The sequence below is a fragment of the Salmo salar genome, chromosome 16 (genome assembly GCF_965601325.2).
Source record: "Salmo salar chromosome 16, fSalSal1, whole genome shotgun sequence".
In the NCBI taxonomy this organism is placed as follows: Eukaryota; Metazoa; Chordata; class Actinopteri; order Salmoniformes; family Salmonidae; genus Salmo; species Salmo salar.
In genome coordinates this window covers 37155959-37223667 of record NC_138306.1, presented here as the reverse complement: position 1 = coordinate 37223667, position 67709 = coordinate 37155959, and the positions used below count along the sequence as shown (strand labels likewise).

The following is a 67709-nucleotide window of genomic DNA, read 5'->3' as shown; positions in this document are numbered from 1 at the left end:
TGGAGTATTTCTCCTGTCTTATCCGGTGTCCTGTGTGAATTTAAGTATGCTCTCTCTAATTCTCTCTTTCTCTCTTTTTTCTCTCTCTCGGAGGACCTGAGCCCTAGGACCATGCCTCAGGACTACCTGACATGATGACTCCTTGCTGTCCCCAGTCCACCTGGCCGTGCTGCTGCTCCAGTTTCAACTGTTCTGCCTGCGGCTATGGAACCCTGACCTGTTCACCGGACGTGCTACCTGTCCCAGACCTGCTGTTTTCAACTCTCTAGAGACAGCAGGAGCGGTAGAGATACTCTCAATGATCGGCTATGAAAAGCCAACTGACATTTATTCTTTAGGTGCTGACTTGTTGCACCCTTGACAACTACTGTGATTATTATTATTTAAACATGCTGGTCATTTATGAACATTTGAACATCTTGGCTATGTTCTGTTATAATCTCCACCCGGGACAGCCAGAAGAGGACTGGCCACCCCTCATAGCCTGGTTCCTCTCTAGGTTTCTTCCTAGGTTTTGGCATTTCTAGGGAGTTTTTCCTAGCCACCGTGCTTCTACACCTGCATTACTTGCTGTTTGAGGTTTTAGGCTGGGTTTCTGTACAGCACTTTGAGATATCAGCTGATGTAAGAAGGGCTATATAAATCAATTTGATTTGATTCGCACAAAACTGAGAGAGCGAACCACCGCTTTTAATCATGACAAGGTGACTGGAAACATGACCAAATACAAACAGTGCAGCTATACCCTCCGCAAGGCAATCAAACAAGCAAAGCGTCAGTATAGAGACAAAGTAGAGTCGCAATTCAATGGCTCAAACACGAGACGTATGTGGCAGGGTCTACAGTCAATCACGGATTACAAAAAGAAAGACATCGGCGTCTTGCTCCCAGACAAATTAAACAACTTCTTTGCTCATTTTGCGGACAATACATTGCCACTGACACGGCCCACTACCAAAGCCTGTGGGCTCTCCTTCTCTGTGGCCAACGTGAGTAAAACATTTAAATGTGTTAACCCTCGCAAGGCTGCCAGCCCAAACGGCATCTCTAGCCGCGTCCTCAGAGCATGTGCAGACCAGCTGGCTGGTGTGTTTACGGACATATTCAATCAATCCCTATCCCAGTCTGTTGTCCCCGCATGCTTCAAGATAGCCACCATTGTTCCTGTTCACAAGAAAGCTAAGGTAACTGAACTAAATGACTACCGCCCCGTTGCACTCACTTCTGTCATCATGAAGTGCTTTGAGAGACTAGTCAAGGATCATATCACCTCCACCCTGCCTGATACCCTAGACCCACTCCAATTTGCTTATCGCCCCAATAGGTCCACTGATGATGCAATTGCCCTCACTACACACTGCCCTATCCCATCTGGTCAAGAGGAATACCTATGTAAGAATGATGTTCATTGACTACAACTCAGCATTTAACACCTTAGTACCCTCCAAACTCGTCATTAAGCTCGAGACCCTGGGTCTCGACCCCGCCCTGTGCAACTGGGTCCTGGACTTTCTGACGGGCCGCCCCTATGTGGTGAAGGTAGAAAACAACATCTCCACCGCGCTGATCCTCAACACTGGGGCCCCACAAGGGTGCATTCTCAGCCCTCTCCTGAGCCCTGTTCACCCATGACTGCATGGCCATGCACGCTTCCAACTCAATCATCAAGTTTGCAGACGACACTACAGTGGTAGGTTTGATTACCAACGACAATGAGACGGCCTACAGGAAGGAGGTGAGGGTCCTCGGAGTGTGGTGTCAGGAAAATAACCTCTCACTCAACGTCAACAAAACAAAGGAGATGATCGTGGACTTCAGGAAACAGCAGAGGGAGCACCCTCCCATCCACATCAACGGGACAGTAGTGGAGAAGGTGGAAAGTTTTAAGTTCCTCTGCGTACACATCATGGACAAACTGAAATGGTCCACCCACACAGACACTGTGGTGAAGAAGGTGCAACAGCACCTCTTCAACCTCAGGAGGCTGAAGAAATTTGGCTTGTCACCTAAAACACTCACTCAACTGCACCGCCCTCAACCGCAAGGCTCTCCAGAGGGTTGTGCGGTCTGCACAACGCATCACCGGAGACAAACTACCTTCCTTCCAGGACACCTACAGCACCCAATGTCACAGGAAGGCCAAAAATATCATCAAGGACAACAACCACCCGAGCCACTGCCTGTTCACCCAGCTATCGTCCAGAAGGCGAGGTCAGTACAGGTGCATCAAAGCTGGGACCAAGAGACTGAAAAACAGCTTCTATCTCAAGGCCATCAGACTGTTAAACAGCCATCACTAACATAGAGAGGCTGCTGCCAACATACAGACTCAACTCTCGGGCCATTTAAATAAATGGACTAAGTAAAGGTTTCACTAGTCACTCTTAAATAACGGCACTTTAATAATGTTTACATATCCTACATTACTCATCTCATATGTATATACTGTTCTATACCATCTACTGCATCTTGCCTATGCCGCACGGCCATCGCTCATCCATATATTTATATGTACATATTCTTATTCATCCCTTTACATTTGTGTGTATAAGGTAGTTGTTGTGAATTTTTTAGATTACTTGTTAGATATTACTCCATTGTCGGAACTAGAAGCGCAAGCATTTAGCTACACTGCATTAACATCTGCTAACCATGTGTATGTGACCAATACAATTTTATTTTATTTTATTTGTCTCTCCCTTCTTGCCCTTTATGCTGTTGTCTGTGCCCAATAAGGTTTTGCCCTGTGTTGTGCTGCTGCCATGTTGTGTTGCTACCATGTTGTTGTCATGTTGTGTTGCTACCATGCTGTGTTGTTGTCGTAGGTCTCTCTTTATGTAGTGTTGTGTTGTCTCTCTTGTCGTGATGTGTGTTTTGTCCTATATTTTTATTTTTAATACCAGCCCCCGTCCCCGCAGGAGGCCTTTTGCCTTTTGGTAGGGCGTCATTGTAAATAAGAATTTGTTCATAACTGGCTTTCCTAGTTAAATAAAGGTTAAATAAAATAAACAACTAAGATGTGCACTTGATGATCCTTTTAAACAGACGGCAGGTCAAGAGAGTAGGTTTCTGTTCAATTCTGGTCTACATCTCCTTGCTGTTATTTCACTTGACAACAACATAGGGAACCCTTTCTTTGCTGTTGAATGTTTTTGTAAAGGTACACGGATATGTTTAAGAGAGGATGTTCGGTGATGGTGATGAGGATGAGTATGAATCAGCATGGTGTGCTTTCCCTATGGAGGATGGTGACTGTCATTCGGTCATTGAGAGTAGCTATCAGCTGTGTGGCTTCAGCCGACCCACAGGCGCTCCATGCCTTTGACCAATTGCTCAAATTCCCTCACAGCCCCACAGCAGGCCCACACACACACATTTTGCTAATGGCATCTGTTAACCTATTGGATATTGTGTCTGATTTGACGTACTGGAGGTGTGACAATAACTTTGGCTGCTGGGTTGTAACTTGAGTATGTGTGTGTTTTGGAGCTCTAAGGACATAGGTGTCGGGACATAATTGCTTCTATGGGCCCTGGAAGCCATTGTGAGATAATATCTGCTGTGACTCACCCAATGAAGGCGAGAACCTACAACATTCGCAGAGTACGACCCTGCCTTACACAGGAAGCGGCGCAGGTCCTAATCCAGGCACTTGTCATCTCCCGTCTGGATTACTGCAACTCGCTGCTGGCGGGGCTCCCTGCCTGTGCCATTAAACCCTTACAACTCATCCAGAACGCCGCAGCCCGTCTGGTGTTCAACCTTCCCAAGTTCTCGCACGTCCCCCCGCTTCTCCGCACACTCCACTGGCTTCCAGTTGAAGCTCGCATCTGCTACAAGACCATGGTGCTTGCCTACAGAGCTGTGAGGGGAACGGCACCTCCGTACCTTCAGGCTCTGATCAGTCCCTACACCCAAAGAAGGGCACTGCGTTCATCCACCTCTGGCCTGCTCGCCTCCCTACCTCTGCGGAAGCACAGTTCCCGCTCAGCCCAGTCAAAACTGTTCGCTGCTCTGGCACCCCAATGGTGGAACAAGCTCCCTCACGACGCCAGGACAGCGGAGTCAATCAACACCTTCCGGAGACACCTGAAACCCCACCTCTTTAAGGAATACCTGGGATAGGATAAAGTAATCCTTCTAACCCCCCCCCCCCAAAAAAAAAAAGATATAGATGTACTATTGTAAAGTGGTTGTTCCACTGGATATCATAAGGTGAATGTACCAATTTGTAAGTTGCTCTGGATAAGAGCGTCTGCTAAATGACGTAAATGTAAATGTAAATAGGTGAGCTAGAGGGCACACAATTGATTTGATAAGAGGCCTACTGTACAAAAACACTCTTATTCCAGGGAGGGACCAATAATGAGTCCCATACCGCCTACACTGCCTATCTGGGTCCAGAGTATAGACTAGATCATTGGTTCGGAACCAGGGGTACATGTACCCCTCAGGGTACTTGGGCTATCCTCGGGGTACTTGAAAAAACTCATACAACCGTAGGTCTACTGGTAGAAAGAATGAGAGGGTACTTCTGGAGTACTCCAGGCAGAGCAAAATGTGATTGGTACAGTAACCAAAAAAGGTTGAGAACCATTGGACTAGAGGAACCGCACAACCACCAACACTGAGAGAGGTGAGGTTAGCATGTCAGTCCTCTCATTCTATTTATACTCAGCTCAGCTCAGTCTGATCTCATCCCAGGTAATTGACAGGATAAACACATCGACAACATGCCAGCTGAGCGTGTGATAGGGAGAGCACCTGAAGAGAGACTAGAATCAAATCAAATTTGTATTTGTCACATGCTTCGTAAACAACAGGTGTAGACTAACAGTGAAATGCTTACTTACAGGCCCTTCTCAACAATATAGAGAGAAAGAAAATAGAGAAATAGAAAAGTAAAACAAGTAATAATAAAATAAATAATAATAAATGCACAATGAGTAACGATAACTTAGCTATATACACATGGTACCATTACCGATTCGATATTCAGGGGTACGAGATAATTGCGGTAGATATGTCAAAATCAAATCAAATTTTATTTGGCACATGCGTCAAATACAACTGGAGTAGACTTTACCGTTACGAGCCCTTCCCAACAATGCAGAGTATAAAAATAAAAATAAAATAGTAACATGAGGAATAAAATAAAATACACAAGAATGGAGCTACATTATCCAGTATATAGGGAATACCAGTACCAGATTAATGTGTTGTGTCGGTCTGCATGTGTGTGTTGTGTATGTGTGCATATGTAGTGTATGTGAATGTGGATGGGTTTTGTTTGGGAGTGTCAATGTAGTGTGTATGAGTGAGTGTGTATATGGTTTGTATATATAGTCTAGTGAGTGTGCGTAGGGTCAGTGCAGATAGTTTGGGTACCATTAATTTACTATTTAGCAGTCTGGCTATTTAGCAGTCTAATGGCTTGGAGAGCCGATGCTCTGGTACCGTTTGCCAGACCGTAGCAGAGTGAACAGTTTATGGCTTGGGTGGCTGGAGTCTTTGGCAATTTTTCGGGCCTTCCTCTGATACCGCCTGATATAGAGGTCCTGGATGGCAGGGAGCTCGGTCCCAGCGATGTACTGGGCTGTCCACACCAACCCTCTGTAGCACTTTGCAGTCAAGGGTGGTGCATTTGCCATACCAAGCGGTGATGCAGCCAGTCAAAAGATGCTCTTGATGGTGCAGCTGTAGAACTTTTTGAGGATCCGAGGGCCCATGCCAAATATTTTCTGCCTCCTGAGGGGGAAGAGGCGCTGCCGTGCCCTCTTCACGACTGTGCGGGGTGTGTGGGGACCATAGGTCCATAGTGATGTGGACAACAAGGAACTTGAAGCTCCCGTTCCACTACAGCCCTGTTGATGTGAATGGGGGCGTGCTCGGCATTCCGTTTCTTGAATTCCACGATCAGCTCCTTTGTCTTGCTGACATTGAGGAAGAGGTTGTTGTCCTGGTACCAGACTGCCAGGTCTCTACCTCTTCTCTATAGGGTGTCTAATCGTCATCACAGATCAGACCTACCACTGTCGGGTCATCAGCAAACTTAATGATGGTGCTGGAGTCATGCGCAGCCACGCAGATGTCGGTGAATAGGAAGTACAAGAGGGAACTATGCGTGCACCCCTGAGGGGCCTCAGTGTTGAGGGTCAGCATGGCGGATGTGTTGTTACCTACCCTCACCACCTGGAGGCGGCCCGTCAGGAAGTCCAGGATCCAGTTGCAGAGGGAGGCGTTCAGTCCCAGGGTCCTTAGCTTAGCGATGAGCTTGGAGGGCACTATGGTGTTGAACGCTGATCTGTAGTCAATGAACAGCATTCTCACATAGAGTGGGGGAAAAAAGTATTTGATCCCCTGCTGATTTTGTACGTTTGCCCACTTACAAAGAAATGATCAGTCTATAATTTTAATGGTAGGTTTATTTGAACAGTGAGAGACAGAATAACAACAAAAAAATCAAGAAAAACACGTCAAAAATGTTATAAAATGATTTGCATTTTAATGAGGGAAATAAGTATTTGACCCCTCTGCAAAACATGACTTAGTACTTGGTGACAAAACCCTTGTTGGCAATCACAGAGGTCAGACACTTCTTGTAGTTGGCCACCAGGTTTGCACACATCTCAGGAGGGATTTTGTCCCACTCCTCTTTGCAGATCTTCTCCAAGTCATTAAGGTTTTGAGGCTGACGTTTGGCAACTCAAACCTTCAACTCCCTCCACAGATCTCCTATGGGATTAAGGTCTGGAGACTGGCTAGGCCACTCCAGGACCTTAATGTGCTTCTTCTTGAGCCTCTCCTTTGTTGCCTTGGCCGTGTGTTTTGGGTCATTGTCATGCTGGAATAACCATCCACGACCCATTTTCAATGCCCTGGCTGAGGGAAGGATGTTCTCACCCAAGATTTGACGGTACATGGCCCTGTCCATCGTCCCTTTGATGCGGTGAAGTTGTCCTGTCCCCTTAGCAGAAAAACACCCCCAAAGCATAATGTTTCCACCTCCATGTTTGACGGTGGAGATGGTGTTCTTGGGGTCATAGGCAGCATTCCTCCTCCTCCAAACACGGTGAGTTGAGTTGATGCCAAAGAGCTCCATTTTGGTCTCATCTGACCACAACACTTTCACCAGTTTTCCTCTGAATCATTCAGATGTTCATTGGCAAACTTCAGACGGGCATGTATATGTGCTTTCTTGAGCAGGGGGACCTTGCGGGCACTGCAGGATTTCAGTCCTTCACGGCGTAGTCTGTTACCAATTGTTTTGTTGGTGACTATGGTCCCAGCTGCCTTGAGATCATTGACAAGATCCTCCCGTGTAGTTCTGGGCTGATTCCTCACCGTTCTCATGATCATTGCAACCCCGCAAGGTGAGATCTTGCATGGAGCCCCAGGCCGAGGGGTATTGACAGTTCTTTTGTGTTTCTTCCATTTGCGAATAATCGCACCAAATGTTGTCACCTTCTCACCAAGCTGCTTGGCGATAGTCTTGTAGCCCATTCCAGCCTTGTGTAGGTCTAGAATCTTGTCCCTGACATCATTGGAGAGCTCTTTGGTCTTGGCCATGGTGGAGAGTTTGGAATCTGATTGATTGCTTGCTTCTGTGGACAGGTGTCTTTTTTACAGGTAACATGCTGCAGTTAGGAGCACTCCCTTTAAGAGTGTGCTCCTAATCTCAGCTCGTTACCTGTATAAAAGACACCTGGGAGCCAGAAATCTTTCTGATTGAGAGGGGGTCAAATACTTATTTCCTCTCATTAAAATGCAAATCAATTTATAACATTTTTGACATGCGTTTTTCTGGATATTTTTGTTGTTATTCTGTCTCTCACTGTTCAAATAAACCTACCATTAAAATTATAGACTGATCCTTTCTTTGTCAGTGGGCAAACGTATAAAATCAGCAGGGGATCAAATACTTTTTTCCCCCACTGTAGGTGTTCCTCTTGTCCAGGTGGGAAAAGGCAGTGTGGAGTGCAATAGCGATTGCGTCACCTGTGGATCTGTTGGGGCGGTATGTGAATTGGAGTGGGATCAGGGTATCTGGGAAAATGGTGTTGATGTCAACCATAACCAGCTTTTCAAAGCATTTAATGGCTATCGACGTGAGTCCTATGGGGCGATAGTAATTTAGACAGGTTACATTGGCGTTCTTTGGCACAGGGACTATGGGGGTCTACTTGAAACATGTAGGTATTACACACTGTGTCAGGGAGAAATTGAAAATGTGAGTGAAGACACTTGCCAGCTGGTCAGCACATGCTCTGAGTACGCCTCCTGGTAATCCGTCTGGCCCTGCGGCCTTGTGAATGTCAACCTGTTCAAAGGTCTTGCACACAGTCATCTGGAACAGCTGGTGCTCTCATGCATGGTTCAGTGTTGCTTACCTCAAAGCGAGCATAGAAGGCATTTAGCTCATCTGGTAGACTCGCGTCACTGGGAAGCTCGCGGCTGTTTTTCCCTTTGTAATCTGTAATGGTTTTCAAGCCCTGCCACATTCGACGAGTGTCAGAGCCAGTGTAGTAGGATTCGATCTTAGCCTTGTATTGACGCTTTGCCTGTTTGATGGTTCATCAGAGGACATAGCGGGATTTTTTATAAGCGTCCGGATTTGTGTCCTGCTCCTTGAAAGCGGCAGTTCTAGTCTTTAGTTCAGTGCGGATGTTGCCTGTAATCCATGGCTTCTGGTTGGGATATGTACGTACTGTCACTGTGGGGACAACATCGTTGATGCACTTATTAATGAAGCTAGTGACTGATGTGGTAAACTTCTCAAGGATGAATCCCAGAACATATTCCAGTCTGTGCTAGCGATACAGTCCTGTAGCTTAGCATCCGCTTCTTCGAGCCACTTCCACTGGTACATCCTGTTTGAGTTTTTGCTTGTATGCAGGAATCATGAGGATAGTGTTATGGTCAGATTTGCCAAATGGAGGGCGATCTTTGTATGCATTTCTGTGTGTGATGTAAAGGTGATCTAGAGTTTTTTCGCCTCTAGTTGCACAGGTGACATGTGTCACACCAGCCTTCACTTGGCTCCCCCTCCTGTCCAGCTCAGGCGTTCAGCGTCGCCGGGCCTTCTAGCTGCTGCCGAACCAACTGCTGGTAAACGCCCTTCACTCATCATCCCCGGACTTGTCTCGTCATCATTACACACTCCTGGTTCCAATCCCCACTCTATCACAGTGTATATATACTCCCTCTGCCATTTGTCTTTGTTGGTCATTGCAAATGTTACTTGTTTCCTGAGAGGAATCTTTCCTACTATTTCCTGAGTACTTTATATTTTGCACTTTGGGTTCACCCTGTGCCTTTCTTCATCCAAATCGAGGTTAGTGATCGCTGTTCTGATGTCCAAAAGCTATTTTTGGTCATAGGAAACAATGGCAGAAACACTATGTTAAAAAAAAATTAGATCAGCGCAAAAAAGCACACAAAATAGCAGAATTGGTCAGGAGCCCGTAAAACGGCTGCTATCCTTTGCAGCGGCATTTTGAAAAGGAGAACAATGTGTAAGCCTATGACCTTGTCACTTTCACCTTGTCATAACATAGAGATGTTTAACTCAGCATCCTCTTCATCTGTATCTTTCAATAATGTCTTAACTTTGGATGTTAAAATGTAAATCATTTAAGTTTGGTATGTCAATGTTATTCCTTTGATATCATGTCAAACTAATGTGCATTACATTATTATTATTACAGTATTAAGAGTGTTTATGGAAGATTACCTAACATAATGATTCAACAGAATTCTGGTAAATACGATCTAATAAACAGATTTTCCAGTCTCTATCTATTACCATATAATTATCTTACATAATGATTAAATATGTTTTTATGCATAGACCAGTGATGGAGAGGTGAAAAGGCTAAGGCATGCAAATAGAGCAGAGCATGCAAATAGAAAAGCAATCTCTGCTCTTCAGGGCTGCAAAAGAGAGAGGAGAGAGGCTTGGATGTTATGCTGCCTCTGTCTCTTTAAAAACAGGAGCATGCATGTGAGGGGGAGGGGGTGTTGGCTGCATTGGAACAGTCCTCCTCTAATGAGCAGATTTGAGAGACACCAGAGAGAGAGAGAGAGAAAGAGAGAGAGAGAGACCCAACCATAAGGAGAGAAGGGGGGAATAAGACAACAACCGAAAAGGGAGATAGTGATACATAAAAATGAAGAGCATGGCGCATTAAGAGGAGGAAAAGCAGAGATAAATCTGGATTTCTCACCAGGAAGGGAACAAGAATAAAAGCATCAGCATCGCTCAACCACTTAAGGACGTGGATGAAAAAAGAGAGAGGGAAAGGGAAAAGAGAGGAGGAAAATAATCAGATCACTTGTTTTTTTTTCATGGTCCGTGTGCGCACTTGCTGTTGGTGAGAGTGTACGTATGTGTGTGTGCATATGGGAAGAGACTGCATTGCTGTTCACTAGCAGAGGCATCAGGAGAGAAACAAGCTGAATCCCTCTTTTTTCTTTCTCTCTCTCTCTGTTTCTGTATTGCACTGTGCGGCAGGAGCATGTTGGGTGGGTTGGGTACAGACGACAAGCTGAGCCAGCCAAAAGAGATGGATCTGTAAAGCGGTAAATGGTGTCAGATCTGGCCAGCGGCTGACTGTTAGCTGTGTTACCTGGGGTTTCTAGGTGGAGCCTGGTGGTGCTCAGCTGCCAGGGAGCGCTAAAGAGCGGCTGGGCGAGTGCCGGTGGTGGGGCCCTGCGTGGAGGGAGGGGGCCAGAACCCAAAACCCGGAGAAGGAGGGTTTTCTGCATTTGTGTCAGCAGGGAAGACACATGGCTGGCATAGGCCTTTTCCCATTTGTGAGCTGCGGCTGTAGGAGATTGGACTGGGAGTGACAGTGAACCACAGCTATAGGAGAATGGTCTGAAGAGGCTCCCGCTGCTCCGGCCTCACAGGAGGGACCCTACACTCTGGGGGCTATTTTTATTTTTCTTCTTTGTCAACCCAGGGGATTTGTATGTGTGTCTTCCTCCCCCTCACACCTCATCATCACCAACTCCGCCCCCAACTGTGTTTTTTCTTTTTTTGAGATTTGGGGGATTTGCCAAAACCTATTTCATGCATGTCCACTGGGGGCAGGTTCAACTTTGATGATGGGGGGTCATACTGTGGCGGGTGGGAGGAAGGCAAAGCCCACGGCCATGGCATCTGCACTGGGCCGAAGGGCCAAGGCGAGTACTCAGGGTCCTGGAGCCATGGTTTTGAGGTGGTGGGGGTGTACACCTGGCCCAGTGGGAACACCTACCAGGGCACCTGGGCGCAGGGCAAGCGCCACGGGATTGGGATTGAGAACAAGGGCAAGTGGGTGTACAAGGGGGAGTGGACAAGTGGATTTAAGGGACGCTACGGCCTCAGGGAGAGTACCGGCACCAGCGGGAAGTACGAGGGGACCTGGAACAACGGTCTTCAGGACGGATACGGTACAGAGACCTACTCTGATGGAGGTAAGACCCAGACTCAGACTGAGTCATGTTATGGCTGAGTAGTACCCTCTGTGTAAGGCATCAACATATGGATGCCTTACACACACACACACACACACACACAAAATTGAACTGTCTCCTGCTTCATTATTCTCCTGTCACTCAGAAACTAATCTCTCTTTCTCCGTCCATCTGTCATTTAAGTAAGCAGTTCCGCTGCTCGAGCTGCAATGGGAGATACATTTAGAGGCCCAAATTAAGGCCATCCGGACTCTGCATGCAGTCGGAGAGAGAGAAAGAGATATTCCAGATTACCTGTACAGCCATGAATAGGAAATAAGCAGTCAGGGTGAAGTTCCCATAACCAGACAGAGAAACTCATGGTAAACCTGGCTGGGCAACCTGGTCTCAGAGCATTTTGTATCCTTCTGTACGTAAATCCGAGACGTTCCATTTAGTATGATATGTTACGTTTCGTATGGTATGTATTAATTTGTTTATGTCCATCACCCATTTCATATGATATGTTACGAATTATAATGCTATGCTAAAGTTGTCTCAAAGAACTCGCAATCTTTGAGTTGCTCGACTTTCGCATTATACGCCACCTATCCACCGCAACCAACAAACCTACTTTCATGTTTTGTAACCATACCAAGTGTAACATATCATACTAATTTGTTGGTGTCGGTGGAAAAGGAGGGCCGAACAGGCCCCCATTAACATCGACGGGACTGAAGTGGAGCGGGTCGAGAGTTTCAAGTTCCTTGGTGTCCATATCACCGACAAACTTTCATGGTCCAAACATACCAAGACAGTCGTGAAGAGGACACAACAACACCTTTTCCCCCTCAGGAGACTGAAAAGATTTGGCATGGGTACCCATATCATCAAAAAGTTCTACAGCTGCACCATCGAGAGCATCCTGACCGGTTGCATCACCGCCTGGTATGGCAACTGCTCGGCATTTGACTGTAAGGCGCTACAGAGGGTAGTACGGCCCAGTACATCACTGGGGCCAAGCTTCCGGACATCCAGGACCATCCATACACACATACTCTTTCCTAAGGTGGATTCCAGATCCATCCAGATATATTCATCAAAACATTTCATATCACAAAACAAAACAATCACACAGTTAAAGGACATAACTGTCTGTAGAATAGTTTGAATTATTCTGGTGAAACCTCCTGATGCAACACCATTGTTAAGCTTATATAACTCTCTAGCACCTTACACAATCATGCACCCAACCAGCAGCCCACCCAACACTGATTGAACGAGGAGAGAGAGCAGGCTAATGAGGACAGAATATGCAGAACAGATATGATACAGTACTATATCCACAATGATAACAGTTACAGTATCCACTCTGAAGAGAGCACTAGGCCTGTGAGGCTTTGTTATAATGAAATGAGTATGAGATGTAATAGAGAGAAATGGATTTGGAGAAGATAAACTGTATAAGAATGAGGAATAGTCGATTATTGTCGTATGAGAGACACTCAGATACTTGATATCTACAGTCAGTATTCATTATGTAACACTTCAATATGTCCGTAAATCAGTCAGCGTCTTTAAAAGACACCAGTATACTCCTCGTGTCTGTAAGCTACAGCATGTTTTGCCGAACAACAACGTTAATCAGCTGATTACAACATCCATCATCGTAAATAAGAAATAGTCTTGCATTCTACCCCCGATCTGTGCTCACACATGTTGCATAACCTCCTTATCAAACCACAACTGAATGGAGGAAAAGGATCTATGCACTGAGCAGTTGTTTTTCTGTCTCCCTCGTGCCTCACTGCCTCTGTACAGTAAGTTGCTGTGGAAACGCACAGACACGCAGCAGGTCAGCGTGTCACAGGGGACTCACTGTTCCTTGCTCTGATTGGCTGGTTGACTTTGCTAATGGTGTTTACTTATTTGGGCACTAATCTGGCTGCTTAATCACAATCACAGTAGACAGTGACAGAGAGGAGGGAGGAGACAAAGCTACAGAGAGGTTAAAGTAGCATTGTCTTTCCAATGTCTTACCCCTCAGATTGAGCAAGACATTCTATACTGCCAATGGCCATGGAATAAGGAACCCGTCCAAGGTATCCATGGAGGACACTTCAACAATCTGTGTAAAAGAGAAGTTAATAATTGTCATGTAGCTAATTTACAAGTGTTTCTGATGGTTGTTGACGCTCCATTTTACACCATCAGTCACGTGATAACGATCAAAGTGATTGCTGATTATCACATACTATTTGATTGGGAGTAAAACACACTCACAAAACTGAAAGCTACAGGAAACTGCCCTGAGAGTTGTCTATCTGGATATGAGTCAACCTGTTCAACCTTACAGTACAGTAACCTGTATAATGTGATCCCTGACCTACATACCAACATGGTTGTTATTAAGAAGTGGTTTGAACCATGTAGAGATGTGGAGGGGTCTACAGTTTGTAGATCATCAGCTGATTTATGTTGTTATATCATCCTGCATGGTGCGTTATCGCAGTTATTAAAGAACGTATCTTGTTGCTGTTGAACCAGATTATGTTATGAGGCCAAATAAATAGCATGCTCAGTTATTCAAAATTATGAGCACGATGTAAATCAATTTTGTGATGTACAGGGCAATTTTGGGGGAATTAGCATTCAAATGATAAATCAATAGTCTGATGTTTCTATGTGTTAATAATCCTTAAATGGAAAAGTCGAAGAGAGGGGCACACCATCACCTCTCTGTGACAGAAAAAGCTCAAAACCAAATCCCGGATAACATCCGTAGTCGATTTAAGCTTACTGAGAGATTTAGCTTTTAACTGCAGCTCATATTGAATGTTGACGTTTTTGCAACAGTTTTGCTAGCTGTATTCTGTCCTGGATTGCAGTCTGTCCGTGTCTGTTCTAGCCAGAAACCACTTTATGTCATAAAAACTTTTCCCAACACTTTCCCTGGCTGCCACTACTCTTGCTCAACTAAAACTGTAATCTGTCTGATCTAAATTTTTTAAATGACTTCAACAACAAAACGAGGTAAGTTGGTCGAACATTTTGTCATTTAGAAAAAGTTCTATGTATAATTGAATAAAGTTATATCTATAAACTTTGTATATACACTGCTCATAAAAATAAAGGGAACACTAAAATAACACATCCTAGATCTGAATGAATGAAATAATCTTATTAAATACTTTTTTCTTTACATAGTTGAATGTGGTGACAACAAAATCACACAAAAATAATCAATGGAAATCCAATTTATCAACCCATGGAGGTCTGGATTTGGAGTCACACTCACAATTAAAGTGGAAAACCACACTACAGGCTGATCCAACTTTGATGTAATGTCCTTAAAACAAGTCAAAATGAGGCTCAGTAGTGTGTGTGGCCTCCACGTGCCTGTATGACCTCCCTACAACGCCTGGGCATGCTCTTGATGAGGTGGCGATGGTCTCCTGAGGGATCTCCTCCCAGACCTGGACTAAAGCATCCGCCAACTCCTGGACAGTCTGTGGTGCAACATGGCGTTGGTGGATGGAGCGAGACATGATGTCCCAGATGTGCTCAATTGGATTCAGGTCTGGGGAAGGGGCCGGCCAGTCCATAGCATCTTGCAGGAACTGCTGACACACTCCAGCCACATGAGGTCTAGCATTGTGTTGCATTAGGAGGAACCCAGGGCCAACCGCACCAGCATATGGTCTCACAAGGGGTCTGAGGATCTCATCTCGGTACCTAATGGCAGTCAGGCTACCTCTGGCGAGCACATGGAGGGCTGTGTGGCCCCCCAAAGAAATGCCACCCCACACCATGACTCACCCACCGCCAAACCGGTCATGCTGGAGGATGTTACAGGCAGCAGAACGTTCTCCACGGCGTCTCCAGACTCTGTCACGTCTGTCACATGTGCTCAGTGTGAACCTGCTTTCATCTGTGAAGAGCACAGGGCGCCAGTGGCGAATTTGCCAATCTTGGTGTTCTCTGGCAAATGCCAAACGTCCTGCACGGTGTTGGGCTGTAAGCACAACCCCCACCTGTGGACGTCGGGCCCTCATACCACCCTCATGGAGTCTGTTTCTGACCGTTTGAGCAGACACATGCACATTTGTGGCCTGCTGGAGGTCATTTTGCAGGGCTCTAGCAGTGCTCCTCCTGCTCCTCCTTGCACAAAGGCGGAGGTAGCGGTCCTGCTGCTGGGTTGTTGCCCTCCTACGGCCTCCTCCACGTCTCCTGATGTACCGGCCTGTCTCCTGGTAGCGCCTCCATGCTCTGGACACTACACTGACAGACACAGCAAACCTTCTTGCCACAGCTCGCATTGATGTGCCATCCTGGATGAGCTGCACTACCTGAGCCACTTGTGTGGGTTGTAGACTCCGTCTCATGCTACCACTAGAGTGAAAGCACCGCCAGCATTCAAAAGTGACCAAAACATCAGCCAGGAAGCATAGGAACTGAGAAGTGGTCTGTGGTCCCCACCTGCAGAACCAGTCCTTTATTGGGGGTGTCTTGCTAATTGCCTATAATTTCCACCTGTTGTCTATTCCATTTGCACAACAGCATGTGAAATTTATTGTCAATCAGTGTTGCTTCCTAAGTGGTCAGTTTGATTTCACAGAAGTGTGATTGACTTGGAGTTACATTGTGTTGTTTAAGTGTTCCCTTTATTTTTTTGAGCAGTACATTATATATACACACTATATATACGAAAGTATGTAGACACCCCATCAAATTAGTGGATTTGCTATTTCAGCCACACCCGTTGCTGATAGGTGTATAAAATCGAGCACACAACCATGCACTCTCCATAGACAAACATAGGCAGTAGAATGACCTTACTCAAGAGCTAAAAGTGGCACCATTATAGGATGCCACCTTTCCAACAAGTCAGTTCGTCAAATTTCTGCCCGGTCAACTGTAAGTGCTGTTATTGTGAAGAGGAAACATCTAGGAGCAACAACTGCTCAGCCGTGAAGTGGAGGCCACATAATCTCACAGAATGGGTCTACCGAGTGCTGAAGCGCAGAGCACGTAAAAATTGCCTGTCCTCGGTTGCAACACTCACTACTGAGTTCCAAACTGCCTCTGGAAGCTATGTCAGCACAAGAACTGTTTGTCGGGAGCTTCATGAAATGGGTTTCCAGTGGTGTAAAGCTTGCCGCCATTAGATTCCGGAGCAGTGGAAACGCGTTTTCTGGAGTGATAAATCACGCTTCACCATCTAGCAGTCCAACAGACTAATCTGGGTTTAGCGGATGCCAGGAGAACGCTACCTGCCCCAATACATGGAGCAAACTGTAAAGTTTGGTGGAGGAGGAATAATGGTCTGGGGCTGTTTTTCATGGTTCGACCTATGCACCATAGTTCCAGTGAAGGGCAAACTTAACGCTACAGTATTCAATTACATTCTAGATGATTCTGTGCTTCCAACTTTGTGGCAACAGTTTGGGGAAGGCGCTTTCCTGTTTCAGCATGACAATGCTCCCATACATAAAGCAAGGTCCATACAGAAATGGTTTGTCGAGATCAGTGTGGAAGAACTTGACTGGCCTGCACAGAGCCCTGACCTCAACCCCTTCGAACACCTTTGGGATCAACTGGAACGCAGACGGTGAGCCAGGTCTGATTGCCCAACATCAGTGCCCGACCTCACTAATGCTCTTGTGGCTGAATGGAAGCAAGTCCCCGCAGCAATGTTCCAACATCTTGTGGAAAGCCTTCCCAGAAGAGTGGAGGCCATTATAGCAGCAAAGGGGGGACCAACTCCATATTAATGCCCATGATTTTGGAATGAGATGTTCGACAAGCAGGTGTCCACATACTTTTAGTCATGTAGTGTACAATTAGGAGAGCCTAAAGATAAATAATCCACTTATTTAGAGAGAATTTGAAATCAGTTTTTAATAAAGCCGTCAAATTTAAGGTGAGTGTGTTGCAAGTCAATGGTACCTAAATTAGCATTTTCCAAATCATCTATTGAGTTAAACAGACCGTTTTAAGATACGTTAGGATGATTTGGACATGATTTGGCGCAATAATGAAAAGAGGGACCTTACATCAAAACCTCATAATAGTGGGGATATTAATAGTGAGATGTGTAATGCCATTTTGTTTCAATATTTTAGACATTTCATTAAAATAAGATACCTAGACTTCAGTTTTTAAGACTTAATTACTAAAAAATGTACCTGATAGATGGGCAAAATGCCCAATTTCCATTTTCCTTCATAGTTTGTTTGCCTAAGCATAACCATCATCAGATTAAAATAAAATTCTCCAAACTCCAAACTTTTTTGTGTCAGCAATTAGACATTTTGCTTAAAGAGAGTTGCTACAAACTACCATACAGCCCTATCTTACAACACTGTTGTGAGTCATGTTGTTTACATGCACATTACTCTCTCTCTCTCTCTCTATATATATATATATATATATATATATATATATATATATATATATATATATATATATATGTATCACTTTCTCTGTCTGTCTGTCCCTCTCACACACACACACACACACACACACACACACACACACACACACACACACACACACACACACACACACACACACACACACACAAGTCTGAAGTGCAAGTGCTGACTTTGTAAAATATGAATAATTCATGAAAGAGACAATCCAAACACACTTTCTGCCATCCTTCTCAATTTCCTCTGTTATGAATTTAACTCACAATGCGGCCTAAAATATCAAAATGAGATTCATCATTTGATTACAGGTGTAGTAGGCCTAAACTTTGAAAAAGCCACACCATCTCTGTTGGAGTGAATATACAACAGACAAGTTTAACCTAGAAACAGAAGAACACATAACTATTATGAATTCAGACCGAGGGTTGGTTGGCGCGTGATCTAATCAGGGTTTCTCTGATGTTTCCGCTTCTTTGATCTTTCCACGTTTAACCATTTCCATCCAGTCCCCTGTACTGCTGTTGAAAAACCCATCTCGCAGCCCTCCGGTGGAAAACCTCCACCGAATTCGTTTTAACATCTCAGTTGCATAGTCCATAGAAAACCAATACGCAAATAAACGACAGAGGATTATTGTAGCCAGGCTACATGCATCACATACTAGGTCGAATCTGAACGCCGGCAGCATGTGACACGTTGTGAATTAAAATACATTTTCAGAATCCTAGATGTTTTCATAGCTGTGGGGAAATTGAATAATATGCTTGCCTCACCGATTATTAACACGACTGAGAGATGCCTCCACAACCAAATTACTACCACAGCCAAATGAACTGATGAAACTAGCTTCAATCTGAATTGAAATAGGCTTTCTGACTTCCTGGTCGAGCTGTAAGGGCACATACACGCGTGGGAAACTGTTCAGACAAACCAATGATGAACGTGCATCCATCCACCCCCACAGAGAGAATGCTATCATTTCAGCACCTTGGAGAGCTCCAATGACAATAGGCCTACACTTCGGGTCACGATGCAGCTTCATTAAAACATTCCTAAAGTCTATAAGGCTACACAAGGATGACACAACTCAAGTAAGCATATAATATGTTTTGCTTGATGTGGAATGATTCATGGCATGTGTAATGACAGGATTTTTATGTCAATGTCAAAATGAAGCCAGAAGGAATATGTCACTGACATTTCAGGAGCACTTGATACTTTGAATTCAATTAACACACATTTGTTAAAAGTACATTCAGGTAGACTACTGTATTTTTCTCTGCTAGATGTGACATTGGATTTATTTTGCCTCATAATAAATGTTGATGTGTGCAAACTTGCATCAGGCATTAGCCTAGCTATGCTTTACTAATGGCTGTAGTGAAATACAAGTAATGGTGAGATGATGATCCCGTGGCCATGTCACTTGACATCCTTCACTGAGAAGTGTTCTGCTGTTGCAGGTCGGGGACACACCAGTCTTTATTTGTATTGTTATTCTTTTTATGGGGGGGGGGGGGGGGAGTACACACAAGTCTTTCATTATGACCTGATTCTAGCTAATGTGTCTGCAAACTATAATAACAACTTAATATGCTGTGGTCTGATCCAAAATGGACCTAATCAAATTGTCAAGAGAGGATAAGTCACTTCTCTGTGTATATGGACTTTGTTGAAACCAGACATAACCCAAGTTATTTCAGTCTGGACCTTATTTCAGCTGGGTCGCAAAAGCTAAAAAAAAATTAATAAATCAGACACAGAAGAAGCACTCATACTTCCTCCCTCGCTCTCTCTCTCTCTCTCTCTGGAGTGTCTGTGCTGGGATCAATTAAATCAAATCAAATCAAGAGCTGGAAAACAGGAAGCGATCCTAGATAGATAGATGTGCCAGAGCAATGCTGGAAGGCCCTAGCTAATCTGTCTGTCTGTCTGTCTGTCTGTCTGTCTGTCTGTCTGTCTGTCTGTCTGTCTGTCTGTCTGTCTGTCTGTCTGTCTGTCTGTCTGTCTGTCTGTCTGTCTGTCTGTCTGTCTGTCTGTCTGTCTGTCTGTCTGTCTGTCTGTCTGTCTGTCTGTCTGTCTGTCTGTCTGTCTGTCTGTCTGTGGGAATATCAGTGTAATCCTATCAGTTGAGGCCTGTGTTTGATCCATCATATGGCACACAGCTGTTGACTGATAGGATCGGGCGGGTGTGCCCAGATGTCGGCCAGCTGTCTCTGTGACGGTCAGACGTGTGTGGAACGGGGGGAGTTATGAGAGTTATGTTAGAGCTTGGTCTTATTCTTGCCCTCTCTCTCCCTCTTTCTCTCTTCTCTGTCTACCTATTTCACTCTCCTCCCGCACACACTCAAACACACAGAAATATTCAATGCCCACCCAGACTGCCAGGCCTGTTTTGAAGAGTAGTAGGTTTCAGTAGGTTTCCATCCTACTGTGGTAGCAGCAGTAGAAGTAGCATCAGTAGCATCAGTATCAGCAGTAGAAGTAGCAGCAGTAGCAGCAGTAGAAGTAGCAGCAGTAGCAGCAGTAGAAGTAACATCAGTAGCATCAGTATCAGCAGTAGCAGCAGTAGAAGTAGCAGCAGTAGAAGTAGCAGCAGTAGAAGTAGCAGCAGCAGTAGCAGCAGTAGAAGTAGCAGCAGTAGCAGCAGCAGAAGTAGCAGCAGTAGCAGCAGTAGAAGTAGCAGCAGTAGCATCAGTATCAGCAGTAGCAGCAGTAGAAGTAGCAGCAGTAGCAGCAGTAGCAGCAGTAGAAGTAGCAGCAGTAGCAGCAGTAGCAGCAGTAGAAGTAGCAGCAGTAGCAGCAGTAGAAGTAGCAGCAGTAGCAGCAGTAGAAGTAGCAGCAGCAGTGTGTTGCTGTTGGGTGGGGATATCCCACACTCTCTCTGCTGTTGCCTCATTGAGCCATCCAACCTTGTGCATTTCACTGACATGCCAGCTCAAAGATAGCAATGAAGGCAGAGAGGAAAGGGGAGAGTGTATGTGTGTGTGTGTGTGTGTGTGTGTGTGTGCGTGTGTGTGTGTGCGTGTATGTGCGTGTGCGCGTAGGGTTGGGGGGGGGGGGGGGGGGGGGTGGAGAAGGAGTGATACAAAAACAGACGCAGAGATTGGTTGGGATCCTTATATGGGCCTACACAGATGTAGGATCTACATTTGAGCCAGTTTGCTACAGCAGGAAAATAATCATGCAGCAACAGGTAATATGAATTATTCTGAGGATTATAATTAATGGACATTTTTGTAGGGGTTGATACATTTTTCGTAAGGGAAAAATGAAGTCCGAAATGTCAATGTGGAAATTACAAACTTTAGAAGCCTTTTAAAACCTCAAATACACTACACATTTTCGGTACAGTTCTCCTGCAACAGGGTGATCAAATTAAGATCCTACATCTGTATGTGTGCTGATTCCACACTTAAGCAGCAAATTCTAGAAAGCTTGCTGCGATGAATCACCGAGCAGAAGAGCTGTTACATCAGAGGGTTTGCTCAGTCATTGGCAGCATGGAAAGGACGGAATATAGATAAGACAGATGAATACTTGTACATAGATGGATCCTATAGATCGGTCAATTAGTTCAGCAGTCCTCACAAGGATAGTAAAACAAGGAAACATTTTTTCAGTCCCCACAAAGAAAAACGCTATTTTAGGCTTAGTGTTTAGGTTTAGGGTTAGGGTTACAATTAGGGTTAGTGTTACAATTAGGATTAGGGGTTAGTGGTTAGGGTTAAGAGTTGGGGTCAGGTTTGGGGTTAAGGTTAGGGTTTTCCCTAAAATTAGGGTTAGGGAAAATATGATTTTGAATGGGAATCAATTGTTTGGTCCCCACAAGGATAGCGTGTGTATGTGTGCGTGCGTGCGTGCGTGCGCATGCGTGCATGTGAGAGAGAGACAGAGAGAGATGCAGTGAATTGTCCTAGATTCCGGCACTACAGAGATATCCAACAGATGGGCCTATACTGGAATGGGAAATGGAGAAAAATCCTGCGACATCTTTAAAATATAAACTACTAAGGCAGTGTACTGAACAAGTATTGGGTCTATTCACAGACAAAATAGACTTAGAGTGTAGTTCACAATAGGAAACAATGCTACCTATCCCTATAGATATGTCATATATTGCATCGGGCTGAAAATCTACCATCAAACCTTTGACATAATATAGCACCACTGAATTGAATTATGGAATCCAGTGCCAAGTGGAACCTGACCTTTGACCCTAGCCAGTCAGGGTCAGTCCTTTGTTACGCTGTTAGGGCACCTAAGGTCCATTTGCTACCTCTATATAGGAGCACACTGAGACATGATCAATCAGAGGAGGTTGGCAGATGACATGATGACCAGCTGCCATACTGGACATTTCAGGGAAAAGAACATTACATTATTTTGTTGACAATATGACCCCTAAATAACAGTGCTGACAGGTAACGGGATGGACATAGTGATAGATAACGGGATGGACATGTTGATAGATGTTATGAGTGCTCTTCACTTACTATCTCGCCACAGTTTCACTCATACATGTATTGATGACTGGGATACAGCCTGGGATGCAGTATTTTTACTTTATATCCTTAGTATAGTAGTGTTGGTACTGGCGGTATTAGTAGTGATAGTAGTAGTGGTATGTTTGGTTGTAGTTATTATGGTAATACTGCATGGTTTAGTCCCTAATTGAAGTACTTGAACTTAGTGTCTCAGGTAAGATGCAGACGATGCTGGAGGGGAAGAGTGTGTGTTCAGGCAGCGAGTATTACTGTAGTAGGCTATAATGTCATTAGCTGAGTCCCGACACAGACAAAGAGGGATTTACACATGCTAGACTCTGCAATATGTTCATTAGCCCCCTTAGGCACATACCTCTATCACTAGTGTTGTTGTTGTATTGTGAAATATAAAAAAGGAATAATTTATTGATATGCTGTTATATCATATTGGTATGCATTGTGACCTTTGTCTCTCTCTCTTTGCAGGTACGTACCAGGGCCAGTGGCTGGGGGGGATGCGACAGGGATACGGCCTGCGGCAGAGTGTGCCGTACGGCATGGCAGCCGTCATCCGCTCTCCGCTGCGTACCTCCATAAACTCCTTGCGCTCGGAGCACAGTAACGGGATGGCTCTGCTCCCGGACAGGGCCGGCGTGGCATGCGTGGGTGGGATGAGCTCCACTGGCAGTCCGGCCGTGTCGCGGGGGGGCTTCGTGCTCACGGCACACAGCGAGGCAGAGCTGCTGAAGGGCAAGAAGAAGGGACTGTTCCGAGGCCGCTCCATCCTCAGTGGACTCAAACTGAGGAAGTCCGAGTCCAAGAGCTCTCTGGCCAGCCAGCGCTCCAAGCAGAGCTCGTTCCGCAGCGAGGCGGGCATGAGCACGGTCAGCTCAGTTAACTCCACCATCAGCCTGGGAGAAGGCGAGGCCGAACTGGCCGCTGCCGAGGACGATGTGGACGCCACGGCAACAGAAACCTACTGCGGTGAGTGGAAGAACGACAAGCGCACGGGCTTTGGCGTGAGCCGGCGCTCGGACGGCCTGCACTATGAGGGGGAGTGGGTGGGAAACAAGCGGCACGGGTATGGCTGCACTACCTTCCCTGACGGGACCAAGGAGGAGGGCAAGTACAAGCAGAATGTCCTGGTGAGCGGCAAGAGAAAGAACCTGATCCCCCTCAGAGCCAGTAAGATCAGAGAGAAGGTGGACCGGGCTGTGGACGCAGCCGAGAAGGCTGCAGACATCGCCAAGCAGAAGGCTGAGATTGCCATGTCCAGGTAAGACCCAGCAGCAGGTCCATGTGGCCTTCCTTGTAGGCCTTACTACCAGTGGGTCCATGTGGCATTCCTTGTAGGCCTTACTACCAGTGGGTCCATGTGGCCTTCCTTGTAGGCCTTACTACTAGTGGGTCCATGTGGCCTTCCTTGTAGGCCTTACTACCAGTGGGTCCATGTGGCCATCCTTGTAGGCCTTACTACCAGTGGGTCCATGTGGCCATCCTTGTAGGCCTTACTACCAGTGGGTCCATGTGGCCTTCCTTGTAGGCCTTACTACCAGTGGGTCCATGTGGCCATCCTTGTAGGCCTTACTACCAGTGGGTCCATGTGGCCTTCCTTGTAGGCCTTACTACCAGTGGGTCCATGTGGCCTTTCTAGCAGGCCTTACTAGGAGTAGGAGTAGGGCCTTATTATAAACTGGGTGGTTCAAGCCCTGAATACTCATTGGCTGACTGCTGTGGTATATCAGATTGTATACCATGGGTATGACAAAACATTTATTTTTATTTCTCTAATTATATTGGTAACCAGTTTATGATAGCAATAAGGCACCTCAGGGGTTTGTTATATATGGCCAATATACCACGGCTAAGGGCTGTATGCAGGCACTCCGCGTTGCGTCGTGCTTAAGAATAGCCCTTAGCCGTGGTATATTGACCATATACCACACCCCCTCGTGCTTTATTGCTTAATGATAGTAGTCTGTGTATAGGGGGCTGGTAGAGGGTCATCTTTGGGTCAGGCTTGATGGATAGAGGGCTTATAGTACCTCCGAATAGCAATTACTAGGGTTTAGTTTGCAGTGGCAAACTGTGACTTTTGGACAAAGGCCTTCAGTGGCGAAAAATGATCTTCCAACACGTTGTACCAAACTCAAAAATTACTATCACCAAAAGTGACAACGATGACACATCAAAGGATGCGATTGTGACTCGCTCATGATCAGTGGTGTTAGTATGGGCTATCAGCAGATACAAAATAAAAAATATATGCCATATGCCAACTTTTGTTTCAGTGGGCATTGCGTATACTCACTTTTAATTGCCATTGATGTGTATCAAAGTAGTGTAGTGGAGGTATACTAAAAATCATGCACAAAGTAGCCTACGACATCGCAATGTACAAATATACTGACATGAGCGCCACATAGCTTAGTTTCACCAGAATATCATCTCAAGAGCAGCTCTCAACTCGTTGTTTGCCTGCAACCTGTACTCAGGTGTAGACGTAACATAGTAAAATTAAACCCAGGACACTGAAAATAGTATTTTAAAAAAAGTATTATTTACAATGATGGCCTACCCCGGCCAAACCCGGACGATGCCGGGCCAATTGTGCGCCGCCCTATGGGACTCCTAATCACATTCGGATGTGATACAGCCTGGATTCAAACCAGGGACTGTAATGACACCTCTTGCACTGAGATGCAGTGCCTTAGACCGCTGCACCACTCGGGAGTATGATCTGTTACGTTTGGTATGTTATATAATATGTATTAATTTGTGGATGTCCCTCATCCATTTCATATGATATGTTATGAATTGCAATTCATACAATATGTTACGAATTTGCAATACATATGAATGTTACAAATTCCAATTTGTTGGGGCTAACATTAACTAGATGGCTAGGTGGCTAACACTAATGTTAGCTAGGTGGCTAACATTAGCTAGGCTAGGGGTTAAGGTTAAGGGTTATGTTTTTGGTTGAGGTTTTGGTTAAGGTTAGGTTTAAGGTTAGGGTTAAGGTTAGCTAACATGCTAAGTAGTTGCAAAGTAGCTAAAAAGTAGTAAGTAGTTGCATAGATGCTAATTAGCTAAAATGCAAAAGTTGTCCATGATGAGTTTCGAACACGCAACCTTTGCGACATTCGCGTGATTGCATAATATCATGAAGATTTGTATCGGGACGTAATTTGTTTAGCAAACTCTGCTATCACATGTAGCCTACACTGTAGGCCTACATTGTACAGTAGCATACAGAAACACCATTAGCCAAAAACATAGAGCCACTAGAAAGACAGCAGTCACACACAGCATGATGTTAAAGGATAAGAAGCTCATTCCCTCAGACATAATCAGCCAGTAGGTCCCAATCATAAGAATACAAAAACACAACCATTAGGCTAAGCATTTCTCAGTCAAATTGTATAACTATTACTTTTCATCATGTTCACCACACAAAGTAACCAGTGATCAATCTAAAGTTTAAATGCAACAATGTTTCACACACATACTGTAAGTTCTTTTCAAAGAGACAGCTAACAACAGCAAGCGAGCTGCAATTAAAAAACACTGTTCCATTCACCAGACAATGATCATTTGAAACATAACTTCTTGTTGAAAGTTCATCTTGAAAAGGGTGAAGCCACAGTAAAAAATTAGCAACAACATCCTCTTCGATAACACATACTGCAGCTGCTACACACTTTTAACTAGCTTACAACAAAAGCTAGCTAGCTAAACCGTGGGAAAACTGTTGCTCGCTGTTGTGCAGTGACCTATCCGCCTTCAAGAAGCTGGAAGTTTCCATACGTTTTTGTAAGAACCGTCCCACCCAAGTCAAAACGTGATTGGTTAATTCCACTGTCACTCCTAAATTATGCCCTAATACAGTTGAATGGCAGATGCCTTCTATCTAGCTTCTGAGGGCCTAGCCAATGGCTGACACAGCTAGCTAGATTTATCTCCCCGGAGACCAACAAAGAAAAATCCTGATTGGATCATTGTTTTTGCTTCAGTGTTAACCCTTTTCTTTCCAAAACAACCTGAAGAGTTTCAGTCAGAATATCATTGAGAAGGATAATATAATCAGAATACCAATGAAATATTATTGAAAAGATTAAATAGAAATTCAAACAAAGTGTATATTTTAAAATGACAACAATTATTTTATAAATCCTTAGGTCTTCTCTGAAGGTGTAGAAGACCCTCACGGTTCCCCACTGTTAGTTTGTGTATCCCCTTCTGGGCTGAGGAACTGAAAGAATGTATGGTAACATTGAGCTACATCACATTGTATTTATTTTAACAAACTGTCCCCAGTGACTATTCATTTAATTATAAACTAGGGTTGGATTACAGTGAATACTGTAATCCAAAAAATACTTATTTCCCTCATTAAAATGCAAATCAATTTATAACATTTTTGACATGCGTTTTTCTGGATTTTTTTGTTGTTATTCTGTCTCTCAATGTTCAAATAGACCTACCATTAAAATTATAGACTGATCATTTCTTTGTCCGTGGGCAAACGTACAAAATCAGCAGGAGATCAAATACTTTTTTCCCTCACTGTACATAGCTGGTTGCTCTTGGATATCACACATGCATGTGGAACTCTGCATGGCCCACTATACTGAGTTCCTCTTCCTGACCAAGCCAGACTGGGGTCTGAATGAGGCTGGTATGGATTGTTTAAACACGTTGCCCGGAACCTTGATGGGTCTATATTGATGGGTGAGCAGTAGAGGCAATCAATGATGTGGGTATACACGGTCATGGTGTCATGGCTATGAACTATTACATCATTATTTGAAAGCATGTATGCATTTGTTCATATGTGTGTGTGTGTGTGACGTGTGTGTGTGTGTGCGTGCGGGCATGCACATGTGTATGTGTGTCCGTGCATGTGTGTATGTGTTTTTGTGGTTGACAGAGAGAGATAAAGAGAAAACGCAATTAGGCCATAAGCTATGATAACAGAATATCTGTGTGATCTGCCTGTTTCTTGACTTAGTTCTGCACTCCTGTGTTGGGCCGCTGAAGCCTTCTCCTGGAGGGAGGTGGGAGAAAGGCATGACGGGAGATAGAGAAAGAAAGAGAGAGAGACAGAGATACAGAGAGAAAGAGAGAGAGCAGAGGGAGGGAGGGAGTGATATCTGCATTGGCGGACAGGCGGAGAGAGACAAGGGAGGCTGAACTGGAGGCTGGCCCACACACACACACACAATTTGCACAAAAATATATGTGCGTGCAAACAAATGTTCAAACACCCACGCTTACAACCTTCATACCAGCACACTCTTCCAAGATCTCCAAAGTCTTAACTATGCATATCGATGAATTATTATATCATAGGACGCAACCCCAAAGGCTATTACTCTAAAAACGAGGGACTTTAGTCTTGTTTTACATAGCTATGTTACGTTTTGTGGGCATCTGTACACTTCCATGTGTGTGTCTGTGTTTCTACACATACATACAGTATATGCAAGGGTACGCATTTGCTATATTTGGTTCTAAAACTCAAATCCTATTTAAGCTCATCAAACTCTTCCAGGCACACTGGCTACAGCTAAGTACCTACACAGGGCAGCAGGTAGCCTAGCGGTTAAGAGCATTGGGTCAGTTACCGAAAGGTGGTTCGAATCCACGAGATAACTAGGTGACCATTCTGACGATGGGCCCTTGAGAAAGGCACTTAACCCTAATCGCTCCTGTAAGTTGCTCTGGATAAGAGCCTCTGCACATGTTTCTTTTTTTAAGTATAATAACAGGGCACACTGGCTACAGCTAACTACCTACACAGGACACACTGGCTACAGCTAACTACCTACACAGGACACACTGGCTACAGCTAACTACCTACACAGGACACACTGGCTACAGCTAACTACCTACACAGGACACACTGGCTACAGCTAACTACCTACACAGGACACACTGGCTACAGCTAACTACCTACACAGGACACACTGGCTACAGCTAACTACCTACACAGGACACACTGGCTACAGCTAACTACCTACACAGGACACACTGGCTACAGCTAACTACCTACACAGGACACACTGGCTACAGCTAACTACCTACACAGGACACACTGGCTACAGCTAACTACCTACACAGGACACACTGGCTACAGCTAACTACCTACACAGGACACACTGGCTACAGCTAACTACCTACACAGGACACACTGGCTACAGCTAACTACCTACACAGGACACACTGGCTATAGCTAACTACCTACACAGGACACACTGGCTACAGCTAACTACTTACACAGGACACACTGGCTACAGCTAACTACCTACACAGGACACACTGGCTACAGCTAACTACCTACACAGGGACACTCATTATAGATGAGGGCATCTACACCTCTATGCAGCAGGATAATACATTTATCTCAACCCATGTCAGCTGATTCAGTGTGGCACTGCTGTAGCACAGAGAGAGGAGAGGATGAGAGCAGGGGTATGGGGGTATCATTTTGTATACAGGAACAATATCAGCCACTGCTTGACTTTAAAGCTGTGCTAAAATACAGTAAGGAGAATGTGGGTAACATACCTCTGTCTGTGAGGACAGGGAAGCACATTTCGAGGAACACAGTGTGAGAAGAGATTGACCTCAACCGTTCTATGCTAAACATTTTAATTGCCTCTAGAGCAGTTCTCTGGTGCAAACAGTACTCAGGCTAACCCAGATATTATGAGAGGAAAGGTATTTTCCTTGTAGAACTCCAAGACAAAAGTTACTCTTAGAGGTAAGATACCAATAAATAATGCATAGTCACAGAACAATATAGGCAAACAACAACAAACACTCACACACAGAGAGAGAGATAGAGACATACTCACAAACAGAGAGAGAGAGATAGAGACATACTCACAAACAGAGAGAGAGAGATAGAGACATACTCACAAACAGAGAGAGAGAGATAGAGACATACTCACAAACAGAGGCAGAGGAGACCACAGTAGGACAGAAAGAGACCACAGTAGGACAGAAAGAGACCACAGTAGGACAGAAAGAGACCACAGTAGGACAGAAAGAGACCACAGTAGAACAGAAAGAGACCACAGTAGGACAGAAAGAGACCACAGTAGGACAGAAAGAGACCACAGTAGGACAGAAAGAGACTACAGTAGGACAGAAAGAGACCACAGTAGGACAGAAAGAGACCACAGTAGGACAGAAAGAGACCACAGTAGGACAGAAAGAGACCACAGTAGGACAGAAAGAGACCACAGTAGGAGAGAAAGAGACCACAGTAGGACAGAAAGAGATCACAGTAGGACAGAAAGAGACTACAGTAGGAGAGAAAGAGACCACAGTAGGAGAGAAAGAGACTACAGTAGGACAGAAAGAGACCACAGTAGGACAGAAAGAGACCACAGTAGAACAGAAAGAGACCACAGTAGGACAGAAAGAGACCACAGTAGGACAGAAAGAGACCACAGTAGGACAGAAAGAGACTACAGTAGGACAGAAAGAGACCACAGTAGGACAGAAAGAGACCACAGTAGGACAGAAAGAGACCACAGTAGGACAGAAAGAGACCACAGTAGGACAGAAAGAGACCACAGTAGGAGAGAAAGAGACCACAGTAGGACAGAAAGAGATCACAGTAGGACAGAAAGAGACTACAGTAGGAGAGAAAGAGACCACAGTAGGAGAGAAAGAGACTACAGTAGGACAGAAAGAGACCACAGTAGGAGAGAAAGAGACCACAGTAGGACAGAATGAGACCACAGTAGAACAGAAAGAGACCACAGTAGAACAGAAAGAGACCACAGTAGGACAGAAAGAGACCACAGTAGGACAGAAAGAGACCACAGTAGGACAGAAAGAGACCACAGTAGGACAGAAAGAGACCACAGTAGGACAGAAAGAGACCACAGTAGGACAGAAGGAGACCACAGTAGGACAGAAGGAGACCACAGTAGGACAGAAGGAGACCACAGTAGGACAGAAAGAGATCACAGTAGGACAGAAAGAGACCACAGTAGGACAGAAAGAGATGTTCATGAGACGTTAACAGGGTAATTGCGTTTATCAGAGTCCCTGTAGCTCAGTTGGTAGAGCATGGTGTTTGCAATGCCAGGGTTGTGGGTTCGATTCCCACGGGGGGCCAGCACAGAAAAAAATGTATGAAATTGTATGAAATGTATGCGTTCACTACTGTAAGTCGCTCTGGATAAGAGCGTCTGCTAAATGACTAAAATGTAAATGTCAGTCATGTTTTAGACAGAATCCTGTCCACACATGTGCAGCTGATGAGACATTGATACCGGAAACAAGCATGAATCGTCTCCGGCTCTGTTCAACTCCATCTTGATGCAACTTATTAAAAAGAGGCTCCTTATGTGTGTCATCCTGAGGATTAGTGAGACTCTCCTTGTGTCCCAAATGGCACCCTATTCCCCAGACGGCTCTGGTCATGCCTTAGTCAGGCCATTCTAGGTTACTTAAGATTGTATAAGCATTGCCCCTTTCCCATTAACATAAGATTAGCTGGCAGCTTTTCTCAAGACAAATGTATTCAGTGTGAATGAATGCGTTAGATAGATAAAGGTGTGAGAGGAAGTTAGCTCTCTAAATGTCTGCAAGAGCAGAGGTGGGGAGGAGGGAGATTGTCTTTATTTGTGTGTTACAAGGTGAGTGCAGGTTGTGTGAGAAAACGTGTCTGTGTTTGCATGAGAAAGATGGTTCAAGAGGTCGAGACATTGTGCTTTGTGAGAGTCAGAGAGCGGTGAAATAACTTATGTTCATGTGTGCATGTATGTTTGTGTGTGTGTGTGTGTGTGTGTGTGTGTGTGTGTGTGTGTGTGTGTGTGTGTGTGTGTGTGTGCACGCGCGCACGCATGAGAGTAAGAAGGTGTATTAGGAGGGATGAGGGGTGCAGGAAAAAAGTCCTGTGTGTGTCTGATGTCATGGAATGATTAGTGTCTCTGTGAAATCAGAAGTGGTGTTCTTACTGCTGTGGCTTGGTGTGATATAAATAGGCAGAGAATCAAATCCATATCTGCCTTACACGCCAGCACATGTGCTAGTGTGTCTGTGTGTCTGTGTGTGTGAGTGAGTGAGTGAGTGAGTGAGTGAGTGAGTGAGTGAGTGAGTGAGTGAGTGAGTGAGTGAGGGAGGGAGGGAGGGGAGGGAGGGAGGGAGGGAGGGAGGGAGGGAGGGAGGGAGGGAGGGAGGGAGGGAGGGAGGGAGGGAGGGAGGGAGGGAGGGAGGGAGGGGTGATCACTGCATTCTTTCTAAATAATGAAGCTGTAAAATAACTCATGCAGTGCTCTGGGGCACAGTAACACTGAATGGAAGATTCCTATCCCCCTCTCTCTCTCACTATGTTTCTCACTCCCTTGCTCCTGCAGTTGCTAGGACAACAGTCCAGGAGAGGGCTGGTCCCCAGTAGAACAAGATGAGGAGCTCTATCCCCCTCTCAGCTCACCTCAGCTAACCCCCTCACCACACCCCTCTCTAACACCCACTAATGTGTCCCTACCAAACACACCAGGCCAGCCAACACTGTCCTCACACAGCTATCTAAAATGAACAAACAGAGACTTTTACAGACTATTACTCACACACTACTTTCTGGACACGGACGGACGGATGGACGCACGCACGCACGCACGCACGCACGCACGCACGCACGCACGCACACAGTGCTGTGAGCTCTAGTGCCAGGGTGAAGAGAGACAGAAGCAAAAAGAAACAAAGGCAAAGAAAATCAATAACCATCGACATGCAATACTGCACCAAGACAGTTCCTGCACAAACAAGGAGGAGAGAGGGAAATAGAAAAGGAAAGAGACAAAATAGAGGGTTCAGAGAGAGAGACTAGAAAGAATGGTAAAGGCAAAACAATTGGGAAAGCACCATATGTTTTCCTCTGGACGTGGCTTTATGTCATGCGAGCTAAAACGGAATTATCCATTTGAAGGGATTGTAAGTGCACATTATCATCAGGCCTCTATTATTTTATGAGACCACAGTAGTGTGACACAGAAACAGATGTCAGTATGGGGCTATCTGTCAAATACCAGAGGGGTATACTACGAAGGAAGCTACAGATGTAGGATCTTAATTTGAGCCAGTTTGAAACAGCAGGGAAATAATCCTGCAGCCACAGGAAATGTGAATTATTACGTGGATTATAATTAATATTTTCAATTCAGCAGGCTATAGTGTGAAATAGGCTTTTAGAAGTGAGGTATTTATTTTATTAGTTATCGTTAAGGTCGTCTTTGGTGTGCTTATCAATGCACAAGTACCTTTTTGCCACTCCTGTCAACAAAATAATTGTATTGTCATACAAAGGTGTGTGAAGTTTCAAGTGCATTCTGTCATTACCAAATGTGTAATGTGATAGGTATTTCAACATTACTATTTTTTAACACACAAAAAAAACATTTAATAAAAAAAATATTTAATCAGTCATCTTCCTCAAATGAAGTGGATGATGACGCAATCTTTGCGAGAGGGAGAGAATCTGATTTCATTGGTCCTCAACTCACGGCTCAGATACTCAGACACCTGCACCAGAGCAGGTTAGTTCTGAAGGATTCATTGCAATAGAAATGTACCTGGCTAAAAGGTGAGAAACTTTCGTGGTACCGGTTATCCCGAGTTGAACTCAGATTTGACCAAAGTTACCTCGGTAACTCCTAAAACTTGATTCGTAGTATCGTGCTCTGGGTTCAAATACTATTTAGGTTTTTTCAGTTACTTTCAAAGACAAGTAGTTGAATATTGGAATTTATTAGAAATACACTTGGAAAGTATTTGAAATACACTGACTCAAATACACTCCCCATGCATTTAACCCAGGCATTTTAAAATAGTATTTGAAATAAGTATTTGAAAATACATTAAAATAGTAGGCTATTTATAGGAAATGATTTGAAAATACTCCAGCATTGGAATTGGGCAGCCCTGACTTAGAGGGTCTGACCTCACAGGAGAAATGTGAATTGGCTGTCTATTATATTATACATTCCAATGCACGTACAGTACACTCAAAGTCAGTCATGCAACTTGCTCCCTGCAGTTGCATTCTTTAATTAATTATTATTTACTCACCACCAGGACAGCCCATGCACGAGGGAAGGCGGAGGCGGCCACGGGAGCAGCCCAGAAGGCCCAGGAAGAGTGTCGCCTTGCCAGGGTCACCGCCAAAGAGTTCTCCCCCTCCTTCCAGCACCGCAAAAATGGTGAGTGTGCCACCATCCCTATAGCAACCATCAATACACCAGAAGCACCAATTTTGTCACACACAGTCTTTTTATAACCACAAATGTCAATACACTAATGCCATGAGTCTATTTGGCACTCACAGTGTGTCACTTTATTTTATCAACTTGAAATGCTGAGAGAAAATACATACTGCATCATATATGAATAAACATACATGTAAGTCAACAGCTAACCCCCAAGAGCTAACCCCTAATAAGTCAACATGTAACTAATGGCAAGAGAGAGGAGAGAATGGCCAAATCAATCAGGTGTCAGTGGCAGGCATGTGGGTGCTCTACCGTATGTGCTCGGGCCCCATGGGACCGGTTACCCACAGTGCAGTGCAAGTCATGAGTGATGGAGGCAACAACAGGAAGCTGGAGGGAGGTCAACAATGAACTTTCCAACAAGCCCACGCAAGGCAGGCTGACTGACACACACACACACACACACACACACACACACACACACACACACACACACACACACACACACACACACACACACACACACACACACACTCTTAAACACACACACACACACTTCCTGACATATACTGTCCCTTGCTTGTTTGTTCCACGTACCTGACAATACCTTGATGGCTGTTTTTAATGTCATGACATTATAAAGACTCACAGTTACAGATTCCCTAGGAGGCTGAGTTTATTCTCAGAGCAACGACAACAGCATTTGTCTTAACTGAAACGGGTCATTTCACCAAGCTCTTATGCGCCAACAAAACCCTTTGCATACAATATCTGTGCACTTGCACATGATAAATTAGCCCTTTGAGCACTGTTGAGGCTCAGAGTGAGAGTGATAGTGTTGTGCTGTGCCTTGCCATGCTGTGCTATGCTGCCTGTTGAGCAGAGTAAAGATTGTGTGAGCGCTGTGACTGGCTGGGTGCAGACGTCTGGGAGACAGCGAGGTAAGGTAGGCAATGCAGAGAGAGAAAGGAGTGTCTGGTGTAACTGAGTAGAATGCTTAACCAGCTCCCCCTCTCTCTCTCTCTGCTGCTGCTGACTGAAAAACCTTGAAAAGAGGCAGAGTCTAGTCTACAGACAGGACAGGAGTTGTCAGGAATAGTCTGTCTGTCTGTCTAAGAGGTATTCTATTCTATTGTGTTGTGTGCATGATTGCATAATAGAATGGGAACATCAACTACACACATCTCAGGAAAGGAAATTAGGTCATTTAAGGTCAATATATGGGGTTATGATTCCTTCCATATGCACGTCCCTTTGATTTCCTTTACATAATACTGACATCATCTGGTTGACGTTAGCAGTACAGCTGTTCATGTCGTTCATGGGGTAAATTGGCCATGGCCATATGACAGAGGTTGGACTTCATGAATACAAAACAAAGAGAACTCTAAATCATTCACTTTGAAAAGGGACTATCCCAATGTAATAACTCTTAATCATTCACTTTGAAAATGGACTATCCCAATGTAATAACTCTAAATCATTCACTTTGAAATGGGACTATCCCAATGTAATAACTCTAAATCATTCACTTTGAAAAGGGACTATCCCAATGTAATAACTCTAAATCATTCACTTTGAAAAGGGACTATCCCAATGTAATAACGCTTAATCATTCACTTTGAAAATGGACTATCCCAACGTAATAACTCTAAATCATTCACTTTGAAATGGGGCCATCCCAACGTAATAACTCTAAATCATTCACTTTGAAATGGGGCCGTCCCAACATAATAACTCTAAATCATTCACTTTGAAATGGGACTATTCCAACGTTGTGTGTCATGCTGTCCTGACTCTGTCTCTCTGTTGTGTCTCTGTCTGTGTCTCTCTCTCTCTGTCTGTGTCTCTCTCGTGTCTCTGTCTGTGTCTCTGTCTGTGTCTCTCTCTCTCTGTGTCTCTCTCTCTGTGTCTCTGTCTGTGTCTCTCTCTCTCTGTCTCTGTGCTGTTGGTCAGGAGTAGAGGTCCAAAGGCCAAAGCATCAGAACTCCAGTGAGAACGACATTGAGGTGGTCTCCAGTGGCACAGGGCCAGACAGTCCTGAACTCTACATGAAGGGCACTACGCCCCCAAACTTGACCCCTGACCTTAGCCCTGAGGCCAGCCACCCCTCCTCGCCCCCCTGCAGCCCTGCCACCACCAAGCCACCCTGCACCAAGAACGCTCGCTTCCTGCGGCAGAGTGCTGTGGACGATGCTGGGGGTGGTGGCGGTGGGGGCAGTAGTGGGCAGGAGATCCAGGTGCTGATGGAGGGGCGTGGAGGGGGGGAGTACCTTAGGGCCAACAGCTGGAGCGAGGACAAGGACAAGCGCTCTTATAAAGGGGGCAGCAGGGGGGGCAGCTGGGGCAGAAGTCGCTCTACCATCCCCTCTGTCCAAGAGGAGGCCAGGGGCAGCGGGCGCACCAACGGCCACGGCCACAAGCACGCCTCCTCAAATCATAAGTCTCGAGAGCATGGTTCGTCCAATCACAAGGCCTCCAGGGACCGGTGGTCGGACTGCCCGTCAGCATCGTGGAGGTCCCAGCGGACGCACAGCGGTGACACACGGCTGCTGGAGCAGGACGAGGAGAAGCTGAGCAACTACGAGATGGAGATGAGGCCGCTGCTGCCGATGGACTCCAACTCCCAGAAGCCCTATGGGCTGGCAGAGGAGGGTCATGGTCATGGGGGCGAAGCCCACTCCCACACGCTGCAGAGACAGCGGCCTAGTAAGAGCCGGGAGGCCAGGGAGGGCCGAGACATGGAGGCGGCACGGCCTTCAGGGGCACGGGAGGGTAAGGAGGGTAAAGAGGGAAAAGAGGGCAAGGAGGGACAGGCCCCAGACTCAATGCAAAAGATGGACAGTCTGCGCAAGGAGGACAAGCTGGAGGCTCGGCCTCTGCGCAGGGATCTCACCCTCTCCCCCCCACAGAAATCCTCACCCATTGCACTAGAACACGACGATGACAAGAAACTGACCCAGCTCAAAGCAAACTCGGTAAGGAGTCCTCCTCTCAACCACACATTCATAGTCACATTTAGTCATGTCATTTGTTTATTGTGTGCACACATGCAGAAAAATACACATGCATGAGTATTCACTTCCACGCACACAGCTCTCAGATACAACTTTACTGTAGACAGACAAAATAACAGAATGAACTCTTATGTGTAAGGTAGCAAGTGGGAGCATCCCAGGACCTGGTGTAGTCTCCTGATAGACAGGTGCTCTACACAACACAGACACCTCGGTTGGGCTTCTAACCTCCCACAGTCCCCTCCACCGCACCACAGCCTCAGCTAGCTATCTCCCACTGTACTCCCAGCACCTTAGTAACAGCAGATTGGCAAAGTAGCTCCTTCCACAAAGCAGCCCCGCATTGGCTGCCCCACGCTCTGTTGCTAGGGAACAGGTTATGCCTTGCTTCAGCGGTAGCCAATAAGTGGGCGTGTGATGGTGACTGGAGGAGGGGGGGGGGGATGTTTGCAGCCGCAGTGAGGCAAGTAATGCAGCGAACTTGTGTAAGACAGGTTCACATGAAACACAGACGTAGATTCTGCAAGTGATCACATTGTAAAACACTCTTGGACAAAGATCCCACTATGATATATTTTAACAGCCTAGGCAAACATACATCCATCCATGAGGATACTCCAACACAGAGCTAATGTCCATGTATCTCACTAACAAATGGGATCAGTGACCTGAGCCATCTACACAACATGTTTGGCATGGAGAATGCACCACATAAAAGACATGATGAATTATACACAATACATCCTTAGGGTTAATCATTCAGTAACATGGTGTGGAGTAAACATAGCTGCTGTAGGCTACCAATGATTGTGTGAATTACAGTGTAAAGATGTATCTTTATTCGAAATATTTTAGATATCATACTATGGACTCAATTGCTTTGATAATTACATAGGTCATTTGTTATGCTCTCTACCTTGTACAATAGATCCAGTCCTGCACATTTTCCATGACAGTGTTACAGTACATAAGCCCATCAGTTAGATTTCACTAATAGTCTGCTGTTTAGACATGCTGGCTATAAATGACACAGAGACTCACTTGAAAATATTGTATCTCTCAAATTAACCTAATTATACAGAGTAAATACCAAAATCAAAGAAAGTACACATTAGCTGTGTATTTGCTTGTGTGTTAAGGCAGAGCTGTGTGTGTGTGTGTGTGTGTGTGTGTGTGTGTGTGTGTGTGTGTGTGTGTGTGTGTGTGTGTGTGTGTGTGTGTGTGTGTGTGTGTGTGTGTGTGTGCTTATGTTAGTGAAAGTCTGAATGAACATGTTCTATTCTCTCCCTCCCTCCTCCACAGAGCTCCAGCTCAATTCTGGTCGTCATGGTGATTTTGCTCAACATTGGAGTCGCATTTTTGTTTATCCACTTTTTTATTTAAAAATGTATTGCCTATTGATTCATTTTATTATTATACATTATTATGAGTATTATCATGACTATCAGTATCCAGCCCTTGACCATTTGACACTTCTGTAAAGAATACAGTAAGAGGATAAACAATATGGGCATACAGATGGTTCCCAATGCCCAGATTTCAGATAAGCAGTTATCTGCAAAACATTTTGGATTTAATTCTTTCTCTCCCTGAGATTACCTGTTTATCTTCTTAAATCATAGTTTAAAAACGTATAATTAAAATGATTCATTTGCTCACGTATGACATGTTAATATATATTATTTTTTATTCCTTAATTGCCTTTTCTCTCTGTTGATATTGCTGATGTTCTTTTGATTGAGTTTGTTTGGGGTGGTAGACTCAGATGAGTGGTGGCACTGCCTGTATGATGGTGTAGTGGGTCAAATGAGGCAGAAGATAATGTATCTACTCTGGTTGTGACTGTGTCCACCTGACCTGGGTTCAAATACTATTTAATAATATTTTAAAATACTGTATCTGTGCTTGATTGAGATTACCTGTTGCAATGGAAACAACAGAAAAGTCCCAAAAGTCCCAAAAGTGCAAAACCATGCCTACCTGACAGTCGAGGCAGGCTAAAGCAAATGCTGAAAGTATTTGAAAGATTTCAAGTAGAATTTGAACACAGGTGTTGTCCACCCAGTAATACAAGGTTCAAAGGGATGGGAAACGGCCCCCTGTCCCCTGTCCTACCCAGTGCCCTCCGAACCCTCCCCCTCCTCTCCCCCTGCACATATCACCCTTCTGGCACGTTGTTCCCCTTCACGATTATAAGTTCAGCCTCTCACCCCCCATCCTTCCCCTTCCCGGTAGTCCACTCATGACATCACACCATATCCTGTTACCCTCTTTTCCGTGTTTCATGTAACTCTCCTTTCATTTTATACCCCACCGTGCTCCCCAAATCCTAACAACCAACCATCTTCACCAAGACTTCATTTTGTTTCCTTCTTTCATGAAAATATGATTAAATAAAAATAGGGCTGCAAAAAAACTTTTGCAACTACAGAATCTGGTCAGCAACAGGACATGTTTACAATCTGAAAAACCAGGATGACCAATACAAAATTGCCTCTAACAACTATAACACCATACCTATCTATGTTAGTAAATTTTAGCAACTTGGGTTACCAAGATTGAAACATGCGCAAGGAATTACTCTTTATCAACTCTAATCTGTCTGCAACCGGAGTAGGAATAGTTCTGTCTGAAAGGACTTCATCCAGGTCTCTAATGTAAAATATTCTCTCTATAGTCTACAACAAGTCTCTAATGTAAAAGATTCTCTCTATAGTCTACAACAAAAGTCTCTAATGTAAAAGATTATCTCTATAGTCTACAACAAAAGTCTCTAATGTAAAAGATTATCTCTATAGTCTACAACAAAAGTCTCTAATGTAAAAGATTATCTCTATAGTCTACAACAAGTCTCTAATGTAAAAGATTCTCTCTATAGTCTACAACAAAAGTCTCTAATGTAAAAGATTATCTCTATAGTCTACAACAAAAGTCTCTAATGTAAAAGATTCTCTCTATAGTCTACAACAAAAGTCTAATGTAAAAGATTCTCTCTATAGTCTACAACAAGTCTCTAATGTAAAAGATTATCTCTATAGTCTACAACAAAAGGAAATCGTGATCTAAAGGAAAGAACTCTCAAACACACACACACACACTGTACAATTCCATGTACACAACAGGTACAATACTCATGCACGTCTGTCCAGTGGAGTGATGATACGCTAGATTTGTATAAAATATTGACATTCCAACCAACTTTATCAATATCTCTCTGGCCTTTAATGTACAGGTTGAACTTCATATGAGGACTATAGGGCATGTCATCTAACTGCCCCTTTGGCCCCTACAGAGTCTCTCTCTCTCTTTCTCTTTACAGTATAATGACTAAAGGTTTCTACCCAAACCTCACCCCACACACCTGGTCTGGAGCCACTGGCTGGCTGTACAGTAAGAGACTGGTGTGCCCAAGTACAAGTTCAGAGACTGTTATGTTTCAAACTGCTGCTTTCAAAACAACGATTTACCAAGACAAAAAAAATCATAAACATTTTTTGCTATTTGCAAGACGTCTGAAAAAACGCCAACTGCCTTGTTTTATAAAGTAAGAAAAAAAATATATTCTAAAATGCATGGTCACGTATGTTTTAGATTTGTATACATTTTTAGAAAAAAAAAGAAATAAATAAAATAAAAAACATTTTAAAATGTCATCCCAATGAGGAAAGGTTGTCTTTTACGGGCTTTGCCAAGTTGCTCTTAGTTGTGAGCAAGCAGAACCTTTCCAGGTGTTGTCCAGTACTGTTCTGAGAAGCAGAATCTTCCATAGGATAGCCTCGGCTGGAGCTATAGTACGGTACAGTAAAGGAGTCAGACACAGTATACTGCATCCCACTGCTTCTCCATGACAAAGCCCACATCTTAGACGTAACTAAACAAGAGAGAAAAAAACAAACAGACAAACTAAGAGAGAAGTGCTTTGTTTATCTTTTATAGCTGGCTAACTAACTCAAAGACTCTGAGACATTTATAGCATGTCTGTAATGGGCTAGTACTCCCTCCTGATTGTCCTGGTCCTCCAGTCAGTAATCATTCACAATCTACAGTATGTGTGCTCTCTTCTCTTCCTCCCATACCTCTCCGTTTCTCTATCCAGCAAAGTCAAACAGAGCTGCCGATGTGAAGGAATGAAAGCTGGGGCCAAATGCTTGGAGTTATATTTTTCAAGAACGTTTGTGCCAGTGGAGGCTGCTGAGGGGAGGACGGCTCATAAAAATGGCTATAACGGAGTAAATGGAATTGCATCAAACACATGGAAACCATGGGTTTGATGTATTTTATAACATTCCACTAATTCCGCTCCAGCCATTACCACGAGCCCATCCTCCCCAATTAAGGTGCCACCAACCTCCTGTGGTTTGCTCCCCCAGTCTTGACTTACTGAGGTACTGTTGGAAACTGGACTGATACTGTAAGATGGTTAAGGCATATTATGGGAAATGGTTCACTGATTTAAAGAATAACTATGAATATTGGTCCAGCGGGTCTTGATGCTGAGAGGTGCAGATGTGATCTACCTGTTCCTGTGGTTTTTCTACCATTCCGACTGGAAGTACCCATCACCCTGAGAGCCCATCGCATGCCCAAGCATGCCCAGTTCTTTTTTTCTCTCCTCTTCTCTTTTATTTATTAACTTTTGGGGGGTCTGTTTGTTTTTGAGTTATGTGGAGAAAATAATGAAAGTGTTTGAAAGAAAACTCATTGTTTGTGGTTATTGAATCCTTGTCTTCTCCCTCTTTCTTCAAGTCTTATTTTGCTCAGATCTTCTCCAACGTTGATATTGTATTATTCACTCAATTCTTTCCATATACAGAAACAGTACTGACGATATCAGCAATAAAATGCATTTTGTGTGTGTGTGGGGCCACGTGTGTGTGTTTTCCAGAGTGTGTGTTTGCGCATGTGCAATGCGTGTGTATGCGGGTATACACAGCATATTGTTAAACTGTTAAGGTATACAACATGTTAGATACCAAAGTATGATAAAGATGCAGAGGGAGTAAATCAAACTGCTACTTCAAACTGCACCATTGGAGGGGGGGTCACCATGGCAACCATGATTTAGTATTCCTCTCTGTCACGTGAGGGGCGTGGTCAGACATATGGGGGTGGGGCTAGTCTCCTGTGACCCATCTTCTCAATAAAAGGGAGGGCAGAGAGAAAGAGAGAAAAAGGGAAAAGGCAGAGGAAAATGCTGTATCAAGCTCAACACACTTTAATTTCCCTTTAATCAGTCTTCCCTCTATGTCATTTAAATTTCAAATAAATTTTTTTATTAATAATAATACATTTTAGTCATTTAGCAGACGCTCTTATCCAGAGCGACTTACAGTAGTCAATCCATACATTTCATTTCATAACATTTTTTGTACTGGTCCCCCGTGGGAATTGAACCCACGACCCTGGCGTTGCACACACCATGCTGGCGTTGCAAACACCATGCTCTACCAACTGAGACACAGGGAAGGCCCATTTCAATGTGAACTATTCCTCTATACTCTCCCTTCTCTTGCCTTCTTTCTGTACTATGCTGCTGGATTTCAATAATGCAGAGAAGAATAGCTGATGAAGCAAAGACAAAAATTCCCCTTGAATAGATTTTAAATAGTACATTCCACCTTGGTTTATACTGGCTATCTGTCAATAACATTACACTGTGTGTGTGTGTGCATGCCTGTGCGCGCGTGTGCGTGCGTGCGTCCTATACTGTATGTTGCTACATCAGACAGCAAGACCACACAATGAAAATCAGCATGCTGCAGCTTACATAGAAATGATATTCTTTATCTTATTTTACTGGTAAATCATGGCACAAGTAAATAACAACAGAGCCTAGTTTGTATTGCTAGTAGTGTCGTACCCCTGTTGCAGGTTAGCATTTTCGGTCATGAATCTTGTTCTGGAGGCAGCTCTGCAGAGTGGTTACTAGCCTGGAACAGCCACAGTCATAAAATCTGATTTTAAACCTAACCATAACCTTAACCACACTGCTAACCTTAATGCCTAACCCTAAATGAAGACCAAAAAGCAATTTTTTTGGTTTTCATAAATGTTTACAATATAGCCAATTTTGACTTTGCAGCTAGCCTATCTAAGGGGAAATCGCTCAGTTCTGTCTCCAGGACATGACTCATGACAATAAACATCAACCTGCACTGCTGTCAATTCCCAATAAGCCCTCTCTCTGTTGCCAGACTCTGGAACCACTGTCTTGTTCTCATTGTAGCTCTCTGTATGTCTTGTTGTGTCTCTGATTGCCTCCCTGTCTGCTTGCTGTCTGAAGGGAAGCTAAGCCAATTTCACCAGAGATTACTGTAATAAAATCACTGTGTGGAGTTTAGCCGTGTCCCACCACTAGAAGAGGATTATGGGTCATTCCTCTAAATCTATTGGAGGAGGTAGAGAGGGGTTAGAGAGAGAGGTAACAGTCTGTCAAATATCTATCCAGCTGACAGCTGGGTGTATGATCACAACTACTCTCATAAAACACACACCCAAATGGCAACGAAATGTGATTATTTGCCTTAACTGTGTAAGCATAATGTTATCATGAGTCACTAATACTGGGCCTGAACAATCTCAGCGGGACAACATTGAAAAAGGCTGATAATGAGTGATGGTGATTATCATCTAGTCAGTCTGCACCCAATATGGTGTTATGAAAGAGGAGAAGTGTAAATTATGAAACACCAACAAGATCAATAAAACAGGGTATGATATTATACAACTAACATACAACTAATTGATAAAGACAAACTATGGGTGTGAGTCTCACTTCTCACACACACAGGACTCACGAGACCACTGACTGCATGTGCCCTGACATGTCAGCGGCACTGAGACCAAAAAAGTGTATTTTTATTTATAATATCAGTCTTTTTTACAGGATTTAATATAAATAAGGGGATTGAAGGCAGATGAGGAAGGGAGTGAGTGAAAAAAAGAGTGGGAAAACATCTGCAGCATCCCAGTAACCTCATCCATCTCTCCATCATCATTCGTCTCTTCATCCCTCCCTCATTCTTTTCAGGTCTGATTTTATTTAACCTTTATTTAACTAGGCAAGCCAGTTAAGAACAAATTCTTATTTACAATGACTGCCTACCCCAGCCAAACCCTAACCCGGATGACGCTGGACGCCCTGTACGTCCTGTGGGTATCCCAATCACGGCCAGTTGTGATACAGCCTGGACTCGAACCAGGGATTGTAGTGACGCCTCTAGCACTGAGATGCAGTGCCTTAGACCGCTGCGCCACTCGGGAGCCCAGTGTTAACTTCATCAACAAAAATAGTGACTAAAATATTCGTAAAACACATTTTTCACTGGCAATTGATGAGACTATAGCTGACTAAAGAAAAAACTATAACTAAATGAAAATTATTTTTAATTTCAATTAAATAAAACGAGATGAGACAAAATTATCTCTGCGACTAAATCTGACTACTAAGTGAACTGGACAAGCATTTCTGGAGAGATTTAGAGCTTTTCAGTGACAAGCACAATTCATATTAGCAGCACAGATGTGTAGCGCAGTTCTGTTCAGCAGTAGGAAGGAAGCACCACACCCAGCACACACAGTCTACATCAGCTGGTGAGCTGTGGGGGAGTAAGCGATGAGTGTGGGCAGCAGGCAGCAGGCTCCGCTCCAGCTCTGCGTCTGATTATACACATTGCACAGGCGACAATCTTGCTTCCCCGTAGCTAACCAGTCACCACCTGCCTTCTAGTTTGCTACCCTTGCCTGGTTAAGACTCTCAAGGTGCTTTACGAAATGAAAAACAATAGCACCATTGAGTTGAATAGTAGAACAACAGTCTAGCTATGTTTTTCACTCCCTTGAGTATAAAAAAAATAGGCTGTGTTTGAATTTGTAGTCTCGCTCAACCCTCCCATGTTTCCCACTGCATTTCATAGCCAGGTTCTGTAGCCAACATAGCCAAGTCTCCCTGTTCTCCTCAGAGAAAACGGCTTGATTCTAGCCCTTACCTTAAAAAACAACCTGGGGCGCTTTCAGCGAGCAACGTTTTGGAACATTCAGATAGAAATATGCTATGTAGAACAAACATGCCTCTGACATGTTGAATAAGGAATAACGTCGGCTCTATTCATGGAATTTCGATCTGCAACGTTCGAGGACATTTTCCAGCTGAACGTCGTTCCATGTCAATTCATCAAGCCATGACACTCGTATTGATCCAAAATCGTTTCTGTAGTTAGAAACAGATAAGATTAGCATTCCTGTAACGTAATTTGTTGAAATATAGGTTGATCTCCGAGAATCTAAGCTAATTGATTGCACCCAAATTGGACATTCGAATTGATCGGATTCATAGAATATTGAAAAAAGTCAGCTCGATTAACAATTAACTTACTTTCTCAGAGATCAAATTACATTTCAACAAAAATGTTTTTTAACTACAGAAACAATTTCAGAGCATCTGAGATGGTGGGTGTCAAAATCCTCTTTCTTGTGCTTTTTGACGAGAAACGACCGCCCTGGTAGCCTATATGCAAACATTTGTTGGCACAGAAAGAAAGGAAAATGGATAGCAAACAATTTGACTAAATTCCTCTTGCCACTACATGACTGTGTAAATAACTTTATTTGGAGTTAATATGGACCCAGTGAATCAGACTTGAGCACTTGGACCAGGACTCGAACACTAGCTGGGCTCGTACCAGCCATAGGGACTTGTGACTCGACCATTGGTGACTCTGACATGAGCACAGTGGACATATGGCTCGATTCGGACTCAAGGTTTAATGAATCGACGACATCACTGGTGGGCAAAACAGTCATAGCGCCTGTTCAAAGTCATTACCCCGTTCTACTTTTGGACATCAATGTGGCTGCGGCATCTGTGGAACTTTGATAAATGACAATGATGCGACGAGTGACTTTGCCAATACTTTGCGGCACCATCTGGTGATTGAGCTACTCTCTCTGCAATTGTGAGTCTGTTCTGTATGTAATGTACGGTTGACTTAGGAATTTATATGGCCAGATAATTCTTATACAGTATACGTTTGTCATATTTCTGCTGTTGGGAAGAGAATAGGATGATATGCAGTGAAATATGTTGGTAGGACAAGGCTATGTATGTTTGTGCACATGGAAGTGAGTCATTTGTTTACTTTAAGGTAATGAGGCAATAATGTGATGTGACTAAAATGAAAGGGCATTTAGTTGGCTAAAATGGCCCACTGTTTTCATTATTTTGACAAAATCATTAGTCAAAGGACACAAATGTGACTAAGACAATATTTTAGTCAAAATCTTAGTGACAAAATTATCTGAATAAAATAGGTCACTCTGGGATAATTACGTGTAACTAGGTTGCGTTTCATTTGGAGGCACTGATTTCCTCCCTGGCTCGTCTCTCTACCTGACCAGAGGGGCCACACCCATTTGTCCATTTTGTTGTCGTTTCTGTGTAATACTAGTAGCAACGTCATGAAGTTCACTTTAGCTAGCCCAGATAAGTTCAACCTCAAACTACAGTAGCTACCAAGAAGCCATTTCAGGCTATCAATGAAGTTAGATTAGCTAGCTTGTCTAACTATTTTAGGAAGCATGCATGCTGGTGACGTTGATACTTTAGAAAAGCAAGAATTACTAAATGCAATGAATAAGACTCACATTCCTTTCAATCATTTACCCAGATTAACAGAGATGCATATTTAGCTTCTTTAAAACAAAATAAAACAGGAGGATAGACAGCTCAAGTGGTATGCTTAACTATGCATAAAAATGAGAACTGCTAAATGAGAAATGCTAAATTCTCTAACTTCCGGTCAGGCGACAGAGACCCCCTCCTAGCCTAGTCGCAATCCAGGCTTCCCTATAACATGAAGCCTGGGGAAGTTCCCTGGCAGAAATCAGCTAACAAGGGATCGGAACCTGGTGTAAATCAGTGAAAGCTCACAACACTGTCACATTGGTATGAAGGGTCGAGAGACAGGTGCAGAAATGCATAGTTTTTTAAACATTTCTTACCCAAATTACGGCGTGCCATATAAAGGCACGGGGACAAAGACCAACCAAACACTACACAAAACACAGAGTTGAAACCCAAATAAAAGAGCGAGGAGTAAGTCAAATAAATAACACACGGGACGAGACCAGTAATCATCTGCGCAACGGCACGAAAGACAAAACACACAGCATAGGTACTCACACAAACCAACACACATTGTAACAACAATTGCCAGGACATTGTAAACCAAGGGCACACTTATACAATTACTAATCACTGGGAATAGGGGCCAGGTGTGCGTAATGAAAGTTCCGGAGGGATCAGTGACAACTTCAAACCAATCAAATGCCTTGCTTGGGCGGAACTCCAAAGGTGCTCACTAGATAAGTGTTGTAGGAGCAACAGTGCGTGAGAACTAAAAAGGACGACAAAACAAGCACTGGTGACAAAACATTTTGGAACGTTTGCAGCACGCTGGTTTTCACATAATTTCTCTGTTATTTCTAGATAAGCTAAAGCGGCAGTAAGAGGGGAGAAATGATCTACAATGCTGGCCATATCAATATTTTACATTTTGACATTTCTGGTGTGATCCAAAAACCATTCCTTAGCCCAGGACACTTCAACTGGTGACTAGCCAGAAAAAAAGAAAAGGAGCACTCTGTTTCTGCGTAAATCTGATAGATTTATTGATGGGACAAACAAACAACAGTTTCTCAAGTTATATTTGGCTGAAACGGCTAGCATGAGAGACAAGAACTAGCCAGTCACACCGAGGTTCATTTGAGACTAGCTAGCCAACCTTGCTTCACTGATACCTGACCTACTGGGTGAGCAGACTTCTATTCCAGCCCAGCAATAGCACACTTGATTATCTACTCATTAGGTTTGATAGGTTGAGTTAGGTGTGTTATTGCTGGGCTGAAACAGAACCCTGCATACCCAGCAGACCTCCAGTAGGTGTCACAATGTCCACAGAAGGTGGCGCCTCTCCCCGTTAGTGCGGTGGTCGTCGTCGCCGGCCTACTAGCTGCCACCGATTTCCTTCTCTGTTTCGTTTGGTTATGTCTGTGTAGGTTAGCACCTGTTTTGGGTTGTCATTAGTGGGGTTATTTAATCTGTCTGTTTTTTGGTTTGGGGTTGTGTAGGATTGTTAGTGTGTCATCCTTAGTAGGTTGGGTATTTTATTTTTTACTCCGCTATGCTGTACTTAGGCATGAGGCTCTGCCAGGCTGCGCCCCAACTCAGTTAGGATTTTTCCTATCCTTTTGAGTTTGTACCCTGCCTTGGGTTGTGGCATATTTGGACTAATTCATTAAAGTGTGTTTTCATGTAGTTTGTCTCCTGCGCCTGACTTCACCCCTCCTACAATCCAGAGACGGTTCTGACAGTAGGGTTGGCCTGCTCCAATTGTAATAGGTTTATACAGTACATTGTGTGTGATGTTTAACTGTATTTCTTTATACAACATTTGCTAAAATAGGTAGGGTTACATATATAACCCATGGCATATAGGATATACCCTTAGTCTCTTGGGACATTCATTGGGACCTCTCTCTTCATCAGGCTTTCACAGGATTCCATATCTGAGGACAGAAAACATCAAAGAAACAGGCTTCATTATACTAAAAATAGACATCGTTGAATATTATGTTGCTATTATCTCTCTGTCCTCAAACTTTTTCCCTCTAGGTACTGGAACTGGAGAATTTTTTCATAATGTCCTCCCACAAAATGGCCTGCCCTATCCAGTAGCCTACACTCTCCCTTTACTGACAGCTGGAGCTGTAATTTCAACCTCTTCCATGGCTGTTATCTACAAATGCATTTAGAGACTGTTTTTTAATTTACAATGATTACATCAAGATAGCTAGCTACAGTAATAAGAAGTTAGTTAGCTGATTACATTTAATTCACTTAGCTAAACAGTGTGTAAAGCTAGCTAGCATATCAGTTGAGTTAGCCTACAAAATGGCCTACTGTAGCCAGCTAGCTAATAATACATATATATATTTTTTTACATAAGAAACATGTATTTACTTACTTGAATAGGTTCTCCCAGTGGGGTTTTGGGGTCCTTAAGAAATGAAATAATGGGCAATGTTTCCTATTTTTCAGATGGTAGCAAAGCGCAGCCAGCAACCACATGGACAAATTTAGACAAGGCAAAAAGTGTGTTTGTCACAGAATGGTTTAGTAGGTGTTGTTGTGACATTTGACTTTACCAGCGTAATCTACTTTCAGATTTAAAAAAATGTATAAATCGCAGACTGTGGGTCACACTTGATAACTAGCTTGCACTTGAAACAAGCATGCGCAACAACTCTCTACAAAATGTGTCCTACCAGGACGGAAAACAGTGATGCACATAACACACAGCACCCAGAGCTATAATACAGTTAGAACAATGAGCCAGATGTTTCACTGGGTGTATAAATCTGAAGCATCCAGTTGGCATTTCCACTCACCACCAAATATGGTATGATGATGAGAGGAAGCCCAGTGTCAGCAGTGGATGAAGATGGAGCGAGATGGATTTTGGCCAACATCCTGCAAATTTTGGATCGATTAACCATTTGATCTCAATTCAGTTTTCTGTTCCCAAAACTAAAATCTGTTCTGTTGCTAAACAACCAACCCCTCCATATATTCAGGCAAAGCTTTGGCACAAATCAGTAGCACCCAGTTTTTCATAAATTATCTATCTGGATTTTGCCTATCGGATAGGATTAAATGCATAGAAATAGAATGAATAGAAAAGATGAATGATTGACTTGAATGGGGACTCCCATTCTATTGCTATTTATTTAATCCTATCCAATAGGCTAAATCCAGATAGATAACTTTTGAAAAACTGGGCCCATGGTAGAGCAGTGTATTCAATAAATGCCACCCGTAGTCTTAGTAGCCAATAACAGACTCATTGTCAGCCGGATACTTTTTCCACTTTGTACTTTTTGTGCGCTCTGGTTGGCTGCTGTCAAATTTATTTCCACATAATTTTTTTTCAAGGAGGGAGAGCATGATGCTTCTTCATTGTCTCGTGTGAGTGAATTTAGATGTCCAGTGTAATGTAAGTGGTAACAATGAGTTGAAATCCACTTCATTGTTTTGTGGCACATCCATTTATTTTCTTTTGCCTGTTTCATAGGCCTACTATAGTCAGGGCACATGGACTATTTATGGTGCTTTGATATACGACCTAACAGCAGCAAGTGTTGACTAGTTTATAAAAGGTGTTGAATTGAATGAATAAAGTCAATCTCCTATCCCTTTGCTACAGGGGTCGATTTGGGCCCTATTTTCTTCACTATTTATATAAATAATATGTTTCTATTTGTTAAAACCTGTAACATTCATCTCTACGTGGATGATACAGTTATTTACTCCTGTGCCCCGTCAGAACAGCAGGCCATTCATGACCTTCAGCATGGTTTTGACTCAATTCAAAATTGTTTACTTATCAAATCAAATGTATTTATATAGCCCTTCTTACATCAGCTGATATCTCAAAGTGCTGTACAGGTGCAGGTGTAGAAGCATGGTGGCTAGGAAAAACTTCCTAGAAAGGCCAAAACCTAGAGAGGAACCAGGCTATGAGGGGTGGCCAGTCCTCTTCTGGCTGTGCCGGGTGGAGATTATAACAGAACATGGCCAAGATGTTCAAATGTTCATAAATGACCAGCATGGTCAAATAATAATAATCACAGTAGTTGTCGAGGGTGCAACAGGTCAGCACCTCAGGAGTAAATGTCAGTTGGCTTTTCATAGCCGATCATTGAGAGTATCTCTACCGCTCCTGCTGTCTCTAGAGAGTTGAAAACAGCAGGTCTGGGACAGGTAGCACGTCCGGTGAACAGGTCAGGGTTCCATACTTATCCTAAACTAGTGCTAAATGCTAATGAAACTAAGCCAACCCTGTCTGTTTTGCTCCATAGTTGGGCAGAAGTCGGTTCTGTTGCTAAACAACCATCCCTTCTCATAACATTGACCCTGAGGACCTGCATATTTGCACATTGAAGGGAGACAATTATAAGTACTTGGGTATTTGGATTGATGATAAACTCTCTTTTAAAACAAACATTGAAAAACATACAAAAAACTTTCAAAAAACTTTCTAGAAATAAATCCTCCCTCACTTTTGAAAATAGAAGGAAGATTGTTCAACCAACACTTCTCCCAGTATTTAATATGGTGATATAATGAACAAAAATACTATATAAATGCAACCTTTTAAAGTGTTGGTCCCATGTTTCTTGAGCTGAAATAAAAGATCCCAGAAGTGTTCCATATGCACAAAAAACTTTGATCTTTGCCAAGATAATCCAACCACCTGACAGGTGTGGCATATCAAGAAGCTGACTAAACAGCCCGATCATTACACAGGTGCACCTTGCGCTGGGGACAATAAAAGGCCACTCTAAAATGTACCGTTTTGTCACACAGCACAATGCCACAGATTCCACAGATTTGCATGAGTGTGCAATTGGCATGCTGACTGCAGGAATGTCCACCAGAGATGTTTCTATATAATTGAATGTTCATTTCTCTACTATAAGCCGTCTCCAACGTCGTTTTAGAGAATTTGGCAGTACAACCAACCGGCCTCACAACCGCAGACCATGTGTAACCACGTCAGCCCAGGACCTCCACATTCGGCTTCTTCCCCTGCGGGATGGTCTGAGACCAGCCACCCGGACAGCTGATGAAATTGTGGAATAACACAACTGAAGAATTTCTGCACAAACTGTCAGAAAGCGTCTCAGGGAAGCTCATCTGCATGCTTGTCGTCCTCACCAGGGTCTTGACCTGAAAGCAGTTTGGCGTCGTAACTGACTTCGATGGGAAAATGCTCACCTTCGATGGCCGCTGACACACTGGAGAAGTGTGCTCTTCGTGGAAGAATCCCAGTTTCAACTGCAATGGGCAGATGGCAGACAGCGTGTATATAATTTTGTGAGCGAGCGGTTTGCTGATGTCAGCATTGTGGTGGCGGTGGGGTTATGGTATGGGCAGGCATAGGCTACGGACAATGAACACACTTGTATTTTATTGATGGGAAATTGATTGCACAGAGATACCGTGACGGGATCCTGAGGCACATTGTCGTGCCATTCATCCCCCCGCCATCACCTTCAGCATGATAATGCACAGCCCCATGTCGCAAGGATCTGTACAAATTTCCTGGGAGTTGAAAATGTCCTAGTTCTTCCATGGCCTGCATACTCACCAGACATATCACCCATTGAGCATGTTTGGGATGCTCTGGATCAACGTGTAAGTCAGAGTGTTCCAGTTCCCGCAAATATCCAGCAACTGTCACGCTGCCCAAGGCAAATGGTGGTCACACCAGATACTGACTAGTTTTAAGATCCACGCCTGTAACTTTTTTTAAAGGTATCTGTGACCAACAGATGCATATCTGTATTCCCAGTCATGTGAAATCCATAGATTAGGGCCTATTGAATTTATTTCAATTGACTGATTTCCTTATATAAACTGTAACTCAATAAAATCTTTGAAATTGTTGCATGTTGCTTTGGCTCATGGAATAGCCTTCAGGTCACTTTAAAATTAGACTCGCTGGTCACCATTGGAAAGTTTATATCGAGTTTAATTGAGGTGATATGTGAGAGTTTGTTTTGATTCATATTTTTGTATTTATTGTATTGATATTATTTATTGTATGTTCATGTTCACAGGGCTTATTTGCAAATGAGACCCTGGTCTCAATGGTGACCCACCCTGTATAAAAAAAAGTCAACAAATAAAATAATAATAATCATACAACATAGTTATATGTGCATGGTAACGCATCGTGACAAGGCAACCAAAGATTTTCTTTGTATTTTCCTAGGATTCAAAGCCCATGTTAAGACTTGCCAGTGACCGCTAAAGAGACTCGTCAGTGTGTCCTAGTGATGGGTTGTTCGCGAACGAACGGCTCTTTTGGAACGGAACCGAACCGAATCGCATCGGTGAGATTTGGCTCCCTAATTGTCATACTGGTAGGCTAGTACTGCTTTTTATGGATTATGTGCGGATAAATTATGAAAACATTCAATGAAGATTTTGAATCCTCACTGCAGGAACAATAGGTAGTGGAGAGAGAGACTCATTTTGGTCCAAAATATGATCAAAGAAAACAGATTGATGTTTATAAAAGCTAATGTCATGATACTTATATGGTATTATTAAATACATTTATATAGGCCTACTGATTTGATTAAAGTGTTGACAATGGAGTAGTCAACTGTTGTTTTCTGTGTAGCAAAGCCCGGGTTTAACACCTGCTTCATTCTTCAATAGGTCTATTTCTTTGCATTTTCAAAACCATTTTCATGTAATTCTATATTGTTTCTCAATAGGGAATCTATATTTACTTGACAGAACACAACCTTTTTTCTTAGGTTTTTGCAACAATAAACTAAATTGAAAGAGTAGACTAGACTAGTTGTTCTGACTAGATTACTAATCAACCACATTTCCTCAAAGTCCCACCAACAGTGATGGATTGACAGGTCTGAAACCCGACCAACTCTGTGACTCACAGACATTCTGCCCCCTCCCCTGACAATCCCACACAGTGTTATTGATTGAAAGGCAAAACTGTTAAAGAGATAGTTCACCCAAATGGCGAAGGTGCATAAAGATGGAGGAATTCAGATATGGATCGTTTGAGCACTATCCACAGACTTCTTAAACTACATTGGTTATCTTACCCTAAGTGTCCACAGCAGCAGAGCCAATAAAATACATAATTCGAAGAACAAACATTATTGGGGCAATTCAAATCTTGCAGTAAAACTGTAAATACTACTTTAATCTCAAGAAAAGGACAGGTTCAATGTGAAAAAATGTTATTTTACTTAGAAAATAGTCCTGATCATATAGGCCTAGATGATATCCAAAACAATTAACACACTGAATTCCTATTTTTTGGGTCATTTTCATTGTAAAGTAATGTCTTTCTACTCAGTAACATAACTAATTTTACCAATCTGGGAGTTAAAGTCATTCAAGTATTCAATAATTTAGCTGTGTATTTTGGATGGAAACAATGCCTTAGAATGTACCGGAGGCCACCAAAATAAAGCTTGTTCCGCAAAATAATATTCTGGGGGGCATCCCCTTCTCCCCCTGGACTACCCCAACCTGGAACTCTCTGGCTGGCTTTTTGTATTTGGCTGACTACTCCATGCAGTTATGGAAAACACTGGTAGAGTGGTTGAAACATTTCAAGAGTTGAGTCAACAAGACTATTTTAAAGGCTAAAACTTCACTTTATATCTTCAATACAACACAAACCCTGGGAAAGACCAACCAGTTCTTATCAAGAACCTTTTCAACACTTAACGTGGAGGCCTTCACCATCAAAAAGATTACAGATACTACAGAAGTAATATGGTTGGATGTTTAATGTCAAATTGGTTTAGAAAACAATAATCCAAGGGGGTGAGCAATGACAATGAGTTTCTTACTATCTTCTTTGAAGATAGGAAACTACAAACTAATTCCAGATACAATACAGTATACATACTGTAGTGTAGTCCAACTGACAAAACAAAAGTGTATTTTAATGCGCCGTTAGGCTTATTGTACAAATGCAGGGGGGTTATGAAGGCAAATAATGTTCACAAGTCTTCAGTTTACAGCACCCTCATCCCTCCCTATGGCACACACTACTTTCTGGACACGGACGGACGGACATACGCACGCACGCACGCACACACACACACACACACACACACACCTAAAGAAGGCAGATACACATGCACACACACACCCTGGCTCACTGCTGGTTTTCATGGAACACCAGCGCTTCACCTGGCTGCACTGGGGGGGTGCTCCTCCTCATCTGTAAACACATAGACACACGCACGCACAAACATGCATGCACGCACACACAGATGAGAGAAAAGAGTGTTACTGCTGGTGCCAACACTACTGCAACTGACATTGTGTTTAGACTAGGGGTGTGGCGGTCAGAAAATGTTGTCAGCCGGTGATTATCAAGCAAATAACTGCCAGTCTCAGGTTAATTGAATGTTAATTAACATAAACCCGTTTAGCATCTCATGGCATCCACACACAGCCTACAAACCACTGATGCAGACCTTTGGAACATGTACATTTTAAAAAGTCTAATTCATCCATGTAATATAGCCGACACCTTCACATAAATTCATTATTTATTTTAGGCAGGTCTAAGGAAACATGATATGAAGAAAATGTAGTCTATTTCAGAAGAACAGAATAGCATACTCTGAGTTGTCCTTATGTTAGGTCCTGATCTGGCTATGCCATATGGCTGTGGGCTACACTAGTTCATTTAGCAGAAAAGATTTGCTTAAAATTCCATGGCATTATTTTATATTATTTTATAGTATGAAGAATACAATTGAACAAAGCTGAATAAAATAGAAAATATATTTTTTACAAACGATTTAAGGGAGTGTACACATGCGGCTATTCTGTGTTGAGCGGTTAACAAGGAAATAGGTGCTCCTATATGCTTAATTTATGGAAATGTATTATTATTATAACATTTATTTATTTTTGTTGTTGTATTTTAGCACCTTTTTCTCCCCAAATGTGATCTTGTCTCATTGCTGCCACTCCCCATCGGGGTTGGAGGCAAAGGTTGACTCATGCATCCTCCGAAACATAACCCCCCAAACCGCTTCTTAACACTCGCCCGCTTAACCCGGAAGTCAGCCGCACCAATGTGTCAGAGGAAACACCGTTTACCTGACGACCGAGGTCAACAAGCCGGAAGGTCGCCTGGCTCACTACAAGGAGTCACTAGAACGCGATGAGCCAAGTAAAGCCCCCTCGGCCAAACCCTTCCCTAACCTGGACGACGCTGGGTTAATTGTGCGCCACCCTATGGGACTCCATATCACGGCCCATTGTGATACAACCTGGGTCTGTAGTGACACCTCTAGCACTGCAATGTAGCGCCTTAGACCGCTGCACAAATCGGGAGGACCCTAAGTTATTAATGTAACTTTAGTTGTTCTACAAATGTTGGGCTATATGTTGTGATTTTTAATACATTGTAAGACTGCATGATGCGACTCTAATGATGATTTGAAAAAAGTTGCTTGAAAGGCATGAGCTCTGCTTCGTTTTTTTGTGCAGGCTGTACACACTTCATCAGTCTCTCATTCACAATTTGACAAGCGCTTGGTAATGCCTCGAATTTCCCGGCGGCATTCCCTTTGTGTGGCCGTAATGCACCCGAAAAAAATCCATGCATTTTGCGGCCAGTGGCCGTTGCGCCCTTGGGCTAAATATAATAATTATAATACCCTTCTCCCTGAATGCTGTGTGCTCCGAAGCACCTCTCACTCACATGGCTCTCCATCACATGATCGGGTCTTTTTCACAGTGTCGTGTCTTTGGCTATGCCGGATTAAGTGATTTGACATGCTATTATATAAAATCATTTCTCTGTAGTTAATATTACCTGATTAAACTAATCACGTAAATGTAATTAACTAGAAAGTCGGGGCACCACGAAATAAAGTTTATAGAGCTGTTATCTTCCGAATAAACTCTTAAAGACCTGGTAATCTTTTACCTCAATAGCAGTCAATATTTAATCGTCACCTTATTCAGTCTCATCTGAAAGTTGTAAATTCTTGGTTATCTTCACGAACCCTGGCTAACAAGTTGAATCAGCAATACAACATTTGGTTTAATTATTTATTTACAAAATGCCTAAATAATCACACAGAATTACATCTACACAGAATGGATCATACATTGATTACAAATTATGTCATAAAGGAAAACGTCCCTAGCGGACGGAACAGATATGACTGCTGGTTACACAAGGAAAGGGGGTTGGGTTTTGAATGAAAGAGCGGAACAAAAAGGTTTTGTGTCTCTATCGGGCCGTAGGCAGCTATGCTATCGTAAATACAGTATCTTATGCATTCTAAATAACCGCCTATTTGGAAAAGGAAAATGCAATAAATATTTACTCTGAGCTGCGCTTCGGTAGATTAGTCATAGATAGAAGGCCAGGTTGCCCAGCAAGGATCTCTTGTCCTCCGAAGAATGTCTCTGGTTGGTAAACTGGATACGTTGTAGTATCGTTGTGTGTGTTAGACTGGATACGTCGTCCGTCCTTTCCTAGCCCATGTTTACAGTGGCTGCTGCTAACTCAACGGCTAAGAGGTATCACTTCTGGAGTGAATAAGAGTTCAAAGTTCATATCAAGTTGCATACTTTTAAGATCGTGCTATATTCTGGCTGGTATAGTCGAAATTCATCCTTACGGCGTGTCGATCGTCACCTTCACATTGAACACGATGCTAATTTCGTTAGGTTATTATCTGAGCCCTTTTAACGTAGGACCGTCATCCTCACGTCCTCGGAACAGAAAGTTTCATTTTCATCAACAGGTTTATATAGTGGTGAAAGAAGGGCGTGTTTCATAGTTTACAACCAATGTCTGTTCACTTGGGCGGGGCCTCTGAGTGAGAAAAGTTTACTCTTATGACAAACCGTTCTCTCATTAAGAAACTAAAATTACATTTAATCTTTTCACAAATGGTTTCATATTTAAACATTTAAATTGCACAACAATTCCATGTGAATCTGATAACTAGAATGTGTAGACTTTCCAAGATACAGTTTATGTCGTCCTATCATCAGTAATAATGTCTCAGACGCCAACTGATCTGAAATCATATTCATTAAGTACCAACGCATATTTTCAACTGGTTGGATTACCGAAATATGGTTCCGTTTCCCAGCTTTTGATGTTACCAGACTCTCTATGTTAACAAAGGGATTTTCAATAGTCACATCGGAAGAGTAGAGAGAGGAAAAAGGGGAAAGGTATTTATGGGGGTCATAAACCTACCCCAACAGGCCAACATCATGACAACAGGCTACAAGGGAAGACAGCAACATCGGGGATGCAACTGCGCGCATGTTGAATATTGGAAGAACTTACTTTTCATCAGTCAACAAGATGAGTAGGTCTAACGAACAACAAAAGCCCTAGCCTATGTCAATCTACTATCCCCAATAGAACAAAAGTTGACCTATTCTATTCTTTTTTTACTATTTTTTACCCCTTTTCATGATACCCAATTGATAGTTACAGTCTTGTCCCATTGCTGCAACTCCCGTACTGACTCGGGAGAGGCGAAGGTCGAGAGCCATGTGTCCTCCGAAACACGACCCTGCCAAGCCGCACTGCTTCTTGACACACAGTTCGCTTAACCCTAAAGCCAGCCGCACCAATGTGTCGGAGGAAACACTGTACAACTGGTGACCTGTCAGCATGCATGTGACCGGCCCGCCACAGGAGTTAATAGAGCGCGATGGGGCAAAGACATCCCGGCCGGCCAAACCCTCCCCTAACCCAGACGGCGCCGCCTCATGGATCTCCCGGTCGCGGCCAGCTGCAACACAGCCAAGGGATCGAATCTGGATCTGTAGTGACGCCTCAAACACCGCAATGCAGTGCCTTAGATCGCTGCGCCACACAGGAGGCCCGACCTAATCTATTCTGTGTGAGAAATAAATATTACTAACATAGTCTGGGACAGTTGTGGGATGCGATAGATCTCAAATGAATTCAACCACTAGCATCAAAAAAACACTTCAGTTGTGATACAAACCTAATCAAAACATTTGGCCTATGGGCTAGGCTACATAAGATGTAAGACTATGATTAAAACAAGTCACAAAAAAAGGCATTGTTTCTTGCCATACGCTGGGCTTCATTCACAAGCGATAGGCTAATATTATCACCCATCAGACTATTCTTGACTTAATCTTGTCGTTACATATACTAAATAATATATGAGTGAAATTTGTTTTGATTTAGAATGGACCATTATCGTACACCTGTCTCAAAACAGGGGCAGGGGAAACATACATGTAAACTATACACTTAAATAGCAAATGGAGGTGTCACGTCCTGACCAGTATAAGGGGTTATTGGTTATTGTAGTTTGGTCAGGACGTGGCAGGGGGTATTTCTTTTATGTGGTTCGGGGTTTAATGGGATATGTATTTATGTAAGAGGGGTGTTTGATTTATGTGTTCCGGGGTTTTTGGGTAATGTTCTTGTTTTGTTTTTCTATGTTGTGTATTTCTTTGTTGGCCTGGTATGGCTCTCAATCAGGAATAGCTGTACATCGTTGTTGCTGATTGAGAGTCATACTTAAGTAGCCCTGTTTTCACCTGTCCCTTTGTGGGAAGTTGTTGTTGTTGTACTGCTGTGTGTTAGCCTGCAACACTGTTCGTTCAATCGTTTTCTTGTTTTGTTTGTTACGTGTTCTATTAAAGTTAAGATGAGCACTCAACCCGCTGCGCCTTGGTCCATGATGTACGACGACCGTTACAGGAGGATGCTTTTTCCGTGGTTCATTTTCTTGCCAGCCAGGTAGGCTATACTCAAATCAAATTTTATTTGTCACATGCGCCGAAAACAACGGGTGTAGACCTTACCGTGAAATGCTTCTTACAAGCCGTTAACCAACAATGCAGTTAAGAAAATATTTACTAAATAAACTAAAGTAAAAAAAATATATATCAAAAAGTAATACAATAAAATATAAATAATGACGCTATATAGAGGTGGGACCGGTATCAAGTCAATGTGCGGGGGTACAGGTTAGTCAAAGTAATTTGAACATGTACAGTTGAAGTCGGAAGTTTACATACACTTAGGTTCGAGTCAATAAAACTTGTTTTTCAACCAATCCACAAATTTCTTGTTAACAAATTATCGTTTTGGCAAGTCGGTTAGGACATCTACTTTCTGCACAACACAAGTCATTTTTCCAACAATTGTTTACAGACAGATTATTTCACTTATTTAATTTTCACAATTCCAGTGGGTCAGAAGTTTACATACACTAAGTTGACTGTGCCTTTAAACAGCTTGGAAAATTCCAGAAAATGATGTCATGGCTTTAGAAGCTTCTGTTAGGCTAATTGACATCATTTGAGTCAATTGGAGGTGTACCTGTGGATGTATTTCAAGGCCTACCTTCAAACGCAGTGCCTCTTTGCTTGACATCATGGGAAAATCAAAAGAAATCAGCCAAGACCTCAGAAAAAAAATTGGAGACCTCCACAAGTCTGGTTCATCCTTGAGAGAAATTTCAAAATGCCTGAAGGTACCACGTTCATCTGTACAAACAATAGTACGCAAGCATAAACACCATGGGACCACACAACCATCATACCGCTCAGGAAGGAGATATGTTCTGTCTCCTAGAGATGAATGTACTTTGGTGCGAAAAGTGCAAATCAATCCCAGAACAACAGCAAAGGAACTTGTGAAGATGCTGGCGGAAACAGGTACAAAATTATCTATATCCACAGTAAAACGAGTCCTATATCGATATAACCTGAAATGCCGCTCAGCAAGGAAGAAGCCACTGCTCCAAAACCGCCATAAAAAAGCCAGACTACGGTTTGCAACTGCACATGGGGACAAAGATTGTACTTTTTGGAGAAATGTACTCTGGTCTGATGAAACAAAAATAGAACTGTTTGGCCATAATCACCATCGTTATGTTTGGAGGAAAAAGGGGGAGGCTTGCAAGCCGAAGAACGCCATCCCAACCGTGAAGCACAGGGGTGGCAGCATCATGTTGTGGTGGTGCTTTGCAGCAGGAGGGACTGGTGCACTTCACAAAATAGATGGCATCATGAGGGAGGAAAATGATGTGGATATATTGAAGCAACATCTCAAGACATCAGTCAGGAAGTTAAAGCTTGGTTGCAAACGGGTCTTCCAAATGGACAATGACCCCAAGCATACTTCCAAAGTTGTGGCAAAATGGCTTAAGGACAACAAAGTCAAGTTATTGGGGTGGCCATCACAAAGCCCTGACCTCAATCCTATAGAACATTTGTGGGCAGAATTGAAAAAGTGTGTGCGAGCAAGGAGGCCTGCAAACCTGACTCAGTTACACCAGCTCTGTCAGGAGGAATGGGCCAAAATTCACGCAACTTATTGTGGGAAGCTTGTGGAAGTTTGACCCAAGTTAAACAATTTAAAGGCAATGCTACCAAATACTCATTGAGTGTATGTAAACTTCTGACCCACTGGGAATGTGATGAAAGAAATAAAAGCTGAAATAAATCATTCTCTCTACTATTATTCTGACATTTCACATTCTTAAAATAACTTGGTGATCCTAATTGACCTAAGACAGGGAATTTTTACTAGGATCAAATGTCAGTAGTTGTGAAAAACTGAATTTAAATGTATTTGGCTAAGGTGTATTCAAACTTCAACTGTAGGTAGGGGTAAAGTGACTATGCATAGATAATAAACAGTGAGTAGCAGCCGTGAAAAACAAAATTGAGGGGTGAGGGGTTGTCAATGCAAATAGTCTGGGTGGCCATTTGATTAATTATTTAGCAGTCTTATGGCTTAGGAGCTTTGGGACCTAGACTTGGCACTCCGGTACCACTTGCCGTGCGGTAGCAGAGAGAACAGACTATGATTTGATTTCAGTATCCCTTCTTTCTTTTCTCTCCAAAACTCTTGAACGTGCCGTCCTTGGCCAGCTCTCCTGCTATCTCTCTCAGAATGACCTTCTTGATCCTAATCAGTCAGGTTTCAAGACTGGGCATTCAACTGAGACTGCTCTTCTCTGTGTCACGGAGGCTCTCCGCACTGCTAAAGCTAACTCTCTCTCCTCTGCTCTCATCCTTCTAGACCTATCTGCTGCCTTTGATACTGTGAACCATCAGATCCTCCTCTCCACCCTCTCCGAGTTGGGCATCTCCGGCGCGGCCCACGCTTGGATTGCGTCCTACCTGACAGGTCGCTCCTACCAGGTGGCGTGGCGAGAATCTGTCTCCGCACCATGCGCTCTCACCACTGGTGTCCCCCAGGGCTCTGTTCTAGGCCCTCTCCTATTCTCGCTATACACCAAGTCACTTGGCTCTGTCATATCCTCACATGGTCTCTCCTATCATTGCTATGCAGACGACACACAATTAATCTTCTCCTTTCCCCCTTCTGATAAACAGGCGGCAAATCGCATCTCTGCATGTCTGTCAGACATATCAGTGTGGATGACGGATCACCAGCTCAAGCTGAACCTCGGCAAGACGGAGCTGCTCTTCCTCCCGGGGAAGGACTGCCCGTTCCATGATCTCGCCATCACGGTTGACAACTCCCTTGTGTCCTCCTCCCAGAGTGCTAAGAACCTTGGCGTGATCCTGGACAACACCCTGTCGTTCTCCACTAACATCAAGGCGGTGACCCGATCCTGTAGGTTCATGCTCTACAACATTCGCAGAGTACGACCCTGCCTCACACAGGAAGCGGCGCAGGTCCTAATCCAGGCACTTGTCATCTCCCGTCTGGATTACTGCAACTCGCTGTTGGCTGGGCTCCCTGCCTGTGCCATTAAACCCCTACAACTCATCCAGAACGCCGCAGCCCGTCTGGTGTTCAACCTTCCCAAGTTCTCTCACGTCACCCCGCTCCTCCGCTCTCTCCACTGGCTTCCAGTTGAAGCTCGCATCCGCTACAAGACCATGGTGATTGCCTACGGAGCTGTGAAGGGAACGGCACCTCCATACCTTCAGGCTCTGATCAGGCCCTACACCCAAACAAGGGCACTGCGTTCATCCACCACTGGCCTGCTGGCCCCCCTACCTCTGAGGAAGCACAGTTCCCGCTCAGCCCAGTCAAAACTGTTCGCTGCTCTGGCACCCCAATGGTGGAACAAGCTCCCTCACGACGCCAGGACAGCGGAGTCAATCACCACCTTCCGGAGACACCTGAAACCCCACCTCTTTAAGGAATACCTAGGATAGGATAAAGAAATCCTTCTAACCCCCCCCCCCCCCTTAAAAGATTTAGATGCACTATTGTAAAGTGGTTGTTCCACTGGATATCATAAGGTGAATGCACCATTTTGTAAGTCGCTCTGGATAAGAGCGTCTGCTAAATGACTTAAATGTAATGTAAATGTAATTTGGGTGACTGGAATCTTTGACAATGTTTTGGGCCTTCCTCTGACATGTCTAGTTATATAGGTCCTGGATGGCAGGAAGCTTGGCCCCAGTGATGTACTGGGCTGTACGCACTACCCTCTGTAGCACCTTATGGTTGGATGCCGAGCAGTTGCCATACCAAGCGGTGATGCAACCGGTCAGGATGCTCTTGATGGTGCAGCTGTACAACTTTTTGAGGATGCCAAATCTTTTCCGTCTCCTGAGGGGGAAAAGGCATTGTCGTGCCCTCTTCATGACTTTCTTGGTGTGTTTCGACCGTGATAGTTTGTTGGTGATGTGGAAACCAAGGAACTTGAAACTTTCGACCCGCTCCACTACAGCCCCGTCGATGTGAATGGGGGTGTGTTCGGCCCTCCTTTTTCTGTAGTCCACGATCATCTCCTTTGTCTTGCTCACACTGAGGGAGAGATTGATGTCCTGGCACCACACTGCCAGGTCTCTGACCTCCTCCCTATAGGCTGTCTCATCATTGTCGGTGATCAGGCCTACTACCGTTGTGTCGTCAGCAAATTTAATGATGATGTTGGAGTCGTGCTTGGCCACGCAGTCGTGGGTGAACAGGGAGTACAGGAGGAGACTAAGCATGCACTCCCGAGGGGCCCCCATGTTGAGGATCAGCGTGGCATATGTGTTGTTGCCTACCCTTACCACCCGAGGGCAGCCCATCAGGAAGTCCAGGATCCATTTGCAGAGGGAGGTGTTTAGTCCTTAGCTTAGGGATGAGCTTCGTGGGCACTATGGTGTTGAACGCTGAGCTGTAGTCAATGAACAGCATTCTCACATAGGTGTTCCTATTGCCCAGGTGGGAAAGGGCAGTGTGGAGTACGATTGAGATTGCGTCATCTGTGGATCTGTTGGGGCGGTATACAAATTGGAGTGGGTCTAGGGTTTCTGGGATGATGGTGTTGATGTGAGCCATGACCAGCCTTTCAAAGCACTTCATGGCTACCGACGTGAGTGCTACGGGGTAGTAGTCATTTATACAGGTTACCTTTGGTTTCTTGGGCACAGGGACTATGGTGGTCTGCTTGAAACATGTAGGTATTACAGACTGTCAGTGAGAGATTGAAAATGTCAGCAGACCTGCCAACCCTGTCCAACCTTTTAGAGTACCAGACGCACAAGGAAAATTGGAGATTCAACTTGCGTGCATAGCATGCAATGAATTGGTTTTCCTTCCCCCGCACGAGAATCGGGATGTTAGATTTACTCAGTGGATTTATTTTTGATTAAAATGTAAAAAAAAAAAAAAAAATCAGGCATGACGAGGATCACGCAAGGAGGATCACGCAACCTGATAGACTGCAACTGTAATTATGATCCATGTCACAAAAACCATTACAAAAGTATAATCAAACATAAATATAAACACCCCCAGGTGGTGAAGGTAGGAAACAACATCTCCACTTCAATTTCCCTCAACACTGGGGCCCCACAAGGGTGTGTGCTCAGCCCTCTCCTGTACTCCCTGTTCACCCACAGCTGTGTGGCAATGCACGCCTCCAACTCAATCATCAAGTTTGCAGACGACACAACAGTAGTGGGCTTGATCGCCAACAACGACGAGACAGCCTACAGGGAGGAGGTAAGGGCACTCGGAGTGTGGTGTCAGGAAAATAACCTCTCACTCAACGTCAACAAAACAATGGAGATGATCGTGGACTTCAGGAAACAGCAGAGGGAGCACCCCCCCCCCCCCCCTATCCACATCGAAGGGTCAGCAGTGGAGAAGGTTGAAAGTTTTAAGTTCCTGGGCGTACACATCACTGACAAACTGAAATGTTCCACCCACACAGACAGTGTGATGAAGAAGGCGCCACAGCGCCTCTTCAACCTCAGGAGGCTGAAGAAATTTGTCTTGTCACCCAAAACCCTGACAAACCTTTACAGATGCACAATCGAGAGCATCCTGTCGGGCTGTATCACAGCCTGGTACGGCAACTGCACCGCCCTCAACCGCAAGGCTCTCCAGAGGGTGGTGCGGTCTGCACAATGCATCACCAGGGGCAAACTACCTGCCCTCCATGACACCTACAGCACCCAATGTCACAGGAAGGCCAAAAAGATCATCAAGGACAACAACCACCCGAGCCACTGCCTGTTCACACTGCTATCATCCAGAAGGCGAGGTCAGTACAGGTGCATCAAAGCAGGGACCAAGAGATTGAGAAACAGCTTCTATCTCAAGGCCATCAGACTGCTAAACAGCAATCACTAACTCAGAGAGGCTACTGCCCACATTGAGACCCGATCACTGGACACTTCAATAAATGGATCACTAGTCACTTTAAACAATGCCACTTTAAATAATGGCACTTTAATAATGTTTACATATCTTACATTACTTATATCACATGTATATACTGTATTTTATACCATCTACTGCACCTTGCCTATGCCACTCGACCATCGCTCATCCATATATTTATATGTACATATTCTCATTCACCCCTTTAGATTTATGTGTATTAGGTAGTTGTTGGGAATTGTTAGATTATTTGTTAGATTTTTTACTGCACTGTTGGAACTAGAAGCACAATCATTAGGCTACACTCGCATTAACATTTGCTAACCATGCGAATGTGACCAATAACATTTGATTTGAGGTCCCGTGTGGCTCAGTTGGTAGCGCATGGTGTTTGCAATGCCAGGGTTGTGGGTTCGATTCCCATGGGGGACCATTACGGAGAAAAAAAATGTATGAAATGTATGCATTCACTACTGTAAGTCGCTCTGGATAAGAGTGTCTGCTAAATGACTAAAATGTAAAAAATGTAAATTTGAGAATCAGGATGTTAGACTAACTCAATGGATTTATTTTTATTAAAATGTTTAAAAAAATAAATCAGCCCCTAATCATTTCTGCATACTTTTATCTTGGATCTCATACCTGCGTACATGGACAGAGCATTGCGTAGCTAGTATGCAAAATGTGTGCATGTTGGCAGGTCTGTGTCAGTGAAGACACTTGCCAGTTGGTCCGGGCATGCTCTGAGTACACGTCCTGGTAATCCGCCTTGTGAATGTTGACCTGTTTAAAGGTCTTGCTCACATCGACTATGGAGAGCGTGATCACACAGTTGTCCGGAACAGCTTGTGCTCTCATGCATGCTTCAGTGTTACTTGCCTCGAAGCGAGCATAAAAGGCATTTAGCCCGTCTGGTTGTAACTCCTGCTATAAAGAGAAGTAATGTGCTTAATATTAGGAACGTTGAGAAATAAATATATTAGGCCTAGCCTATAGAAAGCTGATAGGATCCTCATCTTTTTAATAGAGGCCATCACTCTGTTTTCTCACGCAATTGCATAGCCTATAGAAATGGTGTGCAACATGAGCTCATGGGCTCTCATGAAGTGTTTGATTAGATTTTTGATTACATTTATCATACTGGTAGAGGTCGTTGAAGAATTCCCCCTCCCGAGTCTCATTTTCACATTGGCTCTCTGTCCTGCGTTTTATATGTCCAAGCTAGTCTGTAGTCAATAGTATAGGGTTAACTCATACAGTGCATTTGGAAAGTATTCAGACCTGTAGATGTTTTCCACATTTTGTTACATTACATAACAAAGTGAAAACAGGGTTTTTAGAAATATATTACAAATTAAAAAAAAAACAGAAATACCTTATTTACATAAGTATTCAGACCCTTTGCTATGAGACTGGAAATTGAGCTCAGGTCAGTGGCAACCCATCATTCAGGGCAGGTGGGGCTTGCCTGTTTTGCATGTTATTTTGGCATTAATACGTGTCACATATCAGTTTGCAAACAATGTAAAAAAAATATATATGTCATTAAGTTAATAAAGCCGCATACAAACAGGCAGCTCCAAAATGCAGGTGTTTCAGCCTAGCTCAGTGCTTTCTGTGGTGGTGGGGCAGGCCAGCAGAAATAGAAGCATTGCACCGTGATTGTCTCAGTGTTCTGTCACTCATGGGGACACTACGTCACCTGCCTTTAGTAAGGGTAGACATCAAGAATGTGAGCCCTTTGGGTGCTGCCATAGAGTTACATTAGAAGTGCCCTTCCAATAAGGCTCAAGGTCATTGGCCACAGATAAAATTACGTTATATCTACAGTAGCTTTGATTGGACTTACTTTCAAAATCTTAGCTAGCAGTCATCATCATAAATCAAGTAGACAATCTACTGGCAAATCCTTTTTAATCCTTGTCATATGAAGAGAAATAATGAAGATTAATTATAGATAAAACGTATCGGTGCTCATCGGCTGTTGGACATAAACACAAGTTGGAAATCTCAAATTCAACAATGAGTTGTTTGGAAGGAATCGTGACAGTGGCTAACCGCTAGCATTGCAACTGGGAAGTCAGACTGGGAAAATATGTTTTGAAAGGTCAACCAACTCAGAATTGTAAATATTTTTCTTTGATGACAACATTTGCTAACGAAGGACCGCCACACACATCAAGTTGAGTCCAAAAATGTGTTATATGCTGCTGCATAAATTATGTAATATTCCAAGGAGATATGGTATGTTATGCCAGCCATATCAGCTATGTTTTTTTAAAAAGGCAGTAAATGAGGCTGAATGAATTGTTTCGCTACCAGACAAAGATCTGCTGATAGCCAGATGTAGCGGTGGTAAGGATTCACTCCATGGTGCTGGAAAGAAAGCTCTGCTGTTGGGACAGCTTTATGTAGGCCCTAACAGTTTGTGGGCACCGCTTGTCGTTATAATGTATTGTTTAGTGCATATACATTGTTTAATGTATATGCAATTAATGTATTGTTTAGTGTTATGTTGTGAAGTGGCTTTGCTGGCATGCATCTAAAAAAAAAAATTGGGGGAGTTTGCCCCACCAAGATTTACATGCTATAATCACCACTGACTCAGGTGCATCCTGTTTCCATTGATCATCCTTGAAATGTTTCTACAACTTGAGCTGAGTCCACCTGTGGTAAATTCAAGTGATTGGACATGATTTGGAAAGGCACACACGTCTATATAAGGTCCCACAAGTGACAGTGCATGTCAGAGCAAAAACCAAGCAATGAAGTCGCAGGAATTGTCCGTAGAGCTCTGAGACAGGATTGTGTCGAGGCACAGATCTGGAGAAGGGTACTGAAAAATGTC

The 67709-nt window shown here is 43.7% G+C and overlaps 1 protein-coding gene across 2 annotated transcripts; it reads left to right on the top strand.

Moving 5' to 3' along the window:
• The first annotated feature begins 10066 nt into the window (after positions 1 to 10066).
• Positions 10067 to 41308, top strand: LOC106573633 (junctophilin-3). Of its 2 annotated transcripts, none has more exons than XM_014148861.3 (5): positions 10067 to 11460; positions 22847 to 23636; positions 33461 to 33585; positions 35557 to 36572; positions 37914 to 41308. In XM_014148861.3, exons 1-5 carry the CDS (start codon positions 11079 to 11081, stop codon positions 37992 to 37994), a joined length of 2394 nt encoding a protein of 797 aa, XP_014004336.1. In that variant the 5' UTR covers positions 10067 to 11078; the 3' UTR covers positions 37995 to 41308. The 2 variants fall into 2 exon arrangements, with proteins under 2 accessions (XP_014004336.1, XP_014004335.1); XM_014148860.3 differs by having other exon boundaries at positions 35551 to 36572.
• The last annotated feature ends 26401 nt before the right edge of the window (positions 41309 to 67709 follow it).

Bases quoted from the DNA above. Each gene is read 5' to 3' on its own strand.
- LOC106573633 (XM_014148860.3), top strand. From the start codon at position 11,079: ATGTCCACTGGGGGCAGGTTCAACTTTGATGATGGGGGGTCATACTGT. The intron at 11,461-22,846 runs GTAAGACCCAGA...CTCTCTTTGCAG, and splicing joins AGAGACCTACTCTGATGGAG to GTACGTACCAGGGCCAGTGG. The intron at 36,573-37,913 runs GTAAGGAGTCCT...CCTCCTCCACAG, and splicing joins CCCAGCTCAAAGCAAACTCG to AGCTCCAGCTCAATTCTGGT.